This window comes from Rhinolophus ferrumequinum, chromosome 23, assembly GCF_004115265.2.
Source record: "Rhinolophus ferrumequinum isolate MPI-CBG mRhiFer1 chromosome 23, mRhiFer1_v1.p, whole genome shotgun sequence".
Classification (NCBI taxonomy): domain Eukaryota; kingdom Metazoa; phylum Chordata; class Mammalia; order Chiroptera; family Rhinolophidae; genus Rhinolophus; species Rhinolophus ferrumequinum.
This window is the reverse complement of record NC_046306.1, coordinates 28,840,231-28,912,319: the sequence shown is the minus strand read 5'-3', so window position 1 is coordinate 28,912,319 and position 72,089 is coordinate 28,840,231. Positions and strand designations below refer to the sequence as shown.

Sequence of the window (72,089 nt, the reverse complement as noted above, 5' to 3'; positions counted from 1 at the left end):
ACATACAAACACAGTAATGTGAGTTGCTCATTCAGAATTGTTTACTGCTCTTTTCTTGAAGTAGTAATTCGTGGTGGCACATTTGAACAAGGGTTTGATTTCTAAAATTTCAGACCAGGCTCAATATTTCAGAAGTATAGCTACTACATAAAATCAACATATCCCTGAAGATGCATCTTCACATAGCATGGCAGAAGTGAACAGGGTCCTAGATATTCTGCCTCCCTTTGCCAAAGAAGTGCTCTTCAGGGCCAGAAAATGACTTGTCAATAAGTTGCAAGTTGGTCAAAAACAATATTTGATGATTTACAAGAATTTTTGTTAAATTTTAGGTATGGTATCATGGCTGTATTTTTTTTAAGCCTTTATCTTTTACAGATGCACAAAATGATACAATGTCTAGAAATTGCTTCAAAATAATCCCACAGGAAGCTGTGGGGAGAGGATAGAAGAAACAAGCTTGGTCACAAGTTGTCGATTGCGAAAGCTAGATAGTGGTTAACTAGAGGGAAGGACATTATACTTTTCTTTTTACTTTTGATTCTGTTTGAAATTTTACATAATAAAAAGTTAAAGGATAGCTATCCTATTGTTAGGGATAGTCCGGGAAAGAGCTTAGTTCTCAAGGTCTCAGCTCAGTGCCCTGTCCTCTTTCCCAGCCTTTCCCAAAGTTGTATTATTAAAAAAAACCCAAAAAAACAAAAAAAAACCCACTATATATATACACATTAAAAGACAATTTTCATAAAGGGGTAAAAGGACTCACATACAGATATAAAAGTGAATATATATTAAAGATTTTATTTACCTCATAATCAATGAGAGAACCAGATAGAAAAGATTAAAAAACACACATTTCTGGATCAGGAGATAAATGTTTAAATAGAAGTGATAGTGGTGTTTCTACAACAGGGGAAGGGAAGTATAGGACAGGACTGAATTTGCTTGTCTATAGACAAGAATTATTTTGCATTTCTTTCAGATGTCTACAACTTACAGAATTATAAAATAGCTCAAAGACAGTGAGAAACTAAAATCAGATAACCTGGAAGGTTGTCACCTAAACAATCATACTTTTTCACTGAAGGGCATATTTTTCCTACATATATTTCTGTCAAGGAATATCTATCTGTGACCCATGGAACCCCCTTTGGGAAATGACTTTAGAAGTTGCTGCCTTTCTGTATGTGTGCCAATCAGGGGAAATGAAAAAAGGCAGACGGTGTACTTGAATTCCAGGTACTGCTCATTTTATATGTATCCAAACATTTTGAGAACTTATGTATCCTCTATGGGCAGGAATTATTCGATGTTATCAAATGTTGATTTTTGGAGCAGTAGGTAGTAACTCCAGACTGGAAGAATAACAAAACACAGTTTTCTTTCTGCTGAGATATATTGGCCAAAAATAAATAACCTGCCCACATGACCATAATTTTAAGTCTATCATTTTATATTTCCTGTACTATTTAAATTTGGTTATCCTTTGAGAAATTGTTTCCTGCACATTGAAAATGATGCCATCTCCTTTCTGGAAAATGTTGGTGTCTATCAATGCTGAAATCTCATTAACAGATACTTTCTTGCTACTGAGAGCTGATGGGCAGCATAATTTGTAGAATCCATATCCATATGATTTCTGGAAAATCCTATTAAGATAAAAGGGCTGAGAAGTATGGGGCTGGCCTGGTTCCTAATGTTGTCTCACTGAACTGAAGAGATGAATGTGGATACTAAGCGGAGAAAAAGGTAGACGTGGATGTGCTACGGATGTGTGAGAAAACACCAAAGGTTAATGTATTGTTACTGTTGTCAAAAGTGACATAGAACTCAAACGGGACAGTTTTTGAAAGCCACATGACGTAGAGCATGGTAAGATAGATGTTTCCAATTTGTCATTCTGCTGCAAATTCACCATATTGTTTTCAATGATTCCTATCTCTTTTGTGATTTTCCTCTCTCTTAGACAAGGAATACAAAGATTCTTGTACACATACTTAAATTTCAGGAGTTATTCCATAACGGGTAAAGCATGGCTTAGAGAAGAAAAGAGCTACAAGGTTTCATTATAACATTATCTCATTCAAGCTGGGAAAGAAAGCCAGCCATGGGAGAAACATGATTTTCCTTTTCAATCAAGGGGCTGCACATCACCAGGGTTTTTCAGAGATGTAAAGAATTGATCACCTGGAAAATTGTCTGCTTTTATTTTTCTATGATGAAAATGGTAGAAAAGTCTATAATGGTAGAGTTCACTCAGGTGCTGCATGGAAGTTGAAAAGCAGCCTTTGTTTTCCTCGTTATAATGAGGCTATTGGCACAAGGTAAATTTATAATAACCTATATAACCGTGGAAATGTCTGTTTATTATTGAGGAGAGAGCTGAGATAGTAAAGGTCTCATTCAATAGATTGAGAGTCTTGCTTTGAGCTTTACAACTGCTGGATGGGTTAATTAAGAAAAAAGGGCCATTACTGAGGACAAAATTAGTTACCCTGCTTCAGCTGTGAAGGTTAATGTCCGCATGAGGTACTGGGGTCCAGGGTCAGAACAGGTCTTTTATCTATTTTCTTGTATAGACCAGAACATTTCTTCTGTTGGGATTTTAAAAAGCCAAGTGACCTGGTTTGATCAGGTATATCACCTGTTTCGAGTTTAAGAAACTATGAGGTCCTCCAGTTTTGGGACACATGGCTTTAAAATAGTAGTTTATAAATAACCTGAAGAGGAATCAATCACTCTACCATTCTGGCATCAGAAGCTACAATTGAGCACTATGAGTATTCTCATAGTTTCTGTTCTGCCCTAATTGGTAGTGTTTGACTATACAGAAAAATGTCAGTTGATAAGACCCAAAACAGAATCTTCAAAAATCGAGATTTTTCTTTTAATGTTTAGTGTCAAAATCACAGAACACACACACACACACACACACACACACACACACACACACACACACGCTCATCTCAGTAAATTTGTAGAAAAGAAAATAAAACAACAAGAACCAACATTTTCACCACCCGAGTCAATGAACACACAATGTGATATATAGATGATGTATTACAGAATTGTACACCTGAATTCTATGTAACTTCACTAAGAATTGTCACCCTGATAAACTTTAAAAAAATAAAAGAACCAGCATTTAATGATTATTTCTGGGCTTGTACTCAGTGAAACTCATTTCAATAATTTTTAATGTCTTCAGTTCTATAGATACTATATTAAGTTATATTTAATTCTCAGTTAAATCACAGCTAATCTTATATACAGTAAACTTTAATTTCATATATTTGCATATATACAAAATATTGTGTGTGTGTGTGTGTGTGTATATATATATATATAGCATATATGTATGTATATATGTATATATAACATGTTATATATCTTATTGACTTATTACATCCTTTCCTGGGCATTCCAATCAACTGAGGCCTGGATCATTTTTTGCTAGTTTCCAAACCCAGGTCGAAACCTGTGTTTGGAAACTAGCAAAAAATATCCCAAATGTGAAGACCTTAAAAAAGATAAAGGATTATGTTCTATTATATAAAAGAAGATGGGAAACAGTTGGTTTGGAGTTAGATGATGGCTTTACAGGCCGCAGGCTCTAGGTTTCTTGTCTCATTCTGCCATGCTAACTTTATCTCTGGTCTCTATCCTTAGATCACCTCATTGTCCCAGGATGACTGTTGGAGCTGTCTGCATTTCAGGCATAAAGAGGAAAAAAGGTGGGAAGGGCAAGGGTGGGCCTGCCAGCTGAGTCAGCCTCCGTCAAGGAGTATTTAGAGGGGTGGGCCATGGGGAAGGTGAGAGGTGAAAGGTAGGATTTCTTTTTTTTTAATGCATAAAAAAACACATAGTAGCATAGTGTACTACATGAAATTTAACCATGGTTTCTTTTTCCTAGAACCTGACAATGTAAAACTTAATAAGAAATAGGCAAATACTTGAAAGATCCCCGTGATACCTACATTTAATATTAACTTCTAAAAAAATAATACTTGCCAATATACTAATGTCAGAGTTACCAGTGGAAGACGCTGCTGAAGCACTCTCTACACAGACTAGGCTAGTAGTTCTGGTTTTGCACTACCAAAAGAAAGGGATCCCTTATTATTATTTCTATCCTCCCTCGTCACACTGGGACCCAATATTTCTAAAGAAGTGACCACCACAATGAAATTGCCTTTCATAAGTAGTAATTAATCCTTTCCAATTTTGCCTTAGCCTAAGATGTTTATACATTTTTATCAATACACCTACAATATTCTACATTAAAATGTCATATTATATATAAAATATTAAAAAACTGAGTCTTTTTTATTCTATTAGCAACAAAATGAGAAAGGAGGGATGAAAATTCATTCAAACTGTTCCTTTACACAAGTCCATTTGCTTTTAATAAATTTGCATGGTCCCCACACATGTTGCTCCCAAAAATATTCTCTTATTTTAGCCGTTCCCAAAAGGTCTTGGCCCCAACAATTTTCCAGTTTTCAAATATGCTAACAGTTTTCATTTGACATGTACATGGCTATGTGATTTTCAGCCGTTAGCAATGGGGAGTGATTTACAGGAATGTGCTATTAATATTCGTCTATGACATTTATAAATGTGTCAAACAGTTGAACACATGTAGAAACACTACATACTTCTCTGTCTCACCAGCTAAGACCAAGGGCTTGTAAGATGAGAATCTATTCCAGTATGTGCATCCAAGAGGAGTAATTTCCTTTCAACAACACTTTTTAGGTAGAGCTATCATTGCTGTACAGCTTCAAATTATATACCTGAAGAATTACATCTTGTTTTAAATGTCAAGAATGTATCCTCCTAATAGAAGACTAGGGTCTAAACAAAACTGTACTATTTGAGGTAATTTCAATTCTGATTCTTAATCTTTAAAATCAGAGAGCATGACATTTCATTATTGGTCCGTTTACTCTTGCTCATGTGTTCCTGTTTAAGAATAGTTTCTTTTGTAGTTTACTGGTGTATCTTCTGTACACTGCTTAGACTGTAATTTCTAACATTACCATCCATAGTTTTTCATAATCTTGGGAATATCCTTATGTCTACATAGGAAATACTGTAGCATAAAGTTAGTTTTATGTTAATCAAAAGGATGAGTTTTAGGGTCTATTAGTTATAGGAGTTCTGACAATTTAGTTCATGAACTCATCCTTAAAAAAGGGCTATATACCTCATTGCTGAATATCACTATGGTCACCTTCGAAGTACTCCCCTTGGGAAGCTATGCACTGACACCAGGGCCTAGTCTACCCTTCAAAGTAATTTTGGAACTCTTTTTCTGGAATGGCCATCAGAGCTGTCATCGTATTACCCTTGGTGTCCTGAATGTCATCAAAATGTCTTCCTTTCAATATTTCCTTTATCTTCCGGTAAAGAAAAAAATCATTGGGGGCCAGATTAGGTGAGGAGGGAGGGTGTTCCAACACAGTTATTTGTTTACTGGCTAAAAACTCCCTCACAGACAGTGCTGTGTGAGCTGGTGCGTTGTCGTGATGCAAGAGCCATGAATTGTTGGCAAAAGGTTCAGATCATCTTAACTTTTTCACACAGCCTTTTCGGCACTTCCAAATAGTAAACTTGGTTAACTGTTTGTCCAATTGGTACAAATTCATAATGAATAATCCCTCTGATATCAAGAAAGCTTAGCAACATCATTGCAACAAGTTCATGAATGTAATCAGACCTTGTATAATTTCAATTGTGTTTTGGACATTGTTCATAAGCAAAAGTTTATATTTATATCTCCTGAATGCAACTGAACATTTGAAACAAAATGATATGGGTGAAAAGTGTTGCATTACATTCTGATCACAATTTGTAAAATGGCAGAAACACATGCAGATGTTTTAAAAAATGTGCTGAGGGTCTGTGGGATGTGTCGTTTTTGAGTGAGTACAAAGTACAAAGTTTGTTAACAACCTTTTTAAATTGATCATCAGGAAGTGATATTTTAAGCATTTTGCATCCTGACATGATAGTGTAGAACTTCCATGCAGATGTTCTACTTTATTTTAGTGCTGTTGTTAGGAAATTGGTCGAGGATTGCGTGTTGACCTTTAATGTATTATAATTTTCCCCATTTAAATAATAGGAAATAGGTTCTTAATTTGAACAATTGCTGATTTTCCAGAATGGATTATTTATATTGAAGAGGAGGATGCTTGCATTTCATTACCTTTTTTTGCCACCATGCTGCTCTTTATCTCTCTTTTGACTTCAATGGGCCTACATGTTAGTTTTAAAATGTGGCTACAAGTTCTTGGATACTCATTTCATTGAGAGTTGAAGTCTCTCTTTCCCCTTGAATCAAGGTGGACATGAGACTGCTTTGACCAAAAGTAGAGGAAGTGATGCTATGTGACTTCTGAGGCTGGATTGTAAAAACATTGTTTTCTAGAACATTCATTCTTGGAGTGCTAAACTATCATGTAAGAAGTCCAGTCACCTGAGGCTGCCATGCTGTGAGGAAGTCCTAGCACCATAAAGAAGCTTCATGTAGTACGTGCTCTGGGTGGTAGTCCCAGCTGACCCTAGCCTTTGAGACATCCCAGCCAAGGTGACAGACATGTGAGTAATTAGCCTTCATATGATTCTATCCCTAATCCATTTATATCATATCATCTGAGGTCCCACATCATGGAATAGGGTCAAGTCATTCTTGCTTGCATTGTTCAATTTCTTTAACTACAAAATCCATGAGTACAATGAAACGGATGTTACTTTACGTCACTAAATTTAGGATTATTTGCTATGTAGCATTGGCTAACTAGAACGGCATACCTTGGGTATGTCAGCCACACTTTCATTCTTTTCTCCAAGGCATCTTGTCCAGTTGAAAGGATTTATTTAGCATCACATTCCTATTTGTGTCTTGCTCTGTGATGACTTACTTCATTCAGTTGTATTAACAAGGAGTGAGAGGGCTATGTCCTAGATTTCATCCTTGCATAGAACTGAATTTGAAATGGCCTTTATCATTCAACACCTTTGAACATTTATATTTTATCAACAGGGTTTGGCAACCAATAGCCTCTACAAGTGTTTCAAGTTCTCAAATTTCTGGATTCTCTCTTTGGAGAATCTTGTTTTCCTGTCTATAAACCAGCTAATTTTGATGTATGAGCTTATTTATTTTTCTTATAATAATTCACCCAATGCACCTAGTAGTAGCCAACTTGTGCTACATATTTTACTTTCCAGCTCCTTCCCTTTCGGGTATATGTTCATTAAGTACATGATCTGCCTTCCAAGTTACTGCAAGTGACATGAAGAGTAATGGTTTTGCCACTGCACAGCACAGCAAAATTTTATCCTTCTTTCTTTTGATAAAAGTTTTCCTAGCACTCACCCCTAACCAAATACCCAACATTTTTCTTCTTTCTCTAATACTATTTTTTAAGTGTGTCAGAGTGGGTTGGATTATTCTGTGGTAATAAAAACTTCAAAATTTCAGTCTCTTAAAGTAACAAAGTTTACACTTGCTCATACTACATAGTATTTTTGAACTGGTTAAAGGCTAATGTGCCATGATGCCCACTTTTGGGAACTCAGGCTGATGGAGTAACCAGTATTTGGAATATTGCTAGTTATGTGTCAGAAGAAAATAGCCCCAGCGGGTCTCAGACCACAATTGAATTCCCAGAAGTGACACGTTATACTTCCACCCATGATTCTTGATGAAAGAAGCAAAGAGTTAACGGGGTAGACTTATGAGCTGGCAGGATGGGACAGGCAAAGAGTTAACAGGAACAAGCTTGGGAGTTAGCAGGAAAGAGCTTTAAAATTAACATTAAAAAATTAACATGAACCATTTGGCTCTGAATCTCCTGGCTAGCACTGCACCTGAAAGCTGACAAGCACCTTACATCTATCACAGGTAGGAACAGAACAGTTCTCAATCACAGCAGCAACCCCCTGCAAACCAGCTCTTTCTATCGGACTGCCCTGACAAAACTCCTTTGCTAGTTACAAACGGAACTCTCTCTCTCTCTCTCTCTCTCTCTCTCTCTCTCTCTCTCTCTCTCTCTCTCTCTTTTTGACTTTCAATAAATCTTTTCTTACTCTTGTAGAGTTTCATGAATGGTTTCATGTTCTGCGAATGATCAGGGGTTAATTTTACACCAACACAATTCTTTGGTTAGAATGGATCTCTGCCCAGACCTTACCACAAGCAAATCAGGACACACAATCCTAAGGTGGCCTGGAAGACAAACATACCTACTTGCTGAAGAGCAATAATGACTACTACAGTGTACAAAGATCAGCTCCAGATGGAGAATGCCTTTATGACCTCTGGGGGATTTTTCTAAATTAGACTGAAGAGCCCAAACCATCAGTAAAACTATTGATAAATTTGACTAGATTATAAAATTTGAATTTCTATATGATAAAAGACCCATAGTTAAAGAAAAAGCACCGACTTCGGCTTTTGAGAAAACTGTGGATTAGGTTTACTCAGAAAGTCACAAAATGCCTACATATGCAAGATAAAAAAAAAAAAAAACGGCAAGAAAGTAATGGATATTCTCAAGAAGCCAAACAAGTAAACAAATAAACACACCAAAAAAAAAAAAAAATCCCACAAAAAGAACTCAAAATAAGACAAAAGCCCAACATGCTGGTAAATGGTACCGAAGCTGAAGTTTCCCCAAAGGACATCTACTAAGCTCGGTCCATTGAGAATCAGTGTTTATAGCTGCATGGGGTGAGGAAACAAAGCCATGGAGACTCCTATATAAAGATGGGAACCTCAGTAGAGGGGTGATGAGGATAAGGGAAGGTGAAGCGATTAGAAAGCACAGTTGGTAACCACAAGATGGCCACAGGGATAAGAAAGTCAATTTGGGGAACGTAATCAATAATGTTGTAAAGATTTTGTAGGGTATCCGATGGACACTTGTTCCATTAGGGAGACCACCTCAGGGATGATGTAGATGCCTGATCCCTGCACTGTGCACTTGAAGCTGAAGCTGAACAATAATGAATGTCAACTACAGTTTTATATCTATATATATAGTTACAAGAAGTTGAGGTCAGCATTAGGAGTAGAGATGGGAAATGTAATGGTTATATGAGATATCAGAGGGGTGGTAGATGGCGGGGGCTATCACTGTGTGAGGGATGTAAATGATAAATGTCCGATACATTGTTTTGTGTACCTGAAACTAATAAAAAATAAATAAATAAATAAAGATGGGAACCTGAAGGACACACCCTCAGTGAAAGGACAGTGGGAGAAAAATATCCCTTCCTGCAAGGAAAACGCCCTGTTTACACATACTGGATCTGGGGTAGTAATGAAAAACAAAACGGAGCCAATAATTCATGACCAATAGCTAAGAGTCAAATGATTTGCTGCCCATATTCATACTGAGTGATCTAAAAAATGTTGATTCAAATCATCCTGCTGAAATAATTTGTACTTATTTTAATATAACACATGTATTTCTAAAGGCATCAAAGTGTTCATAAAAGAGTAAGGAATAAACAGATCAAATATCGGGTGAGGTCAGGAGAGCAGAGAAGTAAGCAGAGTCCTAGAGCTACTTTCCCCCACCCCGGGGCAAGTGCTGAACCCTGTATTGAAGCTCTATTTTAATAGCTTCCTGGGTAACGATTGCATACCCTTCATCACAGCTTAAAACCAAGACCGCAAAGTTAACACATTTACTTAACACATTTAGTTATTAACATGTTATTAAGCATGCAGTTTTAAGGCTGACATTTACATTATTCGTGTGTGAAAGAAAGTCAAGAACTTAGTAAAAATTTACCTTACACACAAATAAGGGTCTCTGTCCAAGGTATATAAAGAGATTCTAGCAATCAATAGCAATACAACTAATATAAAAAGTGGCCAAGGACTTTTATTTCAGAAAGCAGAAAAATAAAAGGCCACTAAACATATTAAAAAGTGATCAAAATCGGTAAGTAATCAAACCCACAAGTTTGTATGCCCAACGCACAGTAAGACCAATCACTAAAGCATGAAGTGTGCAACAAGAAAAGAGTTTATTCCAAGCGGCAGCCAAATGAGGAGAAGGGGAAAAAGCCCACACAGGCCTTTCCAATCCAGGATTCAGGAAGGTTTTTCAGGGGTTGGGGGTAAAAGTATGCGGAAGTGCTGATGGGACAAGATTTAATTGGACGACTTTGGAACTTGGCCGTGGATGGTAAGGCGCTTTAGCACCAGATCTTTCTGGACAATGGACACTTTGCTTCTGAAAGAGATCCAGTGTTCAAGTTCCGGCTGTGTCTCAGTCCTTAGGTTCCGTGGGGAGGGGGTGAGACCTTGGGGTGCAGCTGGAAGTCAAAGTCCTTGCCTCTGCACATGCTTCAGTTGTGTGACTTGTGTTTTTGGTCTTTTGTCTGTCTCTGAAAAGCAACTCAGTATCTTGTTAGAAACAACATTTTGAGCTGATTCTGCAGTACAATTAGTAATCAGGGAAATGCAAAGTAAAGACACAACAAAATAATTTTGACCCTTGTAAGAGGCACTCTCATTGGCTGGCCAGGATATCCTGGTGTCTTACTAGACATCAGTGCTGGAGATGCTGTAAACATCCCCTTCTAGGGCCTAGAATGCTAGAAATGACTAAGATTCCACCAACTCTATACTTCATTGAAACTGAAAAGCCTCTGACAAAGATAAAAACAGGAAGTAATTCATTCTCTGAGTGATATTCTAAATTACATCTTAAGACAAATGAGAGAGAAGATTCAGTTGAGGATGTGGAGTTCTCCTCACTTCATTCTAACTCACACTCGGGTTTCCCTTGCGATAAAGGCAGGAAAAGGGTTCCCATGGTTTGGAAAATAGCCAAGGATTGTGGAGATGGTGATGCATTTTATTGGGATATTAGGGAGGGTTGGAAGTGAGTTAAGATTTTGGTAAGTCTAGTGTAAAAGAAATCCCTAGTCTTGGAAACTATGAAGGACAATGCCCCAATTCAGCAGATGCCATCGTATTGGCATTTACCATCCTGATTCCCAAATTGGCATGTGGAGAGAGCTGGCAAATGTAGCCTTTAGCACAGTGGTGTCCAAACTGCAGCCCACAGGCCAACTGTGGCCCACGATCCATTGTTAATTGGCCCACAGCAAATTCCAAACATATATTTAGTTTACTTAAATAAACCAGGTGAGGCAATATGTACTTCTCCTCGAGTGAGTGGCCTGGCTGTTTGTGTATTTTACCGCATATGGCTTTTGGTGAAAAACATTGAAAAAAGTTTGGACACCCCTGCTTTAGTAGGTTGGACAAGGCCTGAACTTGTTTTGTCATGTGAATATCAGCATCTCACTCTGTTGTCAAACTGAACAGACCGGAATGAGAGGCAGCCTGCCTGATTGTGGGGACAGAGCCAGGGGTGCAGTTTCCAGGCTCTCGGCCTCACGTGGAAAGGTGCTGGCTCAGGTAGCAAGTGGCCATCAACTGTGATTGGATGGCCATCAGCTGTGGCTAGTTGGCCGTCAGCTGTAACCAGTGAGCCATTGGCCACTAGTATAACTGCCGTGGCTACACTAGCAGCAAATGGGGGCTAGCAAGAAGATGGGGGCTGAGTTAGCAAGAGCGGATTACAGTTAACACGGCAGGTTGCAGCTAGCAAGTGAGGTTGGTTGGCAGAGAGAAGTGGATGGTAGGTTGCAGATAGTGTGGCTCCTGCTTCCTGTGTCTCCATCCCAGCTGCCTGCGAGACGATAGTGGTATGACTCCCCCATCTATGGCTCCGTGGGTGTTCCTTTTTGGCCTCACCATGTCCTGCGTTCTTACGTGGGGAGCGGGACCAGAGAACCCACATGACACTGAGCATCACACTGATGCACAGCAAAGCTATTAATACACAATGAACATTGAGATTTGCGATGGAGAAATTAAAGCTATTTTATCTGCAGGCTGCCAAGCAAGGAGAATAGGAAGTTATCATTTAAAATCTAAACTCCCTAATGGCTTATAAGGGTTTTTAAAGGCACAGTTTGAGTGTTAGGGTTTAGGGGGAACAGGCTGGTGAATGGAAGCACTGGTGGTACAGGTTTTCATGGGAGAGCTTTGGAATTTGGCCATTTGTGGTCAGATATGACAAGAGGCTTCAGTACCAGATCTTCCTGTGCAGCAGACCCTTTGCTTCTGAAAAGTCTCCAGGCTTCAAGCTCCAGTCATGTTCCTGTCCTTTGCTTGGTGGGGAGGGGTCGAAACTTTGGTTTTCGGAGCTGCTGGAGGTCAAAGTTCTCCTCTCTGAGCATGCTTGGGTTCTGTGACTTGCGATTTTGGTCTGTTGCCTCTGAAAGGCAACTCAGTACCTCATTAAACTGGATAGGACCATTTTGAGGTGGTTCTGCTGTTACAACTTCACAGAGGCCCCAAAAGGAGTTTTATAGAAGGTATTGTCTCTGAAATAATTTGGTGTTTAACTGATGTAACTATCACAGATTTACAAAAACTGTTCTAAACACCACCCATGTCTTTTAGTGCTCTCCACCGGGAGATTAATTATGCAATGTGAGAACTGGATGTTAGAGTGTCTGCTAAGATGGAACTCCAAATCAGCTGTTAGGCTGCAGTAGGAAAGAATGAGAATGGAATTTATTTATTTGTTTATTTCAAACATTTTATGTAAAACATTCCTCCTTTCCTCTCCATCTTGAAAAAAGCAATAGTGTCCATAAGAATCACCTGGAAGGCCTGTTACGGCAAATAGGGCTGTAGTGTTTCCAATTCAGCAGGGCTGGGCCAGGCCTGAGAATTTGCATTTCTAACAAGTTTACAGCTGAGACTAATGCTGCTGGTCTTTACACTTTAAGAAGCACTGATCCTTATCTTCCTTAGTTTTCCCAGCACTTGGCCTGCTTAAGGTTCATTCTAGAATATTAAATTGCCTCTTCATAAAAGTTACATTAGATGTAAGGTGCTAGCAATTTTAATAATTATTAAAGTTGCAAATGAATGCATATGTAAATAAAAGGTCATGCTTTTAGTATGCAATTTTTTTATTCAATTCTCAGAAGCAACTAAGGTCCCTTAGATCAACTTGCATGATTTTAATTGAAAAATTGAATTATTTCTTATAGGATTCCCTTATCATATTAACAGATTTTTGCATTTCAGAAGCAATTTTAATGTCATTTTACCTGTCTCCACTGATGCAAAAAGTAAGCATTTGTGAATTTTAGGAATAAACCTGTGGATAATTCAATGCCAATTCTAGTAGCATAAAGCTGTGTGGGGACAGAGCCAGGAGTGCAGTTTCCAGGCTCTCAGCCTCACGTAGAAAGGTGCTGGCTCAGGTAGTAAATGGCCATCAACTGTGATTGGATGGCCATCAGCTGTGGCTAGTTGGCCGTCAGCTGTAACAAGTGAGCCATTGGCCACTAATATAACTGCCGTGGCTACGCTACCAGAGAATGGGGGGCTAGCAAGAAGATGGTGGCTGAGCTAGCAAGTGCAGATTGCAGTTAGCAAGTGGGGTTGGTTGGTTGGCAGAGACAACTGGACGGGAGGTTGCAGATTGTGTGGATCCGGTTTCCTGTGTCTCCAACCCAGCCGCCAGTGAGACTATAGTGGTATGACTCCCCTAGCTGTGGCTCCGTGGGTGTTCCTTTTTGGCCTCCCCTTATCCTGTGTTCTTATGTGGGGAGCGGAACCAGAGACTCCGCATGACATCTGCTTGACAAGCTGTTTTTAAATTAAGTTAAGGGGTAGGAAAGTGAGAATGGAAGGGAAGGCAACCAGTGAAGGGTGGGTTATGAACCAGCTAACACTGGCCAGGTAAAACCTGCAAAGTATATGAGGTCTGACAATTAAGTTCGGGAACTTGTTGCAAGGATGTTACTAACCTTTTTTTGGTATCAGAGGGATTATTCATTATGAATTTGCACCAACTGGACAAACAGTTGACCAAGTTTACTATTTGGAAGTGCTGAAAAAGCTGTGTGAAAAAGTTAGATGACCTGAACTTTTCGCCAACAATTCATGGCTCTTGCATCACGACAGTGCACCAGCTCACATGGCACTGTCTGTGAGGGAGTTTTTAGCAAGTAAACAAATCACTCCCTCCCTACTCACCTGAGATGGAACACCCTCCCTACTCACCTGAGATGGCCCCCAATGACTTCTTTCTTTTCCTGAAGATAAAGGAAATATTGAGAGGAAGACATTTTGATGACATTTAAGACATAAAGGGTAATATGATGACAGCTCTGATGGCCATTCTAGAAAAAGCGTTCCAAAATTGCTTTGAAGGATGGAGTAGGTGCTGGTGTTGGAGCATAGCTTCCCAATGGGAGTACTTCAAAGGTGACCATAGTGATACTCAGCAGTGAGGTTTGTACCACTTTTTATAGGATGAATTCGTGAACTTAATTGTCAGACCTCGTAAATCCTTGCTTGAAGGCTGTTCCGGGGGCTTCATTTCATAGCACTTTAGCATGTCATGTGCATGGAAAAGCAGAGTCCAAGTTCAAGAGAAAATTCTGATACAGGTGTAAGCAGTTGGACTTCAGCTGCTGAGCAGCTGGTGAGCAGCTTTAAGTGGAGACCCCTAAATTGAAACCCAGGTCTGACTGATGTCAAAACCATCGCTTTCTGAAACATGTCTTACTAATGTGAACGTTCTCTAGGTGTTCCATGATTAAGTGAAATTTTAGATTGAAACCACAAGGTCTTTTGGAATGGTACCTCATTCCAAAAGAGGATAATTACATCCTCTCCCCAGGTAGATAAGACCTTTTAAGAATTAGCTATATATTTGGGTTTAATGTTCCTTTAAAGCCAAATGTTTAAAATCAACTGAATTTCATATTATGTAGCCACTCTGTATTTACTGGATGCCCCTCTCATTTCATAAGCTCTTTTTCACAGAATATGTGCACAATCCAAATGTGAAAAAAAAAAAAAAGAAAAAAATGACTGGCAGCCTATTCTCGGTACCAAGTAAAGAGCAAAGGCACATACCATGCTGAAGAAGCAGCTGTAGGCAGAACTGAGCCAAGAGTGGTTTCATGCAAATACTTCCCTAAATTCTTAATTTTTGACTCATTCCTCTGCCGTTTTAATGTGGCAGACATTGCTGCCACCCCAACCCAAATTCTTATGGCTTTGGTGCTGCTCTTTGGCAGACAGCTGCAAATGAAATTTCAAAATCTAAGCATGTTTGCTCACTTAATGTAATCAATCGCCAGAGAACTAAATCTGAACTTTGGAAAATGTCTGTTAATAATTGACAAATAACAGAATTGTCAAGATGTAGAAGGCAACACAGGAAAAAAAAATAAACCAACCTGGGACAGTAACAACCCAAGAAAATGTTCAGCCGGCTGGTTTGTATCAGTGATTATGAACAACATGCTAAATCAGTACTTCCAAAGTCTGTATATGACTATTATAGGTCTGGGGCAAATGATCAGGAAACCTTGGCTGATAATATTGCAGCATTTTCCAGGTAAGAAAACTTACTTATTTTTAAATTATGTTTTAAAATGACACGAAGACATTCTGCCCAAATAAGATCTCCTAGTTTCATGTTGATGATATGGAATTATTCATCTAGATATATGCTTAGTAGAGAGGAGGAAATCCTTGGGGTTGTGAGAAATCTTGGACTTTTAAATTGTTTTAAAATAGTCTAAGCCTGGGAATCTTGAACAGTTGACTGAAAAAGCCGACCTCAAGTTTCCCTACTTTAAATTATGTGGATAATTAATTTAACTATGTATAAAAATAGTAATAAGTTCTGATGGCCCCATTTTCTTTTTCTCTGTTTATGACGATGAGAGTCTGTTCATGGTGTAGTAAACAGCATAAAATGGAAGATAGGCATCTTCTCTGGTTGCACCAAAACAGATTGTTCCCTTAAAATATTCCCATCCTGCTGGCTTTTTTTCCTTATCGTTCATTTTGATTTCTGTTGTCTAAACTTTCACTTTAGATTTCAATTTGGCTATGTAGCACTAATCTTTCAACTGCTGTTTCATCCCTGCTCCAAAGAGCTTCATCTCTCTTCCCCAGTTAGTTTTCCCTTGACTTCCATATTTCAAAGTACAAGATGGTGGGTGTAATGGTTTATGCTTTCTGTTTGTAATAACAACAAAAAACAAAATAACTTTAAAGGAATATTTTATCTCTCAGCAGTTACAAAAATGGTTTATTTGCTCCAGTAGGGGAGGAAAGCCCTCAATATACTACATTCTTTTAGGCTCATCCATTTTACATTATAGCTTTTAGTAAAGCCAGTGAATGTTGTAGGTGCTCATCGATGGTGATAAATTAAAAAGCAAACAAACAAACAAACAAACAAACAAACAAAGGCAGAAAATATCCAGGGCAAAGAGTCTTGATTTCTTTTTTAGTCTAAAGTAAAATCGCTCAAAATCACATTTCCACATGTACATTAGGAGAAATGTAACCATGCTAACCAAAGTGTTCCCTGGCAAGCAGCACAGATTCACTCGCAAATCAGTGTAGGAATATGAGAGTGGGGCCTCCCCCAAACCCTTTTCAGCCTTGACTTTGTCTCAGATCTTCGCTGGAAACCAAATGAGCTGAAAAAATGCTGGAAGGGCCATGAGGAGGGAAAAAGTTGGTTAAGAGTGGAGAAGCTTTAAAATTCTGCATCTTTTCCAATCATTAGTATTTTGGGCCCCTTCAAAATTTTCTGCTCTTGGAAAGTGCCCCTTCTGGGGCCCATGTCAACTCTGTTCACCAGGTAGTGTGGTTTGCCTATGAGGAGTCTACGGAAGACAATACCTTAGCTCAAATAGGTCATTTCAACCAAAGAAATTTCAGGCTTATGGAGTTGGTGTCTCTTAGCACTCTTTAGGTCAAAATGCTCGGGCCACAACTTATTCCATTTATGTACAACCTTCCTCACCCCTTAATCTTCCTCACTCCATGCTAGTTAATTCATTTATCCACACTTCTTAAGAATCTCTATCAGCTGGACATGCTGAGGCTAGAGTGGTGAGTCAGAGAAAGGTCCTGTCCACAGGAGCTTACATTCCAATAGATGCATATGGAACTGGCCTCCCTAAGGCTGGTGGGTTGCACTGATACAAAATGGACCCCAAACAGTTGGTCCAGTGGAGGCCTCCAAGAGGGAGCCAAGCAGACAGATGATCTCGGCAGCCCTAGAAATTCCAGAAACTTTGTGAAACATCGAAGGCTGTGGTGATATCCAAGTTGTGAACTTGAGCAGTGCCTCCCAGCTTGTGTGAATTACACCATGCTCCAATGAGTCTTCCCAGCCTGTTTATGTGCTGAGTGATTTAGGGACAGAACACAGATATGAGAATGAGTTTGCACTGCCACCTTTCTCCTTTCTCTGGAGCACGGCTCATACTAGTTTATTACTAGCCACTTGAGGAATTTTTATTGCAACAAATATTAGGGATACTTGCCAATCCAACATCTCGGTTCCTCTTTTGCTGTGTGATTTGCTGGGTGACCCTTTATACCTCACACTGTATCATCGAGCTGATCACGTGGAAGAAAGAATAGATTTTTTGCCACTGTTGTGGTGGTCTGGGGTTGATGGGATGAAGACAATCAATCTGAAATCTCATTCAAATTCAAAAGGAGACTGAAGAGCAACTAGACCTTAGATAGCCTGTTGTGACACAATGACAGGGTATTTTAAAGACATTTATGAAATGTATGCACCTTCCCCTCCCACAAATAAAACAAAAGGTCGTTCACACTGACAGCATTTATCTTTCTGCACTCAGCTCCAACAACCACATTTTGGAGTTCTGGGGACATGGGACATTTATATGACCCGGTAGTTGATTGCAGACATTTCTGGGTAAGACGTGTGATATTATTGTGCCACCACTACCTCCCTCACCACCCCCCCAATTTGGTTGTTCTTTTGAACAAATAAAGTCAAATAGATAGAACCACCCAGAAGAACATAGTTTTTTATTGCAAACATGACAAGAGCAACAGATGTCAGCTTGTTTTGTTACATTTTGCATGGTCTGACCTGATTGGAGTTTTAAAAAGAACAGCAATTTGATTCTTTTGCGCAGTAACTCAGTGTATCCTTCTTAACCACGGTCTGTACATATTTTGTGGCTTCTGGTGAAATTATCATTGGTGGAAAATAATTCTACAATTTGGGCATTTAGAAGTTTCATTATATTATAAAATGAAGCTATTCTTATTTTTGTTGCATCACTTATTGACACTTTTAAATAACAGACGGTAAAAGTGATATTATTCTTCCGCTTTAATATTTGAGAAGCAATATAAACTCACCAATGGCATTTTCAATGTTCTTTACGTAACACGTAAATGTCACAGAATCATTCTGTTAGTTTGAAAAATGGGTAAGCTGCTTTTTGCTCTTGCATTACGAAGAGCAGCTAATTGTCTCTTGTTTTTTAAGATTCATGTGGAAAGAGATTTCATATCCTAGCTCTTCCCTCCTTCCCTCCTTCTCCTCCTTTTCCTTCTCCTCTTCCTTTCCTCTTCTTCCCTTCTCCCCATTCCCACCTCAAAGCTGTGGCATCTTTATCCAGACAAGTATTGACTTACACACACACACACACAATATCATATACCATTTCAGGAGGTTCATGGCTCGTGTGAAACCATTAAAAAATGAATGGTAAGATATAAGATGACAAAAATTGTACATTTTATATACATATAGTTTATGTTTTAAATGCGTAGAGTAAAAAATAATGTGGAGAACTTGGAACTCAATATGATCATCTTACAAGACTTAAAAAACATTAATTCCCTATGTTCAGTTGGTGAGAGTGGGGCCTCCCCCAAACCCTTTTCAGCCTTGACTTTGTCTCAGATCTTCGCTGAAACCCAAATGAGCTGAAAAAATGCTGGAAGGGCCATGAGGAGGGAAAAAGTTGGTTAAGAGTGGAGAAGCTTTAAAATTCTGCATCTTTTCCAATCATTAGTATTTTGGGCCCCTTCAAAATTTTCTGCTCTTGAAAAGGGGTTCAGTAACAGCACACAGCTTAAAAGCTGGACGATGGGTGAGTGTTTTCCTTCAACAGAATAGCTCCTCTTAGAAAGTGTGTATATCACCTGACTTTTTAATAAATTAAATTTAAGGCCTGTGTTGGATGTAAAGCGTGGGTCAAAAGTCATGTTAAAGGATCCCCACCTTTACCCTACTTCCTTTACTCAGACATCTTATTTTCCATCCTTTAAAAAAGATTAATTATTCAGTTTGTTCAAATGTTTTGTCAATCTTCATATCCTTTTTCCAGAGTAGATGTACCAGAAGAGTGCAGCCCAAGGTTATAATCAGCTCTTATTTTATGTAAGACTTGGGGGGGGGAATCACTTAAATTGGGGGTGGCGTTGGGTGAGGCTTCTAATTTTGCCTAGGAATTGCATTTCGTGCATTAGCTGACAAGTCTGCAATGCAATATCATCCTGAATAGAAAATAATATGTGTTGGGAAAGAATACACAGTTATTAAAGTGACTGCGCCACCATGTGGACAAGTGTAAAGCTACTGCCTGGAGATAGAAGGATTGAACCTTGCCTTATTACTGGGAATTGGATGTATCTTTTGCAACCATACAGATGGGCCTAGAGAACATTATGCTAAGTGAAATAAGTCAGACAGAGAGAGACAAATACCCTATGATCTCGCTTATCTGTGGAATCTAAAGAATAGAATAAATGAACAAACTAATCAGAAACAGTCTCAGAGACATAGAGGAAAAACTGAGAGTTGCTAGATGGGAGGGGAGGTGGAGATAAGGGGGAAGATGAGGGGATTAGAAAGTACAGTCAGTAACCACAAGATTGCCGCGGGGATACGGAAGTCAATTTGGGGAATGTAATCAATAGTGTAAAGATTTTGTAGGGTACCCGATGGACACTTGTCTCATTAGGGAGACCACCTCAGGGGTGATGTAGATGCTTGATCACTGCATTGTACACCTGAAGCTGAAGCTGAACAATGAATGTCAACTATAATTATATACATAATTATATATATATATATATATATATATATATATATCTTGTAAATATATATATATATATATTTTTTTTACAAGAAGTGTACAGAATTAGGAATAGAGACAGTGGAAATGTAATGGCTGTATGCAATGTCAGAGAGGTAGTAGATGGGAGGAGGGGAATTATCACTTTGTGAGGGGTATAAATGATAAATGTCTAACTATTACAGTGTTTTGTACACATGAGACTAATAAAAAAAATTGGGAAAAAAAAGTCCCCTTCTGCTTCATAGAAAGACACACACACGTACACACACACTCAACTGATGCTCTGCAGCTCTGTGTGTGCTCTTCATAAAAGCTTCCATTGTTTCCTCGGCTCTAAGTCAATATTAATGCCTTCCAAGGCCTGCGTGCCAATGGCTGCTATTAAAATCTTTTTCTTTCATTCTCATAATACACTTAGAGATGATTGGTAATAAAAACTCTCTTCAAGACTTCTGCCTCTCCCTCTTCAAAATGGAGATCAAAGAATCACGCTGTGAGGGTCAGTGGAAAAGAAAAGACTTACAGCAGCAGAGCATGTGGTGTGACAGAAAATAATGACAATTATGATGTTCAAAGAAATTTCAGAGAAATCGCCCAGTAAAACTTCTTTATTATGCTTTTCAGGGTCTGGATGTTTTTACTTCATTATGTGAGGAAGGGTTGGATTACAGACCCTTAGCTATTCCTCAAAGCAACATGAAGGCAGAATTTCTTCTTCCGCTGTAGGAAGTGGGCTTCAATTAAGACTTTGGAGGTTCCATTTATTTTGGTATTACTCCATTACTAAACCATACTCACTATATTAACTAAAACTCTTGATCTCTCTGGAAACAGTTACATCTAGCTAATTAATGAAAGGCAAGTTCTGTTTAGGTGTTTGTATGCTTGTTTACTCACACATTTTTTTTGGTCTTAGTGCTCATTAGAAATACGGCTGTATTTTCTTCCATTTAAATCATACTAATGAGGAGAAAAATAATCCTGAAAAAAATAGGAGATATAAATTTTGCTGAGAAGAAAGAAAACTAGCTCTACTGAAAATTTTACTAGTGAAGTTTTTGTTCTTGGATTTTGGTAATTTTCATTGTGATATAAAAGAATCACAGAAAAAGGCATTTAAAATAATGTTCAGTAGTCAAAAATTCTTTGTAAAAAACCCCAATCTCTGCTAAATTACATTTTTGAATAAAATACTCAAGCTGAAAAAAAATAATCTTCCTTCATCATCATGCTTCAGTGGATACAGAATTCAGCTTAAGGATTTTGAAAAAAACACCTCATTATAATTTTAAAATTAATTGCCTGAAGCTAGTCTGTTTTATATATGTGTATGGATATATATATGTGTATATATCTATATATATGTGTGTGTGTATATATATATATATCTATATACAGATATATAGATAGATAGATAGATAGATATAGATATATACACATAGAGAGCTGACAAGCTTGAGAACTCATCCTAGAAAAGTGCTACATACCTCTTTGCTGAATATCACTATGGTCACCTTTGAAGTACTGCCCTTAGGAAGCTATGCACCTACGCCTGTGCCTAGTCCACCCTGCAAAGCAATTTTGGAACTCTTTCTGGGATGGCCATCAGAGCTGTCATTGTATTACCCTTGATGAATGTCATCAAAATGTCTTTCTTTCAACATTTCCTGTACCTCTAAGTAAAGAAAGAAGCCATTGGGGGCCAGATCAGGTGAGTAGGGAGGGTGTTCCAACACAGTTATTTGTTTACTGGCTAAAAACTCCCTCACGGATAGTGTCATGTGAGCTCGTGCATTGTTGTGATGCAAGAGCCATGAATTGTTGGCAAAAAGTTCAGGTCATCTAACTTTTTCATGCAGCCTTTTTGACACTTCAAGTAGTAAACTTGGTTAACTGTCCAGTTGGTACAAATTCATAATGAATAATCCCTCTGATATCAAAAAAGGTTAGCAACATTGTTGAAACAAGTTTGAGAACTTAATTGTCCTTGTATGTGTATACACACACATACATATATATATATATATATACACACACATACATATATATATATGTATGTGTGTGTATATATACAGAGGATGCCAAAAAAATGTATACACATTTTAAGAAGGAAAAACTGTATTAAAATTGTAATACTCTATATATACCAATAACAAAAGATGAATACGAGTCACGATTGACTTCTGCAATTACAGGAGTTGCTCAAAGTGGTTACCATCAGTTTCCAGACACTTCTGATTATGGTGAACTACTGCTTGAGCAATGTTGACCAAAGTGTCCACTTCTATGTATTTTTTTGGCACCCCTGGTATATATGACAATGTAGCCATAGCGTATATTCTTAAACTGTAATCTAACTTCGATGCCTTTGTATACCATCTTCAGAATGGCTATGTTCATACAAAAGAACTTCAAGTGAATATTCGTAGTGGTTTTATTTATAATTGCACCAAACTGGAATCATCCCAAATATCTCTGATCTGGGAATGGACAAACAAACTGTGCTACCTTCTTACAGTGGAATACTATTCATCAACCAAAAAAAAGCAAAAACAACAACAAAAAAACAATCTGCTGATGCCTGTAGCAACCTGGATGAATCCCAAATGCTTTGTGCTAAGTGAAAGAAGCCAGGCTCAAAAACCTACAGTGTAGGATTCCACTTACATGATGTTCTTGCAAAGTAAAACTATAGGGACAAAAAAGAAAAAGACCAGTAGTTGTTAGGGGATCTGTGAGGGGAGAGTCACTACCCAAGGAAGTGGGGAATTTTTTTTGGGACGGTGAACTATTCTAGATCTTCATAGTTTTGGCAGTTACATGACGATATGAATTTGTCCAAACTCACAAAACTTTACTGAAATGGGCACGTTCTACTGTATGTTAATTATACCTTACTAAGAACAATGGCTTGAGAAATTCATTGTTATCTTGTCGTTGACTTTCCATCTTAATAAGCGTTATAATTGCCCTTTTCCTTTAGCTTTGTAATTTGCCTCATGGGAAAACTACAAGAATATTTTCTCTTTTTAAACTAAAATGATAATGCCAAACCTCTAGTTATGCTTTTAAAATGTTTTAACTTTTTTTTCTTTAATTCTAGATGGAAGCTGTATCCACGGATGCTCCGGAATGTTGCTGAAATAGACCTGTCGACTTCTGTTTTAGGGCAGAGAGTCAGCATGCCGATATGTGTTGGGGCTACCGCCATGCAGTGCATGGCTCACGTGGACGGGGAACTTGCGACTGTACGAGGTAGGAACAAGAACCTCCCCAAAATGGACAGAAGAAAATAACATTTAGTGACTCCCTTCTCTGTAGGCATCAAGCAAACACTTCCCTGCATGTTTTTACACTCACAAAAATTAAGCTTGTTGACGTTGCCACCAAAATGCCTGACTTGTACATCCTGCTCCTCTACTTTCTAACTGTATGATTCTGGGAAAGACACAATTTGTGCCTTGGTTTTATTGGGTGTAAAATGGGGGTAAAATAGTGCCTACCTCTTTGGGTTACTGTGAGGATTAAATTAATTCACATATACAAAGTGCTTAAGTCAGTGCCTGGCACAGGGTAGTGGCTTAATAACTACTAGTAATTTTATGAGCATTAATAGCAACATCTTAGAAAATGGAGGTCTGAGAAATTGACTCACCCAAGGTCATACAGCTAGGTAGTAGCAGAGATGGGATTCAGCCTCGTGGTGACATTATTTCAGAGCCCTTCCTGCTTCCCATAAACCCACATGATTCTCACAATGAAAGAGCAAATGCAATGACCTGGTCGGTTGCGCTTTCTGCCATGATTTTAGACCATGATTCTTTTTTTACTGATGGGTTATACTTCCAGTAGAGCATTTCCAAATGCCTTCGGAGGAGTGATGAGAGATTCAACTATGATGTAAAGAAATTCCTTATTGGGGCTAATTTATTAACTTCCCAGCCCCCTAGCAACTATGAACATTTGAGAAGGTATGCACAATGATTAATCTCCCCACATTCTACTTCAGAAACTCATATAAAACTTGGTAATGAATTCTATCTGGCTTCTTTTGATGCTAAGAAGGGCAGGAAATTCAGACCCAAAGAGCAGGAACTAAATACTATTTTAAAGCAGTTTAGTTCTAAGGAATAAGGACCTTGTGGATTCACTTCCCTCCTTGAAATGTCTTCCACAGAATTCTGCCAGGGATATCAGCATGACACAGTGAGGGTATACTGAAAAGACTTAGCTTAGGTCAGAGCTTGGAGCTTCTTTAATTCTAGAACCACACGCAGGTAAGTGCTTTTAAGGCTTTTAAGGCCCGTTTGTCTATGGTAATTCTGAAATATAGACAAGGAGAAGAAAATAAAAGGGAGAAGGAGACATACTATATGGGTATCTTGTCTATTTAAAATGGAGATAGCAGAGGACTTCCCAAGCATGCCATAGACAACAACCATTAAAACAAAAGCAAACAGATCCATATAAAGAAAAAAAAATGAAACTTCCATGTTCTCAAATTTCCACAAAAAACGAAAACAAATGGCAAACTAAAAATTGAAAAATATGACAGTGTAAAGCGTTAATGTCCTTTCTGTGTAAAGAACACTTACATTTGAATAATAAAATAATATGTAACACAAAGTAAATTTAAAAAGTAAGTGAAAAAGGACATAAATAGAAAATTCACAAATGGAGACATAAAAATGCCCAATGAACGTATGAAAAGTATTCAATTCCACTAATAATCAAACAAATGTAAATTATAATCATATATTTTGTCTTCTGAATATCAAATTATTTTAAGATTACACAGTATAATCAGGTTGGAAGGAAAATGTACATTTTCAAAACAGATGGGAAGAGTATAAAGTGGAATAATCTTTCTAGAAAATAATTTGGCACAGCATATCAAAGCTTTTTAATGTAAATTCTATTTGATGCTATAAATTCTCTCTTCTAGAAATTCCAAGGAAATAATTATGATTTTGAGGAAACACATTTCTGCCAAGAGACGTGTTATGCCTCTGTTATTTTTCATATTAGAAAAGTTGGGCGGGGGAGAAACACCCAAGTGTCCCGTAATTAGAGACTGGTTGCATAAAAGATGGTGCATTAAAAATGAGACACACGTTTTAAAAATGAGATCATATAAAGAATACAATGGTATGGAGAGAAGTGACAAAATAATAATTTTTAAAAAACAATTACAAACAATAGTAAGGTCCTCAAATACATTTATTTTATTTTAGATTAGGACAAAGAATGCAGACTGCATTTTATGAGTATTTATTTATGGATGATGAAATGATTCCTGTCTTTATATTCTTATTTTTGGTCTGTACTTATACAATTCCCATTGAATTATTTTGTAAAAAGGAAACAATGAAAACAAAAATTTAAAAGAGAAAAGTGGAAAAGAGAACATGAAGAGAATGGAAATGATGGAGAGAAAGTAAAAGAAGGCAGTAAGCAGAACTCACTTGATAAAACACTCTGAAGCCTGCAAATTATATATGCATATATGTATATATAAAACTTTATTACTTTAGTTGATGTATGTTTGATAGGTGTCACTGTCCACGTTTTGCCGGCAAAGAGCTAGAGTTCCAGAGAAAGCAGGTTTTCATAGCTAGTAAATGACAGGATTTACTCTGCACCTCATTTCCGATGGTGCCAAGATCAGTGCTCCTTATTTTGGGTGGGGGTGGGGTGGGAAGAAAAACGAGAAGAAAACTTACTTAGAAACGGTAATTTAAAAGCCTAGGTAGGACTACGTTATCCAATGTCATACCTCCGGGTCCTAAGCACCAGGCATTATTGCTAATAAATACCTATTATAGTATTCCTTTACACTTATTTATCAAATATAAAGCAATTACCGAATTCCAGGCACTATTCTAAGTACATTACAAGTATTAAAGCATCAAATTCTCAGAGCAACCCAAAGAAGTTGTAAAATTAAGCCCATTTTACACCAGAAACTGAGGAACATAGCAGATGAAAAACTTGCACAGGGTCGCACGACTCATAAATAATAAAGGCGGGATTTAGACCCAGGCAGTCTGGTTCTAAAGTCTGGGCCTCTAACCACCTTGTGCTGCTTTTAATTTCCATAAAATCCCATAAAATATCATGAAGGGAAGCCCCTTTTTTTTCTGTCAATTACAGTCTCCTAAAAGTAATTTATCACTTTCGGTACAAGCAAACAGGCCCCCCAGGAGAGTTAGAAAGCTGATAGACTGGGATAGGTGGAACAGAGAGAACAAATGTGTGGTGACACAGAAAACAGGGGAATTGGCAATACCCTCAAGAATCTAAGATCCGGGATCTGGTTCCTGTCAGGGCAGTGACCTCACAGTTTATGCTCCAGATTTGTAGTAGAAACCTTCCTCAAGGATGTCAACATTCTTAAGGTTTTCTCCTACAAGTATATTCCTGTTACCACCTATGGGTTGATAGTCTATTTAACATTCAGATAGATCCTAAAAGCCAGTGGTGATCAGCTCATAACAAAGAGTATTCCCTGTTTGGTACGTATGTTTTGGGATGGCTTGGTGACTTGGAAGGAAAGGATACGTGCCTAGAGTAGACGCTCTTGGTGTCTGACATATATTCCCTTGTTACTTCCCATTTCTATCAGAACCTGCAACTTTTTGTCTGATATTTTCCCTGGCAATAGAATGACAAATGTTAGGACGGGTGGGTTGGGAGTGGGTTAGTGGGAGGGACCCCACTAACATGTAACGATGCGCAGGAATTGGTGGGTAGACACCCCAGCCTCTTTGATCACTGCAACTGAAGCATTTCCTAATTCTGTCTCCCAGTGTTCCCCAATGGGGTTGAGCCCCAGTTGCCCTCGGATGTTACCTGACCGTTAACACAGCCTTCACTGACTGCCTTCCCATCCCTCTCTCACTTTCCTATTCCTTCAATTCACCTGTGACCATTCCCCCCAAAAGACTTGCACTTACGTCTTTGTCTCATTGTTGGCTTCCGGAAGGATGCAAACAAAGACAATGGCTAACTGAAGACTATATACAGCCACAGGCAAATTTAAGTACGAGTGTGAGAACATTCATATTTGGTAGAGATTGCCTTCTTCTCTCAAAACTCAGAAAGACAACACGGAATTATTCAGTGTGTATTTGATTTACTCTATTGTTTCAAAATGTGGAAATCCTCTCAAGCAAGCCTGATCCTTTGGGAGACTGTGAAATCTATGGACATTGTTGTGGAGGACTTTTTTCCCCCACCCTCCTAATTATCTGGCCCTTAATCAAGGTTTCCTGTTTCCAGGGCCTTGGTCCCTAGCTAGAAGGAGAAATGAGTGCCAAGTTCAGAGGACAGGGGTTAGTTAGTGAGCAATTCTCTCTGAAGAAAGTATCTCCTGGTATCAGCCTGGTCAGTAAGTGTAGGTGAGGGTCATTCAAATCGCCAGAGATTGGTCTGGCTTGAATAATTAAAATGGGCATCCAGAAAGTTCTGGAACTTGCCACAGTACTGCATACTTCACAGTTGGCTCCCCAGGCTTCATCACAGAACTCTGCTTTAAGGATCTTTTGGCCTTTCTTCTCACTACTATGGGCCATATCCCGAGTATAAAGAGGGCCCGAGAACAGAGCTCTACTTTTTTACACGGCTATGTAGTTATAGAGTGACCAATGGAGCTACTTTTTTTTTTCCATTTTCAAAATGGCAATGAAAATAGCATTGCCAACTAAAATACAGGGAGTCAGTTATGTGTGTATTTCTGATAAACAACAAATCATTTATAATTGAGTGCCCTGTATGTTTATTTGCTATATCTGGCAGTCCTAGGTAAATAAGATCTTTTACCTTGAGGGGTTCTTGTAAGGATTTCATGATATAAATCCTAGGGAAAGATTCCCCAAATGGGGTGTTCTTTTATGTGCCCATCAGAATTCAGAGTCCCCCAAATCTTCTACTCATGAAATGCCTCACCTTCAGGAAAGTACACTCCATTTCCATCTTAGTGGGAATGAAATTGGTCTTTTTACTTTACCAAAGATATTTTTCTTTTTGCTAAGCTTTATGCAGGAACCTCAAAAAAAAAAAAAAAAAAAAAAAAAGGCTTTAAGGGCCAGGCTGGTAATGTAAGTATCCAAAGATGGATGAAGTTAAGAAAACAACAATGCAAGCTCAGTAGTGGAGACCAGCACACTTGAGATTGCAAGTTCCATCGAAAGGGGGCAGCCATTGCTTGGTGCTAGCTAACTGTTGCCCCAAGGGAGTGAGGATATGGGGTTGCCAAATCTTCAAAAATTTTAAGAGAAGCCAGAAACCTTGATTTTTATGTGCAATCTCCTGGTTTTTAAATGCTGGCATATAAATCAAAATTCTCTAAAACACTGTTTGGGGCAACAATGAGTGGGCCAAAGCAAATACTTTTGTGGGCTACAACTATCCCTTGGGCTGTCCGGCTGGGACATCTGATTTATGTGGAAACTCACCACTAACTAGTTTCACTTCTTGTGGCAGGTCATTTTCACTCTCTAGGATTACGTTTCCTCATTGATAAAGTGAGCTACTTAAGCAAGATCAGTGGTATGCTTACTGTATCCCAAGGGGGCTAGCGTTGTCCCCAAGGATCTCCGGGAAGTTCAGTGTGTAGCTGAGCACACAGCCACTTGTGTTGCATGCTGAAGTTCAAAAGAACAGTACTTTAAAGAAAGACTTCTGCTAAGACAAAAACAAAGGAGAAAAATAATGCGCCACAATGAGGCAATTTAAAAAACAAAACTAGAAAATTCCCAACAGGAGTACATGATATTTATAATTTTCTTTTTTTGTATATATATAAATAGTTTTGTCCCCATTTAAAATTTTATCAAATATAAAAAGAGAGAGCATTCAAAGTAGAGAACTGACCTTCCTTATATTTCTGAAATCCCATTTCTATCCTCTACCTTCTAACTTTTATGCCAGCTGGGAGAACATAGATGGTGGAGTGAGCATTTGTGTATCTTTGATTTCCATTTCTCAGAGCTTCATTCTTGGAAGAGAGGAGGGTAAGCAGATAGGCATTTATCTCTGGATCTTCCTGAAAACATAAATATGTGTTTAATAAGTGCTGCATGAATTTAAAAAAGTGATACTTCAAAGTCTTGCGAAAAATGATGATAGCCAACATTTATTTAGTAATTAATGTGTACCAGGCAATTTGAATTTATTAACTCATCTATCCCTGACCTCCATCTTAAAAAGTATGAGCCCAAAGCCCTCAGGATCTTTGTCCAATTTTTGTTGATGTGAAAACTGATGCTTAGAGAGGTTAATTACTTTGCTCAAGGTTATTGATCACTTATGAAATGCTGTCTGTAATAACCTGGTCAGGTACTGGTACTTCCAAATGTCGTTAACTGCAGCAAGAACCCTATGGCAAGCTCTATGCTAACTGCAAATGTTCTGTTTTTACAGTTTTATCCCTTTAGTTTTGAGAGGCTGGAATAGAATAAGCCAAAGAATATGAAACTCATTAGGAAACATGAGCCTTGTGCAAAATTCAGGAGCATAAATAAAGGGGCCTGAAATTTAAACAAACACAAATTAAAACTCTTAACACCCTTAAGATAGAAGGAAAATAGCTGGGAAACCCTGAGAGGAGAGCAGTGTGCCATGCATTGTGTTATGAATAAGAGATTCATTGCAATAGATGATTTAGTCAACATTTTAATAATTGACAATTGTTTTAATATTTAAGCACTCATAAATGCTTCTTATAATGGCACATTCATTTGAAATTCTGTTAGGTTGTTTTTTTTTTTTTATTCGTTTCAGGTGTACAAAACAATGTAATAGACACTTACACCCCTCACAAAATGATAACCACCCCTTCCCCAATCTTCTACCCTCTGACATCGCATACAGCCATTACATTTCCACTGTCTCTATTCCTAATTCTGTACTCCACTTCTTGCAAATATATATATATATGTGTGTATATATATATATATATATATATATGTGTGTGTGTGTGTGTGTGTGTGTATATGTATATATACGTATATATACACACATATACATATATATAATTATAGTTGACATTCATTATTATTCAGCTTCAGGTGTGCAGTGCAGTGATCAGGCATCTACACCATCCATGAAGCGGTCTCCGTAATACTACAAGTGACCATCGGATACCCTACAAAATCTTCACAACATTATTGATTATATTCTCCAACTGTCTTCATATCCCTGTGGCAATCTTGGGGTTACCAATCTGTGCTTTCTAATCAATCCCCCACCTTCTCCCTCATCCCCACCCCCTCCCATCTAGCACCCCTCAGTTTTTGCTCTATATCTTTGAGACTGTTTCTGATTAGTTTGCTCATTTTTTCTGTTCTTTAGGTTCCACATGTAAGTGAGATCATATGGTATTTGTCTTTCTCCATCTGACTTATTTCACTTAGCATAGTTCTTTAGGTCCATCCATGTCATTGCAAATGGTTAAGATTTCATTCTTCTTTGTGGCCGAGTAATACTCCATTGTATAAATGTATCAGTTCCTTAATACAATTGTCTACTGATGGGCATTTTGGTTGTTTTCATGTCTTAGCTGTTGTGAATAGCACTGCAATAAACATAGGGGTGCATATATTTTTTTCAAATTAGCGTTTTGGGTTTCTCTGGATAGAGTTATTTTTTGTTTGTGTGTGTGTGTTTTAAGGTTTATCCTTCATATACACTTCAGGGATGAATATAAAATCATGTCTACCAAGATTTAATATATTAAAGGAAATAGCAATAATAAACATAAATACTAGTAGCATATAAAAGAGGTTAAATTTCCATCTTGCAACAAAAAGCAGAGCATCTATGACTTCTCAAAGAACCAAATCATAAAGTGTTTGCTATTCACTGAGGCTTTTAGGACATCATCATGGAAATCTCTCTCATTTTATACACTGTGGCTGTAATAAAATTTTACTTCATCCTCCATGGAGCTACATTAGCTCTTTTGCTCCATTTAAACATGGAAAGTGAAAAAGGAAGAGGAAAAAAAGAGATTAAATATTCGTTTATCCTTTTGCTTCTGACTTGTTATATGGACAAGTGCCACATGAGGGAGTGCTGGGACCTCAAATAGAGAAAAATTAAAACCCACCTAATGCGTTCCAGGAATGCTCAGCATATTAGCAAATTCTTATTAAACTGTCAAAAGAAAAAAAAAAGATTTTAAAAGAAATTCCTGCCCCTGGATGCAATTAGAGGCTACCACACAGGATTTGATGGGCCATAAAACCATTAAATCTAAACACTTTCTTTTTGAGCCTAAAAGGCCAGAACATTCCAAAGTGAAGTTTTGGGACTGAGCTATGACTTGACCACCTATTAAGGTGCAGGTGGAACAGATTGCAGAATAACACAAAGAGCCATACAGACCCCAAAGAACTGAATTAGGGTATAGGTGAGAGCTGTAGCTGTTGAATTTTCTGGATTTTCCGAGATTAAGTGATCAACCTTAACATTGAGTGAAAGACCATTCAGCAAGAAAAATTGTCATTTCCTTTGCTCCAGACCCAAACGACGTATTTTTGAAAGCTTTATTGATTTATATATTTATGTGTTCTAGGTGACCGTGTAGATATACATTTCAGCATAACTATGAGGAAAATATCCCCATTATTCTCAATTTTACCTAAATCCAGGAAAAGCACCCAATTTGCTTTAAATGAAACTTTTACTCTTTCTGAAGTGAGTGTCTTTTTTGCCCCAGAAACTTGGACGTTACATTCCTATCATTAATCCTCACAATAGACCTGTGAGGTGATTATCATTTATCATTCTCCTCACTTGACATGAAGAAGAAGGACGCTCTTTACCAAGGTCTGGAGCCGGTTGGTGGTGAAGATGGGCTTTGAGCCATTTCACTCTGGAGTCTAACCCCGTTCTTTGTCTTTGTACATTACGTATTTTATCCATTTTTACTAAGAAGAAACAAAAAGGGAGGAATAAAGGAGAAAGGATAGTTCACGGAAACTTTGTCCACATTACGTCAGTTAAACATTTGAAAGTTAAACATCTTTTCATCATTATAGTAAAAAAAAAAAAGCAATTCACACTTTTTCTCACCTTTATTTTCAACCTACATCAGCTGTTTTATGTTTTGAATCTTCTTTTCCAACAATTAAAAGTCAGTGGACATGTTGTTTTTGCACACATACTCATGTACATTATACATAAACATGAATGTATATTAAAAGGTTTTGGACATCCTTGATATACAATGCATAGATGTATATTATATTTAAAGTATATAAGTCATATCTAAAAACTTTCAAAAAACTGATAGATTCAGTGTTTAAATCACTTTACAATGATATAAGCTGCACTAATAAAAATAGCTATTAAAAAGTTAGACTCTAGCTATATTAAAGACCAACACATCAAATGATATGATTTCTATGATTTTGCACCGTAATTTAAGCTATTGGGCAGCTTTCTTGAGATCATGAAATTGCTTCTCGAAATGTTAATGTTCCTTATGACATAAAGTGTGACAATGAGAAGTCAGAGGCTCACGTGTGTATCCCAATACTGAGGTTCTTAAACCGAGGGAGGTTGATTGAAGATGTCATGTGCAAACTTGATATTCCTTGAAACCCTTTTAAAAGGCTTCTTACTGAGGTGTGGTCTTCATGCCATCTGTCAGTTATGCCCGGACTTGACAAATCAATAAAATGACAGAATGATAATCTGGGAATCATTACACTACAACTAATGTTTTAGTCTGTTACAGAGTTCAGCCCAAGAGATAAAGTGGAAGCAAGGAAGGGAAGGCTAAGATGTCATTAGGACTAACTGTTGCTTGAAAATATTTTCATACAGAAACACAGAGTTCTTGAGGTGTAGTGACAGTATGATCACTCATGATTTTACTGCTCCAAGTTCAGACAATGGACCATCATGAAAGCACTGGAAAGATAAAGTCTGGTTTCCGGGCCTTTCTTGGCAATGTTTCAATTTGTTAAGTTCCCTAAATAGTAAATTAAGATTTGTTGGACCATTTTTAAATATTTCAAGCATAATTGTAATGGAAGTTTTGTTCTTCTCTTAGATGACTGACTTCAGGACATTTTTTATTTTTTCTGGGTAACCTCAATGGTAATTTTAGGCATTCATAGAATAATGCTAATTGTGTCTTTAGCAAACTGCATAATGACAGTTCCTGTACAAAAAAGGTTGACACACTCAATGGATATGAGAGTGAACATTTATGCAAACACTTCGGTGTGTCAGACTCTGCTTGGTAATTTGTCATTGCATATTTTCCCCATTATATAATGACTTCCTGTGCAGATGACAAAATGCAATTTCTTAACAAAATTTCAGCACAGCTGTTTTGGTGACTAAATTTTGCAGGAGCTTTTTAATCAAATGCACCTAAAAAACAACTTTAGGCCCTTTGAACACATGACCCCTTTTCCTTCAAACACGTAATTTTAGAAACTTAAGTCACTTTTCCCCGAAAGGAAGACTGTTTTCAAAGAAATCATTTGGACCCAAAGTAGCACGTTGCTTCATTGTTCTGCTCTAATCGGGGTATGTGATTTGTCCCACGTGGATTGATGTTTCAAATAATAGACATTCACTTTCACTGATAATACATATTTTCCTCTGTTTGTTGTTGTAGTGGCTGTGGGTGAACATCATTCTCAGATGTATTATGACCCCCTTCCTTGTCAATCCTGGCATGATGATGACCTTTAGTTTTACTTGATGGTTCAACATCTTACTTATATGTGTCTTGTTGGGCCTGATATATACAGTCTTGTTGGGCCTGATATTAAACATTCGAAAGCTATTTTGTAGTTGCTAAATTATACCTTCTCAGCTTTGAGTAACCTCTCTCTCTTCTTCCTCATCTTCCGCCATTTTATTTTTATTTTATCATTTATGTTTACTTCTGATCTAAAATCCAGGAAGCTGGGCAAATCCTATGTAAGCAAGCTTATAAACTACAACTGATAATGTTTAAGTGTGCCGCGGGGCTATTGCTATAATGCAATTTAATGCCTTGACTTTAAAACTGGTAAGAGATGAATGCATAAGAAAATGTGGCTAAGGCGCCTGTGTCTCTCTCCAGAGGGACACAGGTGGGGCAGAAAGACACATTCATCAGCAGGACGTGACTGGCATTAACAAGGGAGGCACCAGCCACTGCCCACCCTACCACCATCAATGTGCTTCTCCCTCCCATTGTTTGTAATGTCATGTCTTTACTCGGGCCAGCAAATATCTCCCATTAACTTTGATGACTCCTTGTGAAAGGACTCTCCCTTGTCGTTCTCAGAGTATAGTTCATGAAACAAATATCAGTACCATTGGAAAGCTTGTTAGAAATTCAAAATCTCAACTCCCACTATTCCACAAGAGCACCTTCAGACTAACAGATGATTTAATCTAGTAAACACAGACCTGCTGAGTTAGAATCTGAATTTTATCAACATCCCCACGTGATTGCTGTGCGTGGCAAAGCTTGAGAAGCACTGGGAAGAGACTTGAATGAAAGTTCCTGGTGTTTCCCAGCTAAAGGCATAGTTCAAATCCCCCAAGACAAAACTGTTAGATACAGTCCAAATTGCATTCCCATTGGAAGACGCTCTAAGATGTTCTGAGAGCCAGCTGATTGCAGGACAACTGCCTGAAATGCAGCACGAAGGAAGAAGCAGACTCTAAATAAATGAGAGACATGTACAAAGTAGTTTTCAATTAAAGCAGTGGGACAGGCAGGCTTAGGGTCCAGTCTCCTAAAACTTAAATCCACAATTGCTTTTCTGTCTTCTCTCCTCCACATTCAGATTACCTGGCTCAGAAATAAACATTTTTCATTAAGGCTAGGGGTAAAGCAAAACACTGCCAAAATCTAGAAGCACAACTGGATTTCTTAGCCATAGGAAGGATTCTGCCAGCTCAAGCTGTTTTGCAAAGTTATTTACCTGCTCTAGTCCATTTAAATCACTGCACACTGGAGTTTAGAATTTGTGTCAACCCAAGAGGTGGCTGAATTTTATCTAATGGGAGTTGATGTCGACCTCTGTAGTGAATTACAGGTTCCATAGCCTAGGAAATTGAGTTCATGCTCTACTTGAATGGTGGTTTGGGGAGGCTGAACTACCCTCGATCATATGGCAAATTACTATAGACTCTTGCAGTGTTTCCCCACCCTAGGAAATGTGATGTAACTCTAATAAGAAACTTTATTTTGTGAGTGAGTCTGAGGATAGTTTTTATTCTGTTACACAGAACGCACCAATGTTTCCCACTAGCCCATAGCCCATTTCGGGCTAGGGGAAGGAGCGATGGGTGATAGTTTAAAGTGGCATTAATCTCATTTATTCCCATCTAATTATATTTCATGAAAGAGTACACGTATTATGTGCTATTGAGTCAGCTCCAGCTCCTGGTGACCCTGTGAATGAATGACATGCACGATGTCCTGTCCTCAGCTCCTGTAGACGCATGCCTGTTCCTTACTTGTACTCGGCTCTTCCCCAGGAACTGTTTCAGTGCCTTCTGACCAGGGATTCTCATTTTTCACCACTTTCTCTTGTTTCATTTTGGACTTGCCTCAGATGCTTTTCAAAGTGTAACGTAAGAGAAAAAAAGAAGAAAAGAAAACGCAGCAGTGGTTTAACCATTGCCTTCTGCTGCACATTGTGTGAATCTAAACTACACGAGCTCGGGTCCGTGGTGTCACCGTCACCAAACGCCTATGAAATGTAAGTGCCCCAGCAGGGAAATGAAAGGGTAGGGAAACAAAAACATGTAGTGAGAATTTCAAATTTTTTCTTTCAGGAATTATTGTTTGATGGCTGGTCTAAGCAAACACTGGCAGTCCTTTAGATCTACTCTGCAGTTCTCTCTATGGAAACCTGTAGACACATAAAGGGGAGGGAGTGGGGATGGTAAAGGCATGTTTTTATTGTACCTCTTAGATTATTAGCTGTTGTCTTGTTCCTGGTTTTTCTGGGATTTGTACCTCGGGAATGTAGGCGTTATCTCACCTGATATTCTCTCCCTATAGAGGACGGAGCAGGGAGTTCCTTGACCTGGAGAAAATTTCTTTGTCTTTTAACAGCTTTCTTCTTTAAACATTTGACATTATTTGCAAGAGAAAATATGAATGGGTGTCTTGAGTGGCAAAACCATTCCATAAGAAAGCTGAGGGTGGAGAAGATTATGAATGATGATGTTGAAAAATCCAGGTTTTTGGTAACATTAGGAAAATTTAAAAAGCTACTTAGGACTTTTTCCCCAAATAGTGTTAGGCATCCCATCACTTAACCCTTTACAATTGCATGGGTTCAGAGTTTACAGAGAAAATGTTCACAAACATTGTCTCAGTGGATTATTAGGCAATGCTATGAGTAGATAGGGTAGCATCTGTGTTTATAGCTATTTTGCAGATGAAATGTGCCTTGTGGGTGACACCGCTGAGACTGCAGTTCATGCCTTCTGACTGTCATTCCATTGTATCCTATTGTCTTTCTGAGATATAGATATTACCTCCTAAGATATATATATATATATATATATATATATATATATATATATATATCTATCTTTGTAATTGGTAATTGGTAATTGGTAATTATATATATATATATATATATATATATATATATATATATATATATATATATAAAATGTTTATATGTTTATCTTTGATGCTTCAATGCCTGAGACCTTACTAGTGTCTCTTTTAGTGGTGATGCGTGTGTCTTACTCATTTTTCTTATATCAGTGGCATCATGTATTACTGTTGCCTCTAAATAAAGAGAAGAAGAAGTAATGTCATGTATAAACAGTATGACTATATAATCTAGAGCATTAAAAGCTTAGGTTTCTATCCTTGAAGTTAATATCTTAGGGATGACAAAAGAGGAGATGAGTGGAAGTAAGGAAACTGAGGAAATAGAGCCCTGTCATATGGGATCGATGTTTCCATGATGGTGTAGTCACCTGGGTATGATAGCCAAGATTTTTAGCTTTGGATCAACATTAGGGACCTTCATCATGGGCAAGAGCCAGACCTTGCCTTTATAGTAATATCACCTCAGAGGTGATCTCCATTTTGCCAGGAGTTGCACAAATGCAACTTGCAGTGGAGTCTTCCATTACTGCCGCACAAGTTGGAAATAGAACTCTGTTTGAGCTGATTCCTGTCCTTTGTAAAATAATCTGACAGTTGCTGTTTTGCAGAGCAGGAGGTGAGAGTTTCATTGTGGGAAATGAATAAGAAAAGAAAACAGTTTCAAAAACATTGCTGCTATCAAGCACTAGATTAGGATAACTCTAATTAGAATTTCTTAACAAAGTCTGACTATGCTAGGTTATTTATGAAATTTAAAAGCTTGTAATTTTTGCCCCCAAAAGAGTGATGTGAGCTAGAAGGGTATATCTTTACATCTCAGACAAAGGTGATATATGAAATATTTAGCAACCAGTACAGCAAAGCACTTGACCAATTAGAAGAGAGTCTCAGATGCTGTCTTTAGTGCTCTAACAGGGCTCTGGGTGTCCCCAGCTCTGCCAGGCATTAACTTTTAAATTGCTGTATTTGGTAGAATGGGGGCAGGATCCAGGGATTCTTTGGGGATGGCATATTGAAGAGACTCTGGAGGGGGATTATTTACTTCACAGCCATGGTGATTTACCAACAGAATGAAAGTATTTCAATATTTTAACAAGCAGAATTGTCATCCTGGCATGTACCAACTTAATCTCAGATTTGCCCTTAGTGGATCCAGGCAGATTTATGATTGTCTCTCTTAGTGGTTCTTGCAAAATCCCAGACTACCTTATCTCATTCTAACATAAAGCTGTGTTGAAAACAATAGGTATAATTTATAATTTTCCTATGTTACAGCAAATAATCATAAGTGAATGGGGACCACAGTAATCAGTAATATATGTTCCAAGGAGAATGGAGCCTTCTAAGTTTCGCTCTTGTTTTCTTCTGGAAGTAATATCTTATCCTCCACTCATAATATGTCAGTACAGACTCTGATATTTCCCCTGCATTCGGGGAGAGAGTCTCATTAAATTCATTAAATCACCAAATATTTATCGAATGCCTACAACTGGAAACAATGGTAAATTAGAATTTTGAGGGCCCTGGTTCAATATTTCAGCGTCATCTGATTTAATCATTGGAAAATAAACATCTAGCACCAATAAACATCAGGAGCCATTAGTATGTGAACCAGTAGATTCAGGAAATAGATAGCATGGACTGGCCTTGCTTTTCTCTGGACGTATATACGAAGGGATTTGGGCAAAATATTCGTGAGGGCTGACACCTCTGCAAGCTTAATGATTCAAGTGGAGTAGATAGGACTGAATGCATTGGGTTGTATCATTTCAATGATCTGTATGGAATGTCTCTAGATATTTCTTATGAATTAAAGATCTTGTTGAGGATTTTTTTATCTTTATTGGCAACGCTGCTGCTCACCTGCATGAGGCCTTTGTGTAAACTACAAAACAGTGCCTATCATATGATGGTCCTTCTCGCAGGACTACTTTGTGTAGCCACACTCTGCACCTACAGGATGTGGCAGGCTTTGTCCACTGGATTCCAAGTTTCTGTGCCTTCCCAAACCTGTTGGCATGATAGCGTCCCTCAGGCATGTGGCAAACCTGCTCCCTGGGGTGTTATGGCCCTGAAGTCTTGGGGGAGTGCATTTATCTATGCTTGCTTGATACCAGAGGAGTCTTTGGGGCATCTGGGAGTTCTAGAAAGATAATTGCCCTGGGCGGGGGGGTGTGGGGAGGAGGGGAGTGCAGGGATGGTGGTGATGGTCAGACATACTGGGTTCTCCAACTTTGCTGCCCATTTCTGTGTGACCTTTGTTAGGTCACATTCTCCTCAGTACATAATTTCTTTGTGGGGAAATTGATGGTTAGGGAATTCTGACCGAAGCAATCCATGTCCCTTGGTGCTCCTTTTTAACAGCAGTGGATGGCCTGGAGCTATTTTCCATATTTGCAAATCTTAATGAAGATCAGACAATGGTCCAGATGTTCATATGTGTTATTACTTAATAAAATGTGGTTTGTTGAACAACATTTTGCAAGCCATGAGTCCCGATGAGAGAAATTCTCAAAGGAACATTCAGAGGGTACAGAGGGTACAGAGGGTGACCCATAGATAATATAATCTCCTGTTCAGGTCTTCTTTACATGGACGATGACCTGAAGAACAGGGACGAAAAACACCTTCAAAGTCATAGGAAAAATAACATTTATCAAAAACAAAATCCATTTTATGACCATTTGAACTTAGCATTTTACAATCAAATGATAACTCTACTATTTAAATATGAAAATTTGGTCCAAGATTAGCAGCATCCACATCACCTAGAGCTGGTTAAAAAGGCAAGTTCTTCGGCTCCATCTCAGACCTACTGATTCAGAGACTCTAGGGGTGGGTTTTAGAACCCGAGTTTTCACAAACACTCCAGGGGATTTGATGATCCACTTTGAGAAGGGTGGAAGCTTTTTAACCTCTCAACGTTCATGTCACTTGATTCTCTCATCACCCTATGAATATCCGTTGGACAACTACTTTTACTCTCATTTGGTATATGGTGGACACACAGATAAGTCGAACGTCCCAGTGTCATAGAGTCAGTTTCATATGTTAATTATCTCTTTGCATGTTTGGTATGTGGCATATATACATTGTATCAGTTTGTCCTCCACTAAAGCTGACCTCAATTTTACTACCTATTTTTGGATGAAAGCTCATTACCCATGTTCTTTCAAATTCTCTAAGACAAGTGGTTAGAGGACTCTATCTAATTTTTCATTCATTTGTTTATTTTTTGATATCTTGCTCAAAAGGATGTGAGGAAACTGCTATCTACTTGGGATGTCTAGCATATGTATTTTATAAAGTTTTAAAAGACATAAGTGGTAGAACACAACTTTACTACAATTTTTAAAGAAAAAAATTAAACTCATCCATAATTCTCTCACATATCATTAGTAATTAGTTCATTTAGGCTCATATATCAATAACCACATTTGTACAAATGTGGAATCCTGTTATATATGTCATTTTGTAGTCTTTTTTGCTTCCTTAATATATCTTGAACGTCTCTTTATTTTCATTAATTTTCTTTCATTAATGTAATAGTCAGAAATAGAATATATAACATATATATATGTGTGTATATATTGTGTATATATATATGTGTGTATATATATGTGTGTGTATATATATGTGTGTGTGTATATATATATATATATATATATATATATATATATATATATATATATAGAGAGAGAGAGAGAGAGAGAGAGAGAGAGAATGGAATATCTATCTATCACCAAAATCTAGTGAGCTATTTAAAGAATTAATTCATGCAATTGTAGAGTCTGGCAAATCCAAAATCTTTAGGGTAAGCTGCCAGAATGGAAACCCAGGGATGAGCTGATATTGTAATTCAAGTCTGAAGACAGACTACTGACAGAATTCCCTCTTCCTCAGGGAAGGTCCATCTTTTTCTTAACTCCTGCAACTGATTGGGTGAGGCCCTTCCAGATTATGGAGAGTAATCTGCTTTACTCAAAGTCTACTGGTTTAAATGTTAAACTCATCAAAAATACCTTCACAGCAATACCCAGACTGATTTGAGCAAATATCTGGATACCATGATCTAGCCAAATTGACACATAAAATAAACCATCACAAAAATATTACCTTTAATGGATGTGTACATTTCATCCTATATGTGAACTACATTTTATCCAATCCCCTAAGGTGGAATATTCAGATTGTTCCCATTTTTTTCACCTTACATATGGCACATCTTTGGCTATTTATCTCGTTTTTATCTTCAAGATCAATTCACAAATTGTGGAAAGGAATGCCTATTTCTAACTTTACCAAGATTTGACTTCTTATTGCCAGATTGCCCTTTAGATGTCTTTACCCCTTGAACTACAACTAAAGTCTTTGAAGTGGGGAAAATGTCAGGCATGCCTTGATCTTCCCTCTCTTCCTCAGCCTGTAGGTCACTGGGAACCGGCATGATGCTGAGTTCCTGGGCCACCTCCTCAATTGAAGAAGTGGCAGAGGCTGGTCATGAGGCGCTTCGCTGGCTGCAGCTGTACATCTACAAGGATCGTGAGGTCACCAAGCAGCTAGTGCAACGGGCCGAGCGCATGGGCTACCAGGCCATCTTTGTGACAGTGGACACCCCTTACCTGGGCAACCGCTTCGATGATGTGCGTAACAGGTTCAAGCTGCCAGCCCAACTCAGGTAACCAATGGTATCTGATCCCCTAGGCCCCTGAGATGGTTTTCTAATGCTCTTTGCTCTTGTCATAAGCCAGCTCCAAAAACATGCTCCAGTTTCCAAGAGGGTGCCCCGGGGAATTATTTCTTCACAAAATGTTGGTCCCAAAGTATGGTTGAAAGGGATCTCATCTAGGAATGATAGGGACTGGCTTCTAGAGATAGCATCCTTGCCAAATATACATAATCTCCAACAAGTCACACCCCCCTTATGGAGTATATACCTATTTGAGTATAAAGTGTTATGCATAAAATCTTGCTGTTGAGTCTTATGTAAATTATCTATATGATGTAATCTCTGTGATAATTCCAGGCAGGTTTAGGATATTAATTCTGCACATGGTACCTTTAGTGACCAATGACAAAAAGAAGAGAGAGTGCTCTTCCTGTCAGACCTACCAGTAAACCTGCTCCATGCATCCCAGACACAGGGTTGCCCAAACACCGTGCATGCCATTCTAAGAAAACAAAAACAAAAGGTCCCTGACATATTCTTACTTATTGCCAAATTCATCAGAAAGTGGATGGCTTCAAAGTTCCCTAATATGAGATCTGTATTCACATTATTTCTCTATTTTGATTACCTTATTTTTCAGACTTTCTAAAATAATTAGTTTCCCCCTATTTAGTCTTCTGACAGCAAACATTTCTCATTATTTCCCCTTGGCCATTTGAAAAGGAGTTTGTTTTCTTGTGTTTTTTTTTTTTTGTTTGTTTGTTTTTTTGCCTCCTGTTAATACTACTACTACTAAAACAATAATAAATAATATATTAGGATTTTTTGTTTTTGTTTTTTCAGCTTAATAAACACTTTCTTGTTCTGGGTAACAAAAGGAATTCCCAGTGGTATCTACTTAGATAGGAGAGATGACACAGTTGCTAATTCTGGCTGGTATCTCTTGCTCCTTCAGTGCCACCGTCACTCAGTCAGGAGTGGGAAGATTGATTTGCTTTTTTCCCCTTTTGCGCTGCTCCTGGGCTCCCACCCAGATGATGTGAAAGACCATGAGACAAAGGCTCTTTTCAGCTGTCCATGTGCACAGGAGGGGCCACAGCTTCACAGCTTGTCACATCTCCCATCTGAAGATGAGCAAATAATGAACACATCCAGATGACTGGGAACACAGGAAACACCCCACAGCCCAGTACCCCTAGCCCCCAGAGCGCATGGTGGCCTTGTTTGTCCTCGAGACCTTCAGGGCGGGCCAGCACCTTCTGGTCAGCTCCTCCGTGGCCCACATTCAGCAGTCGAAGGCAGCCCACACTAATGGGAGGCCCAGGCTTCCGTTTGAGGCCACATACAACCGAAAAGCTCATCTGTTACAGCCTGATATGAAATCAGGTTTCTTTCTGAAACTGACCTGACTCATAGAAGGTGAAGCCGGGCTTTTCAGAAGTGAGGTTTGGCAGGCGAGGGAGGCAGGAAATCCAGAGGAGAAAGAGTCTGTAAAGCAGTGGCTCCTTCCAGCCCTTGCCACTTCCTCTGCCTGGGTGGGGGGAGGGTCCCGACTTTTGGCATCTGGGAACGAGCCAGAGTTCAGGAGTTTGGTAGTCTCTGCTTGATCTGTATGCAAAACACATATTTGTGTGTACATTGTGAATGAGATGGAGGTGCCTGAAACTGAGAGGGAGTAAGGAGAATGCCTAACTGCTCTTGGAAGAAGCAAGGAATGAAGACAGTTCACCAGACTGATTTCTGAGGTTTTAAGGCAGGGCTTTTGTCTTTCTCTCTATCCCATGGAAACGATTCATTTCCTCTGGATAAAGATTTGGCTCTTTGGTGTAGTGCCAGAGAAATTGAAAAAGAAGAAAAGTAATTTCCAATCATTGACTAAGGTCGCAGTAAATCATGACACCTATCCTTTCAATGATTTGCCTGGGGACATGTTTCCTTAAGCCCTTAAATGATTTCTTAATCTCAACAACCAGAACAGATCACACAAAATAAGATCAGACCGCCGCTTTCTTCCCAGCCCTCTGACAATAAAAGTGGCCTGTGAAGCTTTACTTGAGGAGGCCCCCCCCATTACTTTTCTGACCTCATCTGCTAGCCCCCTCATTTTTACTCACTCTTCTGAGCCACGTTGGCTTCCCTAATTCTTTTTGCAACCTGCCAAGAGCAGTTACACCTTATAGCCTCAGTACTGACTCACCCCTCTGCCTGTAACATTCTTGCTCAAAATCAATGTTCCACTAACGTCTTCACTTTCTTTACCTCTTGATATCAGGGAATGGGTCTACATATCTGTACATTGGGAAACCAAAATAAAAATAAACAGCAGAGACATAATATGTGTGGGACTCTTGAAGAGGTGGTGGAGAGGGAAATATTTTCAAGAAGGGCTTGATACATGGTCTAATTGCCTCTGAATTCTTGGGTTAGAAAACCATTCACAATATAAACCGTGTCAAACAGAATAATGCCCTCCCAAAGATGCCAATGTCCCAATCCCGGGAACCTGCAAATATTACTTTACATGACAAAAGAGACTTTGCAGGTGTCACTAAGGATGTGAGATGTAAAGATTATCCTGGATTACCCTATAGGCTTAATGTAATTAGTCCTTATAAGAGGGAGGTAGGAGTGTCAGGGCCAGAGAAGGAAATGTGATGATAGAAGCAGAGGTGGGAATCATAGCATCAGAACTCAGGGACTCTAGGTGGTCTATAGAAGCTGGAACAGGCAAGGAAATGGATTCTACCCAAGAGCCTCCAGAACAGCCCTATTCCCACCTTGAGTTTAGTCCAGTGAGAATCATGTTGGATTTCTGACCTCCAGAACTGTAATGAATAGACTTGTGTCATTTTAAAGCCTCTAGGTTTGTGGTTATTTGTTATAGCAGCAACAGGAAGCATATACAACCCTGGCTCTGCCTATTGCCTCTACAAGGCAGTTTCCCAATGAGGCCAAGTCTGATTACCATATTTAAAATTTCAAGTTAAGCCTCTACCAGCTCACTTCCCTCTTATTCTGCTCTACTTTTTTTTTCTTTTTTTTTTTTTATAGTACGTATGTGCTAACATGCTCCATAAATTACTTACTGATTGTATTTATTGTTTATTTTCTGTCTCTCCTTGCTAGAGTGTCAACCCTATGTGGCCAGGGGTTTTTGACTGTTTAATTTACTGGTATATCCTAAGTATTTAAAACACCAGCACCCAGTAGGTGCTCAGTAAGTAATGGTGAATAAATAAATAAATTATACTAGATCATATGAGATTAACCCAATAAAACATGACTAGTAAAAAGTTGAACAAGGGCTTAATCTCACACTTAAAATCCATGCTCTGAACCTTCCTTCTAATTACCTAGCCACACTGAAGAAAAAATTAACAGGGTTATGGTCTCAATATAAGTGTTCTCCTAAGCACAGAATTAAAGGCTGGTGGACCATGTACCAATTGCTGTATGTATGACGAATCTATCTGTATGTCTCTCTCATATTGGTTGTTATCTTTCATTTTGTGTCCCACTATGGAGACACATAGCTTTTTCTTTAATGTTATATAACCAATACTTAAATAATATACATTTCTCAATAATATTTTATTATTATTAGTGTTACTATTGGTGATTTAATAATGTTTAACTTCTTAATGTTTCTTTTAGTAGTTGTTACTATTTTTATGATGTAACTTACTAAAAGCTAAAATAATTTCTATATTAGGTTAAAAAGTATGTTTGAGGAACATTCAAGGCACAATGAGTCCCTTACGAAGAAGAAATTCTATCCCTTCTCTTTGAGTCACTAAATAGATTGGGATTCAGAGAATTAAATCATAAGTAATCATGTTATTATTTTGATGTTGTCCCTTTCCTTCCTTATGAAATGGAATACTTTGGTTATCAGCAGCCGCTTTAAGTGTTTTTTGTGTATATGTCATAATTCAAATAAAAATAGCATTCATGGAGGTTTCCTTCAGAGCCATTGGTAAAACACTCCATCGCGGGTCTCTGTCAAGATATCTGAAAACTTTTTCTTGGCTTCTGGCTTTGAACAACGTTTTAGAGTAACAACAAGGCTTCATTGTGCACTGAAATTTCTGTAAGGCAACATTCATTCAAGTGTTGATCTGTATTTCACCGTCCAAGAATAACAACAGTTATTTATATAATTTTATCCATGTTTCTGTTTTTTCCTATCCATTTCACCCTTTCACCCCGCCCCTGCTGAAACACTGTAGCTTGTTTGGGAGGGGGTGGGGTGCTATGCAGAGTATATACACATACAGCTGTTTTTCTTATCCCCCACCACCCCCCACCTCTGGTCTTGCTATGGGAGAGACAGACCGGACCTTTTTCTTAACAATATTACTTGAAATTTTGGAATTTAATATCATTCCTAAGTAATGGAATAGGTCTCCATAATCAGGGTATGTTTATTGACCAGAAGTTAGCTTAATTCCAGTTAGGATGACAATAGAAGACCCCAGTCTGTGATAAAATGTACAGCCCTAAGTGGTTTGGTGAAAAGATATGCAACTATTTCAGCTGAAATCCCTACCAAAGTTAACCAAATAGATGAGTACCAGTATGACTCTAATGGAATTGGAATTTTCTCTGATCTTTAATGGCCACCCAAGTTCATGAAACTATAGGACTGTTTAATTGTTATAATGAAAACGTTGCCAATGGCTTGAGTACAGTTATGTGATTTGTGAATGTTCATGTCCTATGATAATATATGCCATCTAAGCTACCCAATCAGCTATTTTAGTTGAAAGTACATTAAAATGTAAAACGTATTAAACTTAGTTTTGTTTTAATGGAAGTCTTACGTTCCTTTTCAAAAATAATTTTAAAATAGCATGTCTGCGTACTTCGAGGTTGATATAAAAATTGTTATACATATGGCTCCAACATCCTTTCTATATTTCAGTGGCAGAGCTAGTGGAAAGGAAAAAAGAGCTATGACAAAGCCAGAGATCAATATATAGCTGGGTTTGTTTGTTTGTTTGTTTGGTTGTTTGCCCAAAGAGATGATTAGCTAGCAGGGTAGTTTATAATGTGCAGAAGAGCAATGTGAATCCAGCTCATTGTCATCATTCAAAGATACCTTTCAGAGGAACTGAAGTTCGCAATTGGATTTGAGACTGTAGGCAGCTAAGTCGTATTTATGATGTCATTGTGTATCCAGATGGCCATCCATCCAACTAATGGTCACAGTTGCAGGCGGAAGAGACTTTGTTCCTAGTTTAGGAAATTCCCCAAATCTAGTAAGGATATCAGGACATTAGACCAAGAGAAAAGACTGCAGGTATAGAGTGAGTCAGTAGTAGCATCTTATAAGTGAGTCAGAGAAATTCTGGGCCAAGCTGAGTTAACAAAATTCGACATAGGGGAAGACAGCAACTCCGTGGAGCTGTGTCTCAGTTTGGGTTCCTGTGGGAGCAGACTGGAGCCAGCGACTGAAGTGCTGGCAGTTCCTTCAGAAGATGAAGGGAATACTGGTAGAGGAGTGGGATACTGATGCATAGGAGGGAAGGCAGTGAACAACGGTCATGTTATCAAGACAGTTACAACTGTGGTCAACTGAAGCTTAATCCTGCTGGGAAAGTCTGGGATATCATGTAGAAGATGGCTCAGAGTCAGTCTGCCTAGGATTGAAGGAGCTGGGGTATGTATACATCAAAACACCTGACATTTTAAGTCTGCTGTGTGGGTGGTGACTCAGGCTCCAGGAGCAAGGCAATGCCATGTGTATTAGACGCTCCAGAGAAACAGAACCAATAGGATATATACTAGTGTGTGTATATATAAGAAACATTACTTGAACTGTGTGGTATGTGAATGATATCTTAATAGAGCTATTTTTTAAAAAATCACCAAAAAAAGGAAAAAAAAATCAGCCACAGAAACCTGGGGAGCTGCCTGGGGAGCTGCTTAGGGAGCAAGAGAGAGAGAGATTGATTATGAGAGATTAGCTCACATGATTATGGAGGCTGAGAAGACCTCCTGTCTTCTACAAGATCTACTGTACAAGATCTTCTACTAAGCTCTGCTGTCTACAAGCTGGAGGCCCAGGAAAACCAGTGATGGTGTTCCAGCCCCAACCTGAAGGCCTGAGAACCAGGGGGCCAATAGGATAAGTCCTGACCTGAGTCTGAAGGCTTGACAACCAGTAGTTCCAATGTCCAAGGGCAGGGGATGGTGGATATCCCAACTCGAGCAGAGAGCACAAATTTGTCCTTCCCTCACCTCACCTTCTTGTTCAATTTGGGCTTTCAACAGGTTAGATGATGCCCAACCACATTGGTGAGGGTGATCATCTTTACTTGGTTTACAAATTCAAATGCTAATCTCATCCAAAAATATCCTCACAGAAATACCCAGAAATGTTCACCATCCCTTAGCCCAGTCAGTTAAGTAGATACATAAAATTAACCATTACACCACAGGCAAAGAAATGAAGGTCTTGATAATCAGAAAGCTCATGCCCTGCTGAAGATTGTCTGCAAGACTGGGAAGTTTGAGTCAGCAGATGGAAAGCCTCAAAGAAAACACCTGAATTGGGGAAGGAAAAGCAAGAACTGATAACTCACCTGCTGAGAAACATCCCACTTCTCCCTAAACCCACCATAATAGTAAGGAAAGTGTCTATAATGGCCACAGACAGAAGGGGTTAGAACATGTTATTGCAGTTCCAATCTTCTCTAGAATTTTACAAAGGACGTTGGAAGGTTTCCTGAAGTCAAATGCAATTGCCAGGTTGCAACTGAGATCTGAATAAAGAGAACGTAATTGGAAGTCAATAGACCCAGTTTGGAGATCAAATGCTGCCTTAGCTAGTTTTATACTTGCGGCATCTCATTCTGTACTTCTGTTTTTATTTTCCATGTAAAACAGGAATCACAGAGTATCAATTTTGTTTCCTAAAATTTTTTTAAATTGTGATAATATTGGTATATGAAAGCCCTTTGTAAATTGTAATGTACTACGAAAGAGTTCATCATCACTATTAGTATGCATTGATGGCTGAAAATCGCATCAAATGTGTTGTCTATATCATAAACTGGCTTAAATGGGTAGAGATATTTGAACGTGACCATACATTTTTCCTTGAAACTGATTTATTTATATAAAAATAGCCTAAGATGAAAGCTAAACTTTAAATGACCAGTTAAGTCCACTAGACTGTCACATTTTATCCCAAAACCCTACATCAAACCATGGAAAATATGCATGCAACCAACCTATAGATGGTTGAGGTGTGAGCAGCCAATTGATTTGAAAACGGTAACTTTTTTTCCCCCATTGAATGAGTCATTGTAAAGATATCTCTACCTTTGGGAAGTTTCTCATTTTATATATATATATCTTTATTTCAGAATGAAAAATTTTGAAACCAGTGATTTAGCATTTTCTCCTAAGGAGAATTTTGGAGACAACAGCGGACTTGCTTCATATGTGGCTAAAGCGATAGACCCATCTATCAGCTGGGAGGATATTAAATGGCTGAGAGGGCTGACATCACTACCAATTGTCGCAAAAGGCATTTTGAGAGGTTTGTTTATTTCTCTACTTGAGTTCATACTGATTTTATGATCCTTTGTGGATATGATCATGATGTTTCTAAGGGAAAACAATCAGGAAGAATTGACATGGATGTTGAAAAAGACATTCCATCTCTCAATTCTCTCTTTTGAAGTTAGTGATTGGAAGTTAGTGAAGTTAGTTCCTCATTCTTAGGCAATATACTGAAGGAGAGCAGGACTCTCATGAAGCAAGAACTTACCCTTTTTAAAGCACTGGGATACTGTTGCCTTATTTTGGAGCTGTTACCAAATCATGGCTCTTGGCAAGATCTATTAGGTTGGTGCAAAAGTAATTGCGGTTTTTGCAATTGTTTTTAACCTTTAAAAGTGCAGTTACTTTTGCACCAACCTACTAGAAGGTCCTACTTTGACTGAAAGCTGCAACAGTTGCTCTCAGGCCAATGAGAAGCCCCAAGGATGATATTATGACAGCCCAGACCTGTTTTAAGAGCCTTTTCTATTTTTCTCCTGTTTCCTCCAAGTACTTATGACTAGGACTGATTTTTGAGTGTGGTGATCTCACATCACCTCCCTTTAAAGAATGGTTGACTAGGACATTAAAATCCTCAGTTATCCAGCCATGGATATTAAGGAACTACTTCCCCACTATTCAATCCCACAGGGATGTACCAGTGACTGTAATCATTTGGAGTATAAATGTGTTCACCCATAAAAATGTTTTCTTGCCTTTGAAAACCTTTTTTTTAATCAGTATGAGTAAATAGATAACTGCCAAATACATATTATTTTAAATGGAAAAAATTATGTAAATGGCTCAGAGGTGAGAAATTCTATTAACTTATCTCAGGGTTTAACAACAACTTAGAATCAAAACTTTTTATAGGTTTTACTTGAATACGTGTGAGTCCCATGGCCCCTATTTGTAAAGCTCTAGGTCTACCACTGACTATATCTATTTAATCTTATGTATGCAGAATGAAGCTAATAAAAGTAAAAGAATGGGTCCAGTGAAGCTTTCAAGTAGTGGAAATATATTTAAATCTGTCTTAATCTGTGCTTCTAAAAAAATATTGTTATACTCTTTCCAGTTGATCATTGTCCTAGTCCAAAACTTCTGAAACATTAAATTTCAGTGAGTAGAGCCTGATGTTACAAACACTTTTAAACAACAGTTTCACTTCCCTTACATCCATATTGTCATCCGTGATTATTAGTGCTCCTTCCTGCAGCTGCCTTCAACTCTAAGTTCTAACATTAGCTTGACGGTTCTGCCCCCCTCATTCACTTGTCAAATCACTTATTCATTCACTCAGTCATTCCTTACATAAACATGTATCATGCTTACTGTGTGCTAAATTTAAAAAAAATAATAATTATTATTATTTGAGGTCCCTAGCCAAAAAGGGACAGATATATATAAACAAGAATTTGGGTGCAATAAGATGTTACAAGTGCTGAGATCAAAATGTATGTGGTATAAGGGTGTTTAAAATAGGGTGTGGGCAATCCTAAGAGTAGGTTAGGGAAGGTTTCATTTCCGAATGAAAGATGATGCTTGAGTTTTGCTATGATATCAGGTCAAATGACTCTCAGACTGAAATACTGGTAAAATAAGGCAGTTATAAGTAACAATTTATGAAACATATAAGCCATATTAGAGAAGGTAGACTGTAAGATGTTTGAGGATTACTAAGAATCTTTATCAGGGAGCAAGGGACACCATCAGATTAGCATTTTAGAAAAGTCACACTTTGTATAATGGAACTAATGGATGGAAGTGGCAAAACTAGGGGCAGATAGCACATTTAAGAAACTGTCGGTGCTCAGTCAAGAGATAATTGTGCCTGACTTGAAGGAACTGAGAGAATGCAATTGAATTAGAAAATTAATGCATTTTCAAGCATTTAATTCACTCACATCACAGTGGTAGCCCAGGGCAACTGGCTTGAAAACACCAAGGAAGAATAAAATTTTAGTATGGTTCCATATTTGTCTACGTTTAATAGGGAACAAATATAAGAAAGAGATTATGTAATTTTTTTAACTAACTTTTCAAATTAAGATTCCAAATATATATCATTTTCTACAAGTTGGTCCTCTAGAATATGATGGAAATCTATTGAATTAGGCTTTACTAACACGTGTTTTGTTAAAAATATTTTGGCTTCTAGAACTTCATTCTGTAGTCATCTTGATCAGGACCACGACCTTCTCATCCATCTGGATCGTGTGACTTGTTTACATATTTTCATAATGTTTTGCACACAGTAAATAGCCCAGAGGTTTACTAAGCAAAATCCTCAGCGAAAATTAGATGAGTCTATAAATTAGAGAGAGCTCAAAAGCAAAAGAAAGAGTGATGGGACATTTGGCATTTGAAAGGAAATAACTTCTTTATACAAGTACAGTTTAGAATGTCTAGTTTTCCTGTAACTATTTATTTCATTTATTTAACAAACAAGAATCACCTCTATGACAACAACTGCATGGGGTAGCTCGTATCCTCAATCTGGACGGGGGTGGGGAGCAGTTCAAGGATGGCGAGGTCAGTTCTGGGGTAATTAGTGCTCACTATTTCACAGATCTTCACGGAGAAGTTAAGTCGCATGGATTGACTGAGAGTCGCCTATCTTCTTTCATTTTTCTTTAACCAGAAAGATGCAGATTATGTTTGTAGGCACGTGGAATCATGGGCAACTGGAAAAATATCTATTACCACCATTTTAAGAATTGCATTTTAATGAATGCAAATTGGAGTACAAGATGTAATCTCTTCCTGTGGTTAAACTCTGCCCTTGGAAAACTTCAACACGAAACTCCAAACATGTATTTGAGACAGGATTTGGTCTTTGCTAGAACTCACGCTAACAAACAAATGGCTTTATGAGCAAAGGCATAATGCTTCTTAGAGTTGTTGTTATTTTTTTTAATTAAAATATTTAACTAGGTTGTCTCACTTCTCTAGTGGCTTTCTGTTTCTCAGAAACTGTTTCCTAACTAGCTCATTTTCTGTACAATTTTTTTTTCAAGACGCTCTCAGAGAATATTCACTCAGTGTTCCTGGATTGTGTTCAAAATTGCTACCATGTATCTAGGATTGAGTTACTAAATTCCTGTAAGATATAACAGAGTCCTGGTCAAAAGCCCTGAGGCCGTCAGGGTAAATCTTGAGTATTTACAGTTCACTTTGGTATTTTAGATTAAATATGGAAATAATGTATTAATAAAATAGCAAACACTACTATTCCCTATTGACTATTATATTTGTCAATCAATTAATGTAGTGACTGGCAATTAACAAATGTGGAATGCCATATTCATAAACTCTAAACATTAATGAAAATATCAAAGGTTCGTGAACATTTTCCTAAATCAGAGCAGTTTGACCCTCTCAGTAAGGCAGCATGCTTTTCTCTCTGTGTTAAAATAAAATGTAAAACTTGGATTAAAACAGCCAAAAAAAGGTCTCATAGAAACACTAGATTTTATATTTAATATGAAATAAATATAGAATATCACTCATTTATTGAGTATATAATAAAATGCCTAACCAACTCAGGCTTACAGATGAATAAATAACATACAAAGAAGTTAGTTGGTAAACACTGATATATATATATATATCTCAGAACACGTTTCATACTATCTCATTGCATTTTAGAGTCTCTCATAGCATTTCTTAAAGGTGGATTCTAACAACAACCACATGATGACATGATGTCTTAGCGTAGCCACCATAACAAAATATCATAGACTGGGTAGCTTAACAAAAATTTATTTTCTCACAATTCTGATGGCTGGAAGTCTGAGATTAGGGTTCCACCATGGTCATTTTCTGGGTGCAGGCTCTTCCTTTGGGTTGCAGAGGCCACCTTTTAACTGTGTTCTCATATGGCCTCTTCTTTGTAGGAGCTGAGAGAGAGAGAGAGAGAGAGAGAGAGAGAGAGAGAGAGAGAGAGAGTTAGTTCTCTGCTCTCTTCTTATAGGGGCACTAATATCATCATGAGAACCCCAACTCATGACCTCATCTAACCATAATTATTCCCCAACGACCCCATCTTCAAATACTGTCACATTGGAGGTTATGGATTTTGGGGTCACACAGACAGTCAGTCCATAAAACATGGATTTAACATTTTCATATGCCTATAATTTTAGAAGAAAAATAATACCAGCACTGTTTTAAAAAATTAGAATATTTGGAAAGTGGTGTTCCATGAAACACAGTTTGGAAATGGTGTTTTAGCATAAAATTTGAAACCCATCAGAGTTACAGATTCTTCTATGAATCTTATTATTCTTAGTCCGGCCTGCCCTTCACCTCCATTGTTGAATTTATAAATATATACAATATTCTGTACCCATCTGCTTAAGTTTCCAAAATCTGATTTTCATTACAACCTTAGACCAGTTACTTTGAGTGTTAAATTTGAGAACTAGTATTACTTTCATTCCGTTAACAAATCATTTGTTACTGGGAGCATGCTGAAAATAATAGTTTAAAATATAAAACATAAAAAAATGTTGGAACTTGATTTAAGAGAACAATCTATTTTAAAACTATAGTTTCAGAAATCAATATACTTGGAAGCATGACTAGAGATGTACCATAATTTTAATATTACCTTTTGACAGATTTCAATGGTCAAAATACATTTAATTATAGAACAATATAACGTAAAACAATTACTGAAGTTATAAATTTGTATTTAAAAATATTTTTGAATTAGACTTGTTCATTACCTGTTACACCTAAAGCACTTGCCACATACATTCTTTTATGCTATCGAAATTGTAGAGGAGTAAGTCTGCTTAATGCTAAATGGCATGATCTTATTAACAGCAATAAAAAATACTTAGCAAAGGCACTTCTTTATGAGGATAAATAAATTTTAACGGGATGTCAATTTGGTATCTATGGGTAATTTTATTTTATAATTAAATTGTAAGTGCTAACTTTTTTGGGCCAAGGAACTTATCACGACTACTCTAGATTTAATGCTTGGGTATATTTCTGTCCTAAAGGTTCCCCGCAAATCATACGTGTGTATATGTGTGAGGTCAGGCTCCCTTTGACAGGGGAGCTTCAACCTCTAAACCCAAGCCATCTATTAAGTTGCTTTTTCCATACTATGGTTAATGGTTGTCCTGCTTTTTCTAGGAGATGATGCAATGGAGGCAGTTAAACATGGTTTGGATGGGATCTTGGTGTCAAATCATGGGGCTCGACAACTTGATGGGGTGCCAGCCACTGTGAGTTGCGGCATATGACGGGATTTCTCTTTGGAGTTCTCATTTTCATCACAGTTTTGATTATCTCTGTGTCTGCCTCTTCTCTGTGAATATTTTTGTGTGAATGCTCCAGGTGAAATATATATGATTATGTACATGAGATCTTGAATTTTAAGTTTAGTGGCACATAACTACTTAAATTAGATCGTTCATTAGTCCAATACATTTATTTGTAAATTTATAAAAGCCCTTGTTAAATAACAAGTCATTTGCGGGTAGGGATTATTTTTGTATTCATAGGTATACTGATAGGTACAATATGAAGTGATTATGCCATAAAAGTCCAAAAAAAGAGAACTCCTAACAGATAGTTGTAATTAAAAACTAATGTAAAAACTCGGTGGAGTTTGAGATCATTGATACAATTGTGACAAGAATTCAGGAGGAGGGAAAGACTGGAATATCCTGTGGACATGGGTTTGAAGAGCTGCCGAGAGAGGGTGGGTGGGTTGGAAAAGAGATGGAAATCCTATGGCCCATGTGCGGGGAGATCAGTTGCAAGCAGGCTTAAGTACTTAAGCTATGAACTCCTCTGGCTGCACATGAGAACTTTAAAGTTCACTTGGGGAACTTTAAAGAATCCTGATGCCCAGGCTGCACCCCAGATCAATTCATCAGAATCTCTGGGGGCATAAACGTCAGTATTTTTTAAAGCTACCCAGGAGATTCCCAATGTGCATCTATGGCTTTTATACACTATAAACATTATGCTAGGCAAACCAGAGTCCAAAATCTAGATATAAAAGTAAACTAAACTGTCTGGAAAGGTTTGGGACTGAGTTAAAACTGTGACGGAAAATAGCCCCAAGAGGGCCAAGAGCCAAGGAGACCAACAGAGGCACTGGGGCAGATTTTAAGAGCAAGGATTAGGGGCCCAGAAATGGATCAAAAGTCATGGAGACAGACACATACATGTATCCTGGGGTGGATTTCATGGATGCATGATCCTGAGTGGGGTCCAGGAGCTGTAGGTGGAGTGGGGTATTAAAAAGTAGTTCCCTGCCATGCTGCCCACTTGTGGGGACTTGGCCAAGATGCTTTTAGATGAGGCAATGGTTTTGCAGTTGCCTTTCACCTCTGCTCTGTCCCCATAGGACCCCTGTTTTTAGAGGTGTGAGCCTCAATATGGACTGAGAAAGGATGGGACTTGTTTGGGAAATTCCAAGTAATCCATTTTGTTTGCAGTACTTGGTGGGGGTGGGAGAGTCCTAGGAAATATGCCTACCTGGACAGGAAAGGGAGGAGGTTCTTGCATATGATGAGTCATTGGATATGTAATAGAAGAGTTTGATTGAGCAGCAAAGAGTCTTATAAATTGGATTTTGGTTTGACAGGAGGCAGGAAGATCAATTAGGTGGCCTAGATTTTTATGATAGCCGAGGAAAGAGAGAAGGACCTGAACTGAGACAGGGCAAAGGGAATCAGTTTCCATTCCAAATCTTATTTTTCTCACCTGTTAAAGTTTAAACATCATTAGATGATCTCTTTGGAGCCTTATACTTAAATATCCTATAATCCAGTTTATTATAGGCAAAGTAAGCTAGCATCATGTAACAACACTTAAAAATATTATATTCAAATAATGTGGACGGACTTTCTAGACCACTCTCTCTCAAATGGATCATCATGTGCCTTTTTCCCCTTTTTATCAGAATCATAATTATTAGATGGATGCCTTTAATTTGGGTGAACAGTTGAATTTATTCAAACAACTCTACGTAGAATAGAACAAATAATTTAGTCAAGTAGTAATGGATTGTTGTTTCATTGAGCTAGCAGGTTGATCTAACTAAATCCATAGACCAGCTGTGTAGGTCTTCGGGCAGACTCAATGACTACAAGGGAATATTGGGTGTACATATCTGTACTCATAGTTTTTCCTAAAGCACTAATGGTAGGAATGAACCAAGTCTTTGCATAGGGAAGGATTATACTGTCAAGAATTGAAATCATAAAACTGGAAGCTTTCAGCCCTTTCCAATTCAGTTAAACTTATAGAGACCTATCTTCTTAGGTGATATTAAATGTTGCCGGCAGATAAATAAAGAGTTGGAGAGTGAAGACCTCCTCTGGGCAGGGAGAAGTTGGTCGGTCACAGCTCAAGGCTTTTTTGCGGATTTATGCCTCTCTAGTGTATGAAGACATAGATTTTGTGTGCGGGCCAAATTAGGTTTGTTTTCTAAAAATAATATCTAAATCTACTGAAATCAAATCTAACTAGATTTTAAGAGAAAAATATCTAAATGATGTGGTTTATTTTCCTCTGGCTGAGGAGATACGGAAATTTATATAAAAGGCTTTTTGACCTGTGGTCTCTGGACTGTTTTAAAAAAAACTATGACCCTCCCCCTTTGCATACTGTATGCAAGAGAGGAGATGGTTGCTTGAGTTTAGCCTCATACTTTAGAGCAAATTTAAGGACCATGATGGTGAGAGAAAAGTGAGAAAGGATTCGGCTGATGAAGAAAATGTTTTATTCCTTACTATGTGGGGTTTCAGGTGAGTGGCAAAGTGCTTGAAGGAGGCTGTGGTATAAAACTTTTCAGTAGATGCACAGAAAGACTTGTTGTCCTACAGATTCTGTGACATCACAAGTCAGAATCAAAGAGGCAGAGTGATGTCATAGGAAGAGCACCGAAATGGGAGTCTAGGATCTTAGGTTCAAGTTCTTGTCTTGCCTCTTCTAAGGTGTGAGAGCTAGGTGAGCAAGTTGCTTAAATTTTCCACCTGAGCTTCTTCATAGTATTGTGTTGATTGAAAGAAAAAAGCGACTGGACTATGTACTTTGTACATTCCTATAAATCACAGAGTTCCCTTGGATGGGGAAATACTTAGCACTAGGACTCCTAGAATAGAAGTTTAACTTTAGTTTGTCTTAACACCAGCCTACTGAGAACTACGGCCAGACCTCTGCTATACCCAAAAGGAATTAAAAATTTAAGTTCACATCAAGCTCCTTACTCTCAAGGATAATAATGTGTCCAAGATTGGTCTTGAAGTAATTAGAGAAAAATATGATAGAATCAAATAGACTTCCAAAACCCATATTGCAGCATCTCAAACTGGGGTGTAAAGACAAATTCTCTGGAGTTTGAACCATAGCAGCGTTTTATTTTTCATTTTTGTTTTCATGCTAATGGGACCCAAACTGATTTAAGCTTAAAAATATGCCATTCTTTTCCAGTGAAAATTGTCAACTGTAGAACAGTTTCATAAAATAAGTATTTGGGTTTCCAAAATTGAATCTTCTAGGAGATCTAAGAGATTTTACTTTTCCTTTTAAACAGGATCCATGCAATTCTACCTTTGAGAAACACTTGATGTATCAGTTAGCTTTTACTGTGTAACAAACCACTCTGAAACTTACTGGCTAAATTCAATAGCCATTTACTTGTGGCACAATTTTGTAAGTTGGCAATTTGGGCTGAGATTAGCTGGGCTGTTTTCCCGGTCTTGGCTGGGCTTACTCCTGTGTACCTATGGTCAGCTTCTGGGTCTATTAGGACAGGCTAGTGTAGGATGACCTCAGCAGGGACAGCTCTGCATGGTCTCACTTCTAGCACTTAGTGGGCTGGTTCTCATAGGGTGGGAGAGTTCCTCCACAGTAAGTGCAAGCATGCAAGGCCTCTTGTGATCTCGGATTAGAACAGACAAGTCGTCATTTCTGTCATATTCTGTTGGGCACAATGGCTAGTTCAGATATAAGGGGTGAGGAAATTGACCCATTTCTGCCCTATGGTGGGAGGAGACGAAATGTTACATTGCAAGGAAATGAAGATAGGAAGGGAAATAACTGTAGCCAGTTTTGCAGTTGCAAACAATCAGCCAAGCCTCCGTGGGCCAGTGATTGTCTAAGCTTGCTTAGCAGGACCCCCTCTACCCCAGGGCTGCCTGGCGAAGTGTGATACCGTGTTTCCCTGAAAATAAGACCTAACAGGCAAATAAGCCCTAGCATGATTTTTCAGGATGACATCCCCTGAACATAAGCCCTCATGCATCTTTTGCAGCAAAAATTAATATAAGACCCAGTCTTATTTTCGGGGAAACATGGTAGGTGGAGATGGATGGAGTAGGGTAGAGTCAGAGAAGGATTTATGGGCTGTGGCCTAGACTCGGTCTCCATGACCTTTAACTAAAGAAGCTCTGGCTTTATCTGCTTTGATTTATGTTCAACTGCTTTGGTGTGAAACCTTCAAAGGGTTCCATGACTAAAATGTCAGAAATCAGTAGTATTAACAATGAATGCTATAGGAAGATAGAAAGCTAAGAGTTCCTCGTGAGTGGACGTTTGGAGGAACAGGGAGCATCCTGGAAGAGTATGACTTGAGCAGGAGTCTCTGTGAGTCAGATCCATGTAGGATTCTTCCCTGCATCTCTGTGCTGTTTCTTTCTGGATGCCTTAAACTGCCTGGCATATGTGTTGAATATACCAGGTCCTCGGTGAAGTGTTGGATAAGTCAGTGAATGGAGGGATAACTAAGCAATTGTATATTGGGATCTTACCATAGTTTCCTATAGATTAACCCCACTGGAGCTATGCCCACAATTAGTTGTCTAAGGAACCACTAAGGAAAAGGGAGCTGCAATGAATGGTCTCTCAGATGTGTAGCAAGCTGAAAAGAAGGAAACATAACAGTCATAAAATAGTGGATTTGTCTACTATATTTACTTATTTATTTAATCTCCTCTGATCAGAATTATTCTCTGAAATACACACCCAGTAAAAACTGCAGTAAAGGAAAGAAAGAGGGAGAAGGAGAGGATTGCTCTGCAGCAGACAGAGCATCCTTGTCCACAGACACATGAAACGCCAATCTGGGTTCCGTTTTATAACCCAGGATTCACATTTTCAGTATCCTTATTAGCTTCCTTTTAGGTCGGGTTGGGCATTGGAAATAACTAAAGAGACTTGCTAAGTTTGAAAATGTGTATTGAACCCAAGCTAGCTAATATTTTTCTTTGGTTCTGGTTTCAAATGGGGAAATATGCTTAATTATAGCTTGCATCATCGCTTGAAAATTGTAGCATTTATATGTTGATGTAACTTGCCTGACTGTAAAAGGAGGACTATGTATAAGTAAGGGGGCATATGTAAATGGATCCAAAGCATGTTTGGCAAGGCAGAAAAGCCAAAAGGAAAAGGGGAAAATCACATTGCTTGCCAAACATTTAGAGGCCGCACGCCAAATGTTGCCTTCACTTCCTCCAAATCTGTTGCTGGGTTTGGTCTTCAGCCTTTTACATAAAACTCTCTTTAAGTTTAGCCTCTAAAACTTTAGGGGAGAAGTGGGAAAGACTTTGAGTGATTTCAGTACAATTATTTCCAAGAAAACTGCCCTTGAATGTATGGTAGCTTTTCCAGCGTGCATTTTAAATGGGGATTGGACTTAATTTTATATTGAAATATTTTGGTATGAACGTGGGTCATTTCTACAGATTTTGACCTACAGGTCACCTTGGGAATTCTTTCCATTCTCGAATGCAAAAATTTACATCAAAGTAGCCGACTGCATCAGCTATTAGCTATTAACTATATTGACTATTAGCCAACTATATTCGCTATTGCCACATGATGCTATAAAACAAGATTCCAAGCTCAGTGATTTAAATCAACAGTAATTTATTCCCATGAAACTTTGTGTGAACTGGGGGTATGCTGATACAGACTTGGTACTGGTTAGATGGCTGTGCTCCCAGTTTCAGGTCCAGCTGGGCTTGGCTGGGCTACCTCTGTAGCCTGAATATTTATCTTGGGGCTCAGCTAAAGGGGAAGCATTGCCGAGGGGAATCTCCTCTTATGGCAAATGGCACAGGTACAAGAGAAAGTTGAGACTCATGAGGTTGCTTAAGGCCTATGCCCAGAAATGACATTCTGCCCCCTCTGTTCATATGCTATTGGCCAAAGTAGGTTGCAAGGCCAAGGCCAATGTCAGAGAGTGGGCAAGTGCACTCTGTTTTTGTTTTTGGTTTTTTTTTTTTTCCTTTTTAGCGGGAAATACTGAGAAGTTGCCTTGGAAAGGAAATGGGTTCAGAGTGGTGTGAAGGATCAGGAATAATAACACAATCCACCAGACGAAACTCCAAGAGGATTGTGTGTTCTCTAGTGGTGCTATAAGCCCATCATCAAATGTCAGTCAAGACGAGGAACTTCAAGATGCATGTGGTCATATTCCTTTCAAAACAAGAAAAATATTTTCATGGCGAGTTCTCTAATGTATTGGCTGAATGCAAAGTATGTTGGACAGGGAAATCAGAGACCAAGTTTTTCATTATTAGCCGTGTTTGCATTTTTATACATCACTGCTTATACTACCATCTGAGTACGAACTTGAACAACTGATTTTCAATGAGTAAATAATATTCAGAATAACTTACACGAGCAAGATATTTCATTTATTTTTATGCATTTATAAAGAATAACTATAAAAAAGTTAAGCATTTTTAAATTGTGTTTATATTTTTAAAAATGATGGTTTTTGAATTGGAGTATCAGGAACAGAAAAATAGTCTTGGACTTTGAAAGAAAAATAAGCCACTCAGTTCCAAATGCAGTGGATTTTTCAGTTACGAGTGTTTGCCCCTGTTTTATTTCAGGAGGGAATCATTTTACTGTTGATTCCACACCTATTTGGTTTCTTTTACTCTGAGCCCCAGGCATAGGGTCATCGGCCTGTGGAGGTTGAGTTAGGTAGCGGTTCATCATGATCATGTCACATTATTGACCTCTTCTCTCCGCAGATTGATGCTCTGCCAGAAATTGTGGAGGCTGTGGAAGGAAGGGTGGAAGTCTTCCTGGATGGGGGCGTTCGGAAAGGCACTGATGTTCTGAAAGCTCTGGCCCTGGGAGCCAAGGCTGTGTTTGTGGGGAGACCGATCATTTGGGGCTTAGCTTCCCAGGTAATTGGAGGACGAAGGACATACATATATAGGATGATGATTCGACAGTGAAATAAATACATGAAACAAGTCAGACTGACTTACCCAAAAGATCTGTGTCTTTTCCTTACTTAGGGAGAGAAAGGTGTCCAAGATGTCCTGGAGATACTAAAGGAAGAATTCCGTTTGGCCATGGCTTTGAGTGGTAAGACTTGTCATTCCAATTGATGACTTCCTTTTCTTCTAGAGGTCTTGAAGCCAGGATCCTTGACAAGAAGAAGGGAATTTGAAGGGGAAGAGGATGGAATCATTTGGGGGTAGAATTAAATTTGAAGTTGGCTCAATCTTTACAGCTCTAGCACAGAGAGACTGAATTGAGTGACTCTGCAATGTGCACAATCTGTCACACCCTCTGTCTTTGGCGGTCCTATCAGGATAGTTAGGTAAATATGAGTACCTTCAGGGTGAATGCTACATCATCCTCTTCCTCATCTTATAACATGAACAACAAACCTAACTAGCTAGTCAACACCTCCACTTGGATGTCTAAGTGACATCTCAGACTACCTGTTAAACAAAACTGCTACCTTTTCCTGTTAAACCTGCTCCACCTGTGGACTCTTCAGTTCATGTTAATACCATTGTTTCAGTTGCTCAGATCAAAAATCTCAGTCATTATTGACTCCTCCTTTTCCTCACACCCGCGCATCCACAGAGGCTCTATCTGCAAAATGGAATCAGAATCTGACCTCACCCACCACCTCTGCTGCCAGCACTCTGGCCAGAGCCGTCATCAGCTCTCATCATCCTGGATATTGCGACAGTCTCTCTGTGTATCCTTCTCATCATCTATTTTCCCTTGGGTATTGCAGGTCTGTCTCTGTCTGTCCTTGCCTGCCTCCCCCTCCAGCCTCTTCTGATCATGGCGGTTAGCATGAACTTCATAAACATTATTTCAGATCATGGCACTCTTCTGGCCAGAATTCTCCAATGGCTCTGGGTTTACTCAGAGTAAATGCCAAAGTGCTTATAATGGTGTGCAAGGCCATACGGGGTTTGACCTCTGTCACCTCTCTGACCTCAGCTTCTACTACTGTCACCCTTGCTTATTTTGCTCAGGCCTCCTTTATCTCCCTGCTGTTCCTTGACTATGCCAGACATGTTTCAGGCGCAGGGCTTTTGCACTGGCTGTTCCCTCTGCCTGGATGCTCTTCCCCCAAATATCTACATGGCTAACTTGCTCACGTCCTTCAAGTCACACTTACACTGTATTTTCTCAAAGGATTCCATCCTGACCGCTCTATTTAAAAATGTCATTTTGTTCTCCATTCACCCAATCACCTTTCAGTTTCCTTTGCCTGTTATTATTTCATTCTTTTCCACCTTTAGCACCTATCATTTCCTATAGATCATCTATCGTATAATTTAATTTTTAAATTAACATGCATTATATATTATTTCTTTCCTCTCCAGAATGTAAGAAGCATGAGGCAGGTCTCTTTGTTTTGTCTTCACTGCAGTGTTCCCAGTGTCTAGAGGAGTGCCTGGCACATAAACAATAATTTCTGAATGAATGAATAAATAAATAAGTACCGTTATTATTAGTAACTGCTTTAAATGTGACTCAGATGGACCTCCAGATGCAAAGAATGACCTTGAGTTAATTATCAACTCCTTCACTTTTGAACGTAATGAGGGTCTCCTTTTCTGTGATCCATGTCACCCAGATTGTCCCCATAAATAGAAAACCCAGGGGGTTTGTCCCTATAGATAGAAACCCCAGGATCAATGTGTACTCACTACTGTGCTAAGCCTGTGTAGACACAGCCTCCGTGAGAAGAATGCCATTGTGTGAATCCTCACTACACGTTTTCATTTGCTACAGACATATCCTAAAAGAGAGCTTTCAGCCACTGACTCTCTATTAAATGTGGCAGAAAGAATATACTCTTTGTGTTAATAAAAATATGTGCCAGTCATTTTGTGTTAAGGACTGTTTAGGTAATAAAAATGGTCTCATGCCACATAAGATTTGGCAAGGCTACCTTGAATCATAAACCTTACATTTGTCAAGTTTTACATTCCTTGGGAAAACGATTACCTGCCTGATTATTATTGCATTCATTTCATATTAAATGTATGCATTATTTTTTTCAGGGTGCCAGAATGTGAAAGTCATCGACAAGACATTGGTGAGGAAAAATCCTTTGGCCCTTTCCAGGATCTGACAGTGCACAATATTTTCCCATCTGTATTATTTTTTTTTCAGCATGTATTACTTGACAAAGAGACACTGTGCAGAGGGTGACCACAGTCTGTAATTCCCCACTTCAATACAAAGGGTGTCGTTCTTCTCCAACAAAATAGCAATCCCTTTTAGTTCATTGCTTTTGACTTTTCAATGGGTGTCCTAGGAACCTTTTAGAAAGAAATGGACTTGCATCCTGGAAATATATTAACTGTTAAAAAGAAAACATTGAAAATGTGTTTAGACAACGTCATCCCCTGGCAAGCTAAAGTGCTGAAAAACAAAAGATATCCTTTGGTAAAATTGAAGGTAGCTAACGCTGAGGTGAAAAGATAATGATCTCACTGTTTATTAACCTGCATTGTGTTTAGATATCCTTAAAACAGTGTTCTTAAGTTGCAAGCTTGGGTTCAGAAGGTTGGATGTGCCCGGAGAAACAGGCGACTTGGATTCAGAGTACTGAGGAGGTAGCACTTGATAGAATTGGAATCAATTGGTGGTAATTTGTGATTTTCTAGCTACTTTTAAAAACCCTGAGCTGTGCTACTTCTTTGAATGTAAATTTCCATTCACATCTTTAGCATCTGGATATATCTGAATATTTCATGATATATATTGCTTTTTAATCAGAAATAAATAAAGCATTTAAAAAAAAAGAATCTATCTGGTCCATTTGTAACAATATGGTTTTCAACCATTTTCATCTCGGAACGCTAATTACCTCCCTGTTCGCCTTATGCATACGGCATTAATTTTCATACCTCCTCGTTCCTCTCCTTTATTCTTTTGCTTCTTTCCATTCGCGGTCACATGTAGTGCTAGCTACATTATTGGTGAGGATCATGCCAAACGAAAATACATGTTGGCCCCTTGTTCAAAGAACAGGAAAAAAGCCTTTTCCTTTCTTTCAGTTACTTTCTCTCTAAACATGTTATGGTATCTTTTATTTGCTATTTCATGTCATGTTTCTTTGGGCACAGGGAAGTGTAGACCTTCACAGGTGTAGATATTCACAGGGCAAGTGTAGACCTTCACAGGTGCCCGGGACACTGTCCTGTGACCTGGCCTGACTCCTCTGGGCCCAGGTCCAGGACCCTTGGGGTGCAGGGTGACACTGTCACTGGGCAAGTGGATGAGACAGCAGGCAAGGACTCATCCAGGGGAAGTGGGGGATGGGACGATGTGTGATTCTAGGCTTCAAGCCCCCAGCAAGTAAAGGCCCCCTTTGGCCTTTACTTATAAAACATGCACTCAATAAAATTATTAAGAATTTCAAGCCAACAACCACAGAGCGTTAAACCCAAGCATGAGGCCCCCTCCTGACTGTGGAGTCCTGTGCAACTGCACTCGTTGCATGCCCATGGAGCCCTGGTCACGTGACTTTTAGATTTAGTCTCAAATCAGGCATATGACAGACAGATTGTGTAGGTGAGCTTGGTAGCCAGTGTAACTTTGAAACTAATTTTTTACCATCTCCCTTGGTGTTCAATCACTGTGAAGTATTGAATGATACAATTGAGACAATCACTACCTTAAAATAACATTATTATATTATGTTTTATTATTATACTTTTTATTCTCCAATTTCTCTCTCTCGCAATCTCTCTCTGTGTCTCTCTCTTTCTGTCTCTCTCCTCTCCCCGCTTTCCTTCCTCTCTCTCTTTCTTTAAATGCTAGGGCATTCCTAAATCCATGGTGGACACAAACATAGAACTTTCTTTCTGAAATTATATCTAAATCTGATAAAGAAGAATCATTTGATCTTATAAAAAGGAATAGTTACTACCACTTCACATTTTCTCCAAATACAAAGAGAGAATATTACTGTCATATTGTGTAACTGTTTTATGCTTTCTGAATTAATATTAATCAATTGATAGGTACATCATAAGCACCTCTTTGATTTTTCCCCGGCTGATTCAGAAAGGCCTTTGCTGTTGGCAAAGAACATCCCCGTTGGCTACATCATAGTAGGTGTTTGGACAGTGACGTCCTAAAATCTTGGTAATTTCCCACAGTACGTGGAGATCCACATACTGTGTTTTAAGTAAATTTTATTCAAGTTACAAGAGAATGGGGATTTGTGGTCTTGATTTGTGAATTTCCAGATGCTTTTATGATCCTCAGAGACATGCTCCCTCCGTGAATGTCAATTTCCATTTTATCTTCAGAGTTGTAAGATAACTGAATGCTTTATGATGTATATTGTTTCCATAATCAGAATGATAGACTGTTGTTTTCCTTTTAATTTTTTGAGAGGGTTTCTGGTCCAGTTGAAACAATACTAAAACCAAAGCTATCGTATGGCTAAGACAGGGAGGGGTGGGTTATTTAAACATTCATTTCTGGAGATTTTGTTGCTTGAAGTTGAGAGAAATTCTTTGAGGAAGCCCATCGACTTTTCTGTTCCCTAGTTGCTTGAAATAGGTTGGGGGTAGAGTAATAGGGCCTGGATAGTCTAATACGGTCCAAGTCAGCTTTTCTTGTATGTTGTTTAATGTGTGTAGTACTCTAGAGTAGTGTTTCACAATCTGTAGAGTTCATCCTCGTCACTGAGTGGCTTGTGAAAGCAGATTGCTGGGCCCCACTCCCATTGATTCTGATTCAGCAGGTGTGGAGTGAGGCCTGAAAATCTGCATTTTGAATGTAATCCCAGGTGAAGCTGATGCTGCTTGTCTGGGCATCACACTTCGGGAAACACTGCTCCTAGAGCAAGGAGCATCAAGTCAGATTTGCTAAGCAGATCACGTAATGAGCTGGCGGTTGGAGGTAAGACATGCTCTACCGACTAAGGCCAACTTCTACTTAGACAATTGATTCTTTTTGTTGAATTTTATTTCTTATTGAGGTATACGCTACTTTACAGTGAGTTGTGTAAAATGCTGAAACCTAAGTGCATGGGTGGATGCATTGTACATATACACCCATGTGATCACCACCAACCACCATCCCGATAAAGATCTAGAACATTTCCGTCATCCCCCAAAGTACCCCCTCTACTAGAAGTAAACTTATGCTAACTTCCATTGCCATTGATTAGTTTGGGCTGTTCTTTTGTTTTGTTATTTTTTTTCAGATTTTTATTTAAAAAAAATATAGCTAACATACCAAATTATATCAGTTACAGGTGCACACCATAGTTATTCAACATTTATACACCTAAAGTGATCATTGTAAGTCCAGCAACCATCTGACTCCATACCACAATATCACAATATTACTGGCTATATTCCCTATGCTGTACATCATATCCCCATGACCTATTTGTTTTATACCTGGAAATTTGAACCTCTTATTCCCCTTCACCTTTCTCCCCTTTTTAAATTTTTCTATTACAGTTGACATTCAATATTATTTTATATTAATTTCAGGTGTATAGCATAGTGGTCAGACATTTATATAATTTAGACTAGTCTAATACCCACCTGGCACTATACAAAGTTATTACCATATTATTGACTGTATTCACTATGCTATATTTTACACCTACCTATGACTATTTTCTAACTACCAATTTGTACTTCTTAATCCCTTCACCTTTTTAACCCTGTCCCCCAACCCCTCCCATTTTTCACCCTGAAAAATCTAGTACCCATCTGACACCATACATGATTATTAGCTATATTCCTTGTGCTATAGACTACATCCCCATGACTACTTTGTAATAACCAATTTGTACTTCTTAATCCCATACGATTTTTCACCCACTCCACCAAAACCCCTTCCATCTGGCAATCATCAAAATGTTCTCTGTATCTATGAGTTTGTTTCTGTTTTGTTTGTTTGTTTGTTTTGTTCTTTAGATTCCATGAATAAGTGAAACCACATTGCATCTGTCTTTCTCTGTCTCACATACTCCACTCAGCACAGTACCCTCCAGGTCCACCCATGCTGCCACAGATGTCAAGAAACCATTCCCTTCCATGGCTGAACAACATTCCATTGTATATATGTACCATCTTCTCTTTATCCATTCAACCATCGATGGACACCCATGCTGTCTCCACATCTTGGCAATTGTAAAATAATGCTGCAATGAACATATGGATGCACATGTCTCCTCAAAATAGCACTTTGGGTTTCTTCAGATAAATACCCAGAAGTGGGATTACCAGGTCCTTCTTTGTCTCTTGTTATAGCCTTTGTTGTAAAGTCTATTTTGTCTGATATAACTATTGCTATTGCAGCTTTTTTTTTCATTTCTGTTTTCATGAAATAACTTTTTCCATCTCTTTATTTTTAGTCTCTGTGTATCTTTCAATCTGAAGTGAGTCTCTTGCAGGCAGCATATGTAAGGGTTTTGTTTTCTTATCCATTCAGCCACCCTATGTTTTTGATTGGAGCATTTAATCCATTTACTTTGAAAGTAATTGTTGATAGAAATGAAGTTATTGCCATTTTGTTATTCATATTTTGGGTTTTTTTTTTTTTTTTTTTTGGTTTTAAAGTACTACCTCTAACATTCCTTGTAATACTGGTTTGGTGATGATGAACTCCTTCAGCTTTTTCTTGTCTGGGAAGTTCTTTATCTGTCCTTTGATTTTAAATGATAGCTTTGCTAGGTAGAGTAATCTTGGTTTTACATCATTGTTTTTTATCACTGAATATTTCCTGTAATCTCTTTTGGTCTGCAAAGTTTCTGTTGAGAAATCAGCTTACAATCTTATGGGGGTTCTCTTGTAAGTTAGTAGTTGCCTTTCTCTTGCTGCTTTTAGGATTCTTTTTCTTTAACCTTTGCCATTTTAATTATAATGTGTCTTGGTGTGGGCCTGTTTGGTTCATCTTGTTTGGGACTCTCTGTACTTCCTGGACTTGTATGTCTATTTCCTTCTCCAGGTTAGTAAAGTGTTCAGTCGTTATTTCTTCAAATACATTCTCAATCCGTTGTTTTCTCTCTTCTCTTTCTGGTACCCCTATGATGCAAATGTTATGCTTGATGTTGTCTTACAGGTCTCTTAAACTATCCTCATTTTTTTGTATTCTTTTTTTCTTTTTGCTGTTCCAATTGGGTGTTTTATGCTACTTTGTCTCCTCAATTGCTGATTCAATCCTCTGCTTCATCTAGTCTGCTGGTGATTCCTTCTAGTGCATACTTCATTTCAGTTGTTGCATTGTTTACTTCTGACTTGCTCTTCTTTATGGTTTCTATGTCTTTTTTTATGTTTGCTGTCTCTTTGTGGAAGTTCTCACTGATTTCCTTGAGCATCCTTATAACCAGTGTTTTTTAATTCTGTCTCTGGTAGGTTGCTTGCCTCTATTTCAGTTAGTTCTCTTTCTGGAGTTTTCTTCTGTTCTTCCATTTGGGATGTATTTCTTTCCTTCCTCATTTTGACTGCCTCTCTATGTTTGTTTTTATGTATTAAGTAGATCTGCTGTGTCTCCAGTCTTGGCTGGGTGGCCCTTATACAGTAGATGTTCTATGGGGCCCTGGCACAGTCTCCCTGGTCTTCTACGCTGGGTCCTCCAAGTGTGTCCCTTGTGTGGGTTGTGTGAGTCCTCCTCTTATAGTTGACCTTTAATTACTATTGGCATATCACTGGGTGGGATTGACCTTCAGGCTGGCTGGTTGCGGGGTTTGGCCACATCCATAGCTTATGGGATGCTGTGCAGGGGGCTTACCACATGAAGCAGGACTTGCCCCAGCAGGCTCCGGTGCCTGTTGAGACCGCCCTCTGAGTGTGCCACTTGTTGGGCTAATTGGGTGGTGCTCTGCGATAGTCCACAGCCAACCTCCAATTATGTTGGTTCTGGGGCCTCTTGGGAAGGGCTCCAGTGCAGGCCCAGGTCACCCACTGTCTGTGACTTGTTGGTCACTATGTGGTAGGGGGTACAAAGCCATCCATGTTTTTCTTCTGCCTGTGCTGGACCTGTAGGTGTGTGGGAGAGGCCATGCTGTGAACTAAGTCCGGCTGCCGCCAGTACCAGGTCTGGGGTAGCTCCACAAAAAGCCAGGATACACTGAGGCCTGCTGTTCCTGTAAAGTTCAGGCACTATTTAAGCCTCCTGTGATATGGAGTTGGGCATGGCAGGGTCTCAGTGGGTCACAGGGGTGGAACAAACAGAGCTCACCAGACCAATTCAGACACAGATTTAGCAGTGGGCATAGGGGAGGGGTTCAACACAGAAAAGATGATGCCCACCTGCTGGCTGCATGGGTGATAGACCTCACACAGGGAAAGTGGCAACTATCTTCTAGCCCTTGCATTGAAGCTACATACCTGTCTTTTCCCTGTGTGTCTCCAATGCTCCCCCACCTCCCACGTGTCACTGTCCCTCCACTGGAGCATAGGGTGAGTGCCTGTGAACAAGTCTGTGTGGGCTTACTTTACGAAAACATCTGGGTTTCCCAAAGCCTTCTGTCCCACCCAGATGGTTGGAATCCCCACTGTTTTTCACAGCCAGATGTTGTGGGGGCTCCTCTTCTTGGCACCAGTACTCCAGGTTGGGGAAGCTTGGTGTGGGGCTAGGGTCCCTTGCTCCTCGGTGGGGAACCTCTGTGGCTGAGATATCCCTCCCAGTTTTCATCTGCTACATGGAATTTGGGGCCAGCCCACTCCACATCTCTGCTCCTCCTACCTGTCTCAATGAGGCTTCTTCTTTATATACTTAGTTATATAACTTCTATTCAGCTGAACTTCAGATGGTTCTTCAGGTTCATTGTTCTATAAGTTAGTTGTAATTTTGATGTGTTCACTGGATGAGGCAAGCACAGCATTTATTTACTCTGCCATCTTGGATCCCAGGTCATTTTTGGGTGTTCTTGTACTATATATAAGTGGAACTATACAGTATGTATTTTTGTTTTCTCTTGCACAATGCATGTGAAGTCCATTCATGTTGTTGAATATATCAGTAGTTAGTTCTGTTTATCTATCCATAGTACGCCACTGTATGAATGTATGGTTGGATTGTTTGCAATGTTTTTGATGGAAGCTGATTTCAACTAATTTTAGTGAAAATGCAAGTCCAGTGTAATTTTCTGATTTTTCAAGAAAAGCTAGACATCTACATTGTTAAGTAAAGATTTTAAATGGAGAATATTTAACATTTGAACACGGAAAAGGTCATGTTAAACTTGGTTGTTTCCCATGACTGCCCCATGAGTCACAAATTCTCTATGCCTGTAACATCTTGTCCAACAGAATTTGCCAGAATATCTTTTAAGTTTTATATTCTACTACCTGGAAGAATGAGTGTGAAATAATCTTCCTTCTCTCCACCAGGCATAGGGAGCCCAGGTTCCCAGGCCTATAGAAATGAATTGAATGTATTGACATTTCTTAGTGTGTAGTTTGCAAACTGCATCTGTGTCACTATTGTGTTATTCATTCATTTGTTTATCTTGCCAAAACTTTGGCGTTTCTGAAACAGCTTTATAGGGCTGTGGTGGTTAGTATATCATGAAAGGAAGTTGTGGCTTATTTTCAAACAGGGAGAAAAGACTTTTCATTGTAAAGTTCATAATTTATTGACTGTCTGATGGACTGTATTGCATGTCAGTTGCACAGCAACAAAATAAAGTCTGTCTATTTAGGAAAATCTGAAAGTTTCTTATACCATAAAGATAGAGGTTGCTTTCTGAACTTATATTTGCTTCAGTGTGCACTCTGTCACATGCCAATTATAGAACAACGTCAGGATGACAGTTTATTTTAGGTAATATAATGTCAACCCAAATGATAGAAGGCTATGATTATATGTTTATGTGATGGAAACTCTTATCCATTTTAAAAGATGCAATTTCCTGTCCTTATCCAAATCTAACTTGAGCAATAGTTATCTTTCCTCCCTAATGTGGTTGTCCATTGTTGGTTGGGGAAATAAGAAATGCTTATTTTTAGTCAGTTATCAGTTTCTCCACTGAAATTTTTCTGAATATTATTTTAGATAATAGGCATAGGTTCAACTGAAAATTTTCCAGGATCTTCTGAAAAGCAAGAATTGTGTTACCCTGAATGATGCCAAAACAAGGCCTGGAATTCAAGTGAGCAATAAATTTGATTTTGTTTGTTCCGTTGATTCAGCATCATTGGGGAGAAGATTCTGGCTTTGTTTCCTACCTGTATTTTCTGGTTAGATCATTTATCTTTAACGCTGTCTTTTTTCTCATTATGGTAAAACTGCTCCGTCTGTTTCTAACAATGGGGTCTTCTTATTCGTAGAGTTTTTTATGGTAATGTGCTTCATATTATATGTTAAAGCTTCATTACTAACCTCACTAAACGAAGGTCAAGGCTAACTGTCCTGAAGATCTGAGTGACTAGCCAGGTAAACCATTATTTCCCCTAAAGATCCTCAGATTCTCAGCAGGGAAATGAGAATATAACATGGTGAAATATCTCAGAATATATCATGAATTATACATCAACATTCAAAGTCTTATTAACAATAATTATCAGGAGAGATAATATAACTAGTTCCAATATGCATTTTGTTTTATAGTACTTATTTTGAAGAATTAATTTTTTTTTTTACTTATAGTTTATTGGGGTGACAATTGTTCATACAGTTACATAGGTTTCAGGTGTACAATTCTGTAATACATCATCTATATCTCACATTGTGTGTTCACCACCCAGAGTCAGTTCTCCTTCCATCACCAGATATTTGATCCCTTTTACCCTCATCTACCACCTCCCTCGCCCTCACCCTCTGGTAACCATTAAACTATTGTCTGTGTCTATGAGTTTTTGTTTCTTCATTTGTTTGTCTTGTTGCTTTGTTGTTTTCAGTTTTATATACCACATCTCAGTGAAATCATATGGTTCTCGACTTTTTCTATCTGACTTATTTCTCTTAGCATAATAATCTCAATATCCATCCATGTTGTTGCAAATGGCA

General features: G+C 38.5%; 1 protein-coding gene across 1 annotated transcript; it reads left to right on the top strand.

The window, feature by feature from the left end:
- The first annotated feature begins 15,284 nt into the window (after positions 1 to 15,284).
- HAO1 (hydroxyacid oxidase 1) lies at positions 15,285 to 63,889 on the top strand. The gene is made up of 8 exons (XM_033094274.1): positions 15,285 to 15,476; positions 23,123 to 23,274; positions 41,045 to 41,300; positions 48,665 to 48,840; positions 53,994 to 54,085; positions 60,863 to 61,021; positions 61,136 to 61,205; positions 63,158 to 63,889. Exons 1-8 carry the CDS (start codon positions 15,340 to 15,342, stop codon positions 63,226 to 63,228), a joined length of 1,113 nt encoding a protein of 370 aa, XP_032950165.1. The 5' UTR covers positions 15,285 to 15,339; the 3' UTR covers positions 63,229 to 63,889.
- Positions 63,890 to 72,089: the final 8,200 nt, after the last annotated feature.

Excerpts from the sequence above, each read along its gene's own strand:
- HAO1 (XM_033094274.1), top strand. The coding sequence starts at position 15,340 with ATGTTCAGCCGGCTGGTTTGTATCAGTGATTATGAACAACATGCTAAA. Across the intron at positions 15,477-23,122 it reads AATATTGCAGCATTTTCCAG|ATGGAAGCTGTATCCACGGA; the intron begins GTAAGAAAACTT and ends CTTTAATTCTAG. Across the intron at positions 61,022-61,135 it reads TTTGGGGCTTAGCTTCCCAG|GGAGAGAAAGGTGTCCAAGA; the intron begins GTAATTGGAGGA and ends TTCCTTACTTAG.